This window comes from Lacerta agilis, chromosome 12, assembly GCF_009819535.1.
Source record: "Lacerta agilis isolate rLacAgi1 chromosome 12, rLacAgi1.pri, whole genome shotgun sequence".
In the NCBI taxonomy this organism is placed as follows: domain Eukaryota; kingdom Metazoa; phylum Chordata; class Lepidosauria; order Squamata; family Lacertidae; genus Lacerta; species Lacerta agilis.
In genome coordinates this window covers 22,955,934-23,024,763 of record NC_046323.1, presented here as the reverse complement: position 1 = coordinate 23,024,763, position 68,830 = coordinate 22,955,934, and the positions used below count along the sequence as shown (strand labels likewise).

The following is a 68,830-nucleotide window of genomic DNA, read 5'->3' as shown; positions in this document are numbered from 1 at the left end:
CGATCACTGTCCTGCCACTACCACCTTGGCCACCCCGTGTATCTACGTGCATCTCAGACTGATTTATTTTATTGACAGACAAATATTGTCTTGCTGGCTTCTTAAAGACTTACATTACTTTCAGAGACTTTTGTGTTATGTATCATATTTGCAAGAGTGTACATTTTGGTCTCGTATTATGTTTGTTGCATTTAAAGAATTAGTGCCTTTACTATTATTTTGCAACACAGGGTTAATTGTTAGTATCACAGTGGAGAATGACATTAATGCTATAGGGTAGAAAAGGTGGCTGGATTTAAGTTGGCTGCAGCTATGCACAGGCAATGTGAAATTTGGCAGGAAATGATGGAGCTCACATCCTTGAAAGCTGCTTAATTTTATAGTGGGCTTGGTCTTTAAGTCAAAAAGTGAATAGTGAATGTATTTTAATTTTTTCTTTTTCATCACAGTTGAAGCAAGAGAGAGCGGCTGCAAACAGAAGGAAAGCGTCCAGTGACAAAAAATTCATGATAACCAATAAAACAAAACAAATCATTGTGATTGACTAGTGTTGAGATAAGTTTTTCTTAATGAATACAGAATTTTTCGATAAGATAATATGTAGTAGTACATCTGTTTCTTTCTAGCATGGAAGCAAAAAGAATGGTCATCCACTAGATAGAATATTCCAAGGACAATGGTTTCTCCTCACGTGTTAAGCATCAGCAAAACATGTTTGATACAGAGATCAAATATAAATTATATCCCCTTTTTTAGTGTTTGGAGCTGTCTTTTCTTCTACGTAAAATTTACACCATCAAAGGGTGATTTGTTTTATGTGCTTCAAAGTGTTTAAAATGTGATCATTATTTATTTCTAATAAAAATATCAGCTACCATGATAAAAACTCTGGATTGAAAGGACAGCATGGGCCAAAATACTCATAACAAAAGTAGACTGGTTAAGGTTATGATTTCATGCCTAATAAAGGTTATTGAATTGAGTTGGTTATTATTTCATCCTAGGAAAGGATTAACATTACAATACAGTGAACAATCAGCAATCTGTATACTTTATTGAGCAAAACAGGAGTAGAAAAATACTAAGAAGTGAGCTTGTTGATAGCCACCTGCGGATACCTACAGGGTTACAACCAGTAGTTCCATTAGAGGCTGAAGAAAACTAAGCAGGTTAACATAAAGCTATATAGCAGAAAATGTTGGCATACCAAGATATGTGAGTCGAATTGTACACTTTTAATTTACTTTGAAACAAGTCCTACGGTACTTGGTTCAATTAAACATAACTATAGCACAATCCTTAACTACATCTACGTAGAAGCATTCTGATTGCTGTTAGTATTATTTCAATTTGAATTCCCATTGGATTCAAGGTAAATGGAATGAGGCTTGCAGCCCAACTTCTTTTAAAATGACAGCCTAACAGTGTATCCTAAATTCTTTATTTCAGAAGTAAATCTCATTTCACACTTGCCTCCTAGTAAGTTTGCCTCCTGTTTGACTTCCAAACATTCTGAAACCAAGGCACGGTTTCTGATTGGCCCCGGAAACAATGCTAACAGCCGAAATGGATTTCAGCTTCCGAAAAACGTTCGCAAACGAGAACACTTTTGGGTTGTGCGGTGGTTCGGGAGTCAATTTTGTTTGTCAACTAAGCCGTTGGGAACCAAGGTACCACTGTATAGTACTGTACAGTCATTATCATCAGTGCACTTCATAAAGTACATTTTATCTTCTCTTTTACTCTAGAGCAGACCCTTTTTAAGACAGGCCACATGCCAGTGGTGAGTGGGACCAGAGGCAAAAGTGGGTAGAGCAACAAATGTACATGTTACCTTTGTCCAGACTAGTTTTTACGCTCACCCACACTCCTATCCTCCATCCACACCAGCAAGAGGCATTTTCTGAGTTGAAGGACACATTCCAGCCAGGCAAAAACACTGGGTACAAAATCATGAGGGATTGGCCAGAGGCGGACTTTGGTATTTCAAATTTCAGCAGTGGCCTGTGCAAGACCAAGAATCCAGCACCGTCCTTTATCCTCGCTTTCCATTCTTCCCAATTCAACACATCATAGTTGCAACACCCCCTAGGCTCAGTGTAGAAAAGGAGGACCACATTTGGCCCCCAGGTCTGAGGTTCTCAACCCTTGCACTATATATCAGATATGGACATCCTATGGCCTTCCAGACGTTGAGACTACAACTCCCACAATCCTAGACCATTGGCCATACTGCTGGGGGTGATGTGGTTGGAGTCTTAACAACAACGAAGGGCTCTGAGTTCTCCAAGTCTGCTACAGATCCTTTTGACGTACATTTGTGTGTGTGTGTGTGTGTGTGTGTTGGGGAATGTCCTGTGGCCCAACCAAGTGTTAGACTTGATAATTTCAGTTACAGGTAGGTAGCCGTGTTGGTCTGCCATAGTCAAAACAAAAATAAAATAAAAAATTCCTTCCAGTAGCACCTTAGAGACCAACCAAGTTTATTTTGTTTTGATAATTTCAGAAGCTCTTGTTCAGAGAGAAACTACACAGTCCATGCATACTGGATGGGAAGAAAGGAGGTTTTGCTACCGTACTTGCCCTTTCAAGGAACGCAAGTCACTTTACAAGAAAACCTCTTGAAAGAGCAAGGGAACAGCTTCAAGGTGACCACCCAGTAAACAGGCATAAGAAAGATTGGGTTGCAAACCCCTTTAGATTCTGCGAGTGCATAGTTCAATAGCATGTCCTCCCCAGTGGCATAGCAGGGGCGGGGCGAAGGGGGTGGGGCGCCCCAGGTACTGCCCTGGAGAGGGGTGACACTCTGGGCGTCCTCCCCCGCGAAAATTGGAAGACATGCACAGTCGATCCAAGATGGATGCAATGGACAACACCCGTCCCGACCGGAGCCAAAGGTAAGCCTTTACAGCTCCCTGTATGGCACGGTGCCGCTTTTTAAGACTGCAGCGATTGCTGTTGCGCTCTGCTGCAGCTTAAAACGCGGCTCTGTGCCGATCGGGGGGGGGGGGGGCCGTGGATCGCGCCCGCCATTTTGGATGGCCGTGCGCAATCCGACACCTGCCTCTCCCCACCGGGCACGGGCAGCAGAGCCGCGTTTAAAGTGACACTTCCGTGTTAAAGAAACAGGAAAAAGAGAATGGCGAAGAGAATTTTCAAGTTAAGCAACATCTTTCATGACAGCGACTATATCTCCATGATCAGGAGAATTAGGAGCTGGACCTCTAAGGCTAAGAGCCAGCAAACTCTGAGTTCACCAACTGATAAAAAAGAAGATTATAATGTTTTTCACTGTTTTCCCCCCAGTTTATAAAAAACATAAATAAAGCTTTATTTAATTTTGGAGGATTGTACTTAACATTTTGTTACTAATTGCATTTGAAGGAGCAACAGACGCATTGTCGAGCTTACCAAGTGGCAGTAGCGACGGCGAAGAAGACTTTCTTCACCGCCTCTATTGCATCTGCAGAAACAGCAGCAGGAGACTTTTTCAGGTGGTTCACAATTTAGTGGAACCACCTGCTCCATCAGGGCCCAGTACAGGCCACATGATCTCCTGCAATGATTTTGCAAAGTTTTTTGCAGCTAAAATCGCTCAGATTCAGGAAGAGGTAGACTCCACCGTGGGAGCAGGGCCGGGGCGGGAGAGTGCTAGAGGTCCTGTCTAGTCCAGTTGCGTGGGATCAATTCCAATCTGTTACCTCTGAGGATGTGGACAGGCTGCTTGGACGAGTGAAACCAACCACCTGTCTCCTTGATCCTTGCCCATCCTGGCTTATAAAAGCTAGCCGGGAAGGGCTGGGCGATGGGCTTCGCAGGGTGGTGAAGACTTCTCTCTGCAAGGGAGCCTTCCCAACCCACTGAAAGATGCGGCCAATATGGTCAACTATCGCCCAGTCTCAAACCTTCCATTCTTGTGCAAGGTGATTGAGCGAGTGGTTGCTGAACAACTCCAGGCACGCCTGGAAGAAGCGGACCATTTGGATCCCTTCCAGTCGGGATTCAGACATCATCACGGGACTGAAACTGCCTTGGTCGCACTGGTCAATGATCTCCGGCGGTCCAATGATCTTAGTTCTTCTTGATCTCTCAAGAAATGTGTAAGGCAGAAGAAATAAAGGCTTGTGTAAGTCAATCAGTGCTTCCAAGACACAAACCAAAACCTCCTTTCCCCCCACTGTTTTTAACTGATGACTATTGAAAACCACTGTGAACTGCTTTAAAATTATTAATCATGACCCAGCATTCAGCAACGATCCTCCTCTAGATCAGCCACTGATGTCTACCTGTAAAAAGGTATTCCTTTGTTTTGGCTTTTGTTATTTTGCATGATTTAAAGGGCACCCTCACCTTGGGAAAGTGCAAACAAGTTTCTTTACAACACACAAACTTTGATTTATTAAAGTAAACATCAGAAACGCTTTGGCAAACACGGCCAGATGGAGGAGAGGAAGATAATGGCCTTTTCTGTTTGCCGTAGAAACTAAACAGCTGTGGGAAGCATCATCTGTGTGGCGAGCCAGTAACTTTTCATCTTGTAGGCTCTTCCATTTATTTAATTTGATGATGGCGGGGAGAGAGAAAGATATATATTTTTAAAGATCTTTCAGAAACTTTAAAAAGTCATTCCCCTTTGCATCTTGATTTTTTTGAAATCAGGGTTTATACACAAGTATGATGAGATTGTAAATAAATAAATAAAGGAGTAAATCGCGAGCGAAAGATCACAGGCATATTAAGGGGTGGGGTCATTTCGGAGCACAGCCTGTCATCACCAGGAAGGGTGATCCGAGTAAAAGTTAAGCATTTTAAGACTGCAATCCTAAACACATTTCCTAAGACATAAACCACCTTCCCCAATACAGAGGGCTTTTTTCCAAATAAACACACATCAAATCTGCAGTCCTATGCCTACCTCTGCTCAGTCAGGAATAATCCCCACTGAACTCCCTGGGAACACCACTCAATCGTATGGTTCTTCGGAAGTAGCACTTAGTTCAATAGGGTTTACTCCCGAGCAAGTGAGCTTCTTAGATTGGCTTCCTAAAACACGGGTAAACATGCGTAAAATGGGGCTGCATCACACCCACGGTTCCCAGCAGATTAAAGCCAAGCAGGTGCTCAACGCTCTGCACAGAAATCCACGGGAGGAGGAGCCTGCTGCACGTTTACAAGGAAACGCATCTCACTGAGAGTATATTCAATTCTTATAATGCGTTAACTTTGGCTGAATCGTGCCCTTAATCAGTGCGAAGAGGGTTTCCCCATCAGATCTACTTACCCTCGCATAGGACAACACTTAACGAACGCCCATCGGGCTAAAGGCATCTTTCCCCCTCGCAATAATCCCATCGCCTCTCCTATCTTCTTCAACGGCAGGGAAGAAGTCTTGGCAAGGCTCTGGAGTTCAAACGCGCACGAGATAAGATAGTTCTCCGCGCTCCCTTTCCTTTTTTTTTTAAAGATATTTTATTATTTTCGCATTGAACAACAATAACACAATACATACACAAATAGACAATAAAAAAGAAAACATAATAAACACTTTAAACAAAAACAACAAAGAATAAAAGAAAGAAAACTTACCTACATAAACAAGAACAATAACTATCCTTATTCAATTCTAGTTTCTATCTTCTTCGAAAGGGGACTTCCCCCGCTCCCTCAACTGCGTTCAATATCAATATACTTTAGTAACTTTGTATCTTTTTTCTTAACATTCACCATTCTTCTTAATAGTCTTTGGGACATTAATTATTCAAATATAATTCATTACTTAAACAACCTATCCTAAAACATTCTTAAACATTTAAATCATTCATAACAATACTTCTTGTATACAATTTTATCTAACATCAACTAGCTAAAGCCAATTCACCAAGCTAATTCTGCTCAAATGTCCAATTTTACACGATTTTTTAAATAGTCCTTAAATTTCTTCCAATCCTGTTGCACCTTCTCCTCCCTCTGGTCTCGGAGTCTCGCGGTCAGTTCAGCGAGTTCCATATAGTCCATTAGCTTCATCTGCCATTCTTCCACTGTCGGGATCTCTTCGCCTTTCCAGTTTCTTGCAAGTAAGATTCTAGCAGCTGTTGTGGCTCCGCGCTCCCTTTCCAAAGCAGGCGCTTCTCAGTCGGGTCGCCTCATCCTCCGAAGGGTCTCCAGATCCCCCTCGGCTCACTTGCGGCTGCCAAAGGCCAACAAGACCAAGGGCTCGACTGGAAAAGGGGGGTCCCCGTCTGCTCCTGCCGGCCAGGGTTGTGAAGAGCAGCGCTTGGGAGCACCTCCCAGGTCTCTACTCTCCCCAGAAATCGAAATAGAGGTAGAGACCCAAAAGCGCGCAGGGACGAGGCGGATTCAGCCCACCTGCCTAGGCAGCACTTGCTGGCTCAACTCCCGTTGGTCTTTAGCCGCCCATCGGAGTCTACGGGGTGCTTCTTCATTGAATCTGGAACAGAGATAGAGAGAAATTTGAGCGGGTTCAGTCACGTGACGCCGCCTCGCTGGCCCGCCTCCGCGGCTCCGCCCAGCTTCTTACCGGGAGGCTGGAGGGGATTCAGCCCCACTGAATTCTGTGAAGCCAAGTCCCAGGGAAACGTGCCTGAGGCCTGCAGTCTCCACCCCCCCCTTCTTTCTCTTCCTGCAGGCGAGCGCGGGGAGGGGCCTCAGCCCGTTTGCTTATTTCGCTCCGCGCGCCCCTTTCCCCCCGCCCGCCTCTCCCATGCGAATAAGATCGTGCGGGTTTTTTTTGTGTTTATATCCTCCACCCTTCTAAGGCTCCCAACTTCAGAGAAGGGCAACAGCAACAGCAGCAGCTGGCCCCGTCTTCCCCGACCCCCTCCTGCTGCTGCTGCTGGGGAACGCAGGCGAAGGGCGCCTCCGTCTGCCGTCCCTCCGAAGGGTGAGACGGGAGGGCGTTGCTGAGGCACCGAGCCTGCACTTGCAGGGAGATACACTAAGGTGGGGCGGGCAGGGGCACAAGCTGCTGGGGGAGTTTGCTTTAAAAATGCGCCCCAGCCAGCCAAGCTCCCCTGCGCAAGATAGAAATGGAAGCTTTTTCACGCCCCTCTCCTCCCACCGTCCTGGAATTGTGTAGCAGCCCTGAATTAGCATGTCACGTGTACAGCATGTGGAAATGAATCGGGGGGTGGACGCCTCGCTCGGTGTTGAAAGCCCCACAGGCAGGGCGAGGACGGGAAGGAGGCAGGCGAGCAAACAAGTGGAGGGGGCGGGAAGGAGAGAAGCCAAAGCTGCCTCAATTCAGGAGGACCCAAACCCTGGAACCCACAGTCACCCTAAAGACGCCATGTACTGATTGTCCTGTCTTTCAGCTTTGATGGTGCGACCCGTAATATTATCTTTCCACTCACCGTGGCCATCCTTCGCCCCCCCTCAGGTGTCAGATATCTCCCCATGCCTGCTGTTTGAGGGGATGGTTGGGCTTGTCAGCGCCTCCCCGGGGTCCTCCGTTGGACCGCGTTTTGTCCCGTCCCCCCTTCCATGGCACCCAGCTGCAGATTTGTTTGAACGACAGGGTAGCATCGCTGTTTGAAATGAAATATTGATTCAAGAGGCTCGTCAGCGCCTAACTCCGCATGGGGATTCGGCTCTCAAAGGGCAACTAATAAAGTCTAAAAAATGAATTCGCACGCTTAGGAACTCAACATTTATTGCACCAGCCATGTCCCGCCCCCAGCAACCTAAGTGTTATTTATTCAATTTATATATACCGCCTTTCATTCTTGGATCTCAGGGCAGTTCACAACATAAAATAAAGTCACTTAAGTATAGTCACTTAAGTGCCTAGGATCGCAGCTAGATCATACGCATATTTGTTTCTCCCAAAGTCTCTGCGTTCAATACTGCTCCTCTTTTCCCTGCGCAAACTTAAACCTGGGTGAGTAAGTCCCATTGAAATCAGCGGGGGTTCGATGCCGTCCAGCAGCACCGTCGAGCGCCCTGGGACTTTTAAATTATTATTTCTTTTGCCTCTCAACGTGGCTGTGCGTCAACAGGAGGCGCAGCGGGGCCTTTGAAAGCGCGCAAGTCCCGCGAAGTCCGCGCGGGTCCATCCTCCCAACCACCGTCGGCCGCCGCGTGGCTTGCAAAGGGTTTGCGCTTGCTGGTGGGCGTGATTGTTGGTGCCTTGCGGAGGGGTGTGTGTCTTTCGGTGACTTTTCCGCCGACTCCGTTTCCCGCTTAAGGTTCTGTGCCATTCGTAAGGGTTGGCGCGTCCCTGGACGGACAGAGGGGAGGAAGAAGGGGCGGCTTCGGGGGCGGCTGAGGACGCGTAAGTGGCGTCGAGCCTTAGCAAAATGGCGGGGCGTCCTCTTCCAAGGGCCAGATTGTGGAAAGGCTTCCTCTGAGGGAAAAACAGGCCTGTTACCGTGTGCTTCTGCTTTCCTTTGAATCGTGTGTGTGTTTTGAGGCAGGTGGACGGCCCATAGTTTATTCTGCTTTTATATAGCGCTTTGCACGCCTCCCCCCCCCCCCACAGTACATAAAAAATGTTTATCTCTGCAAACCTGACGGCTCTCCTGAAAGAGAGGCCGGCCAATATTAGCATTCTCGGGTTTCAGGGGCGCGGGGTGTGTGTGTGTGGCGAGGCTTAAAAGCCTTCTGTAGTGTATTCACACATGTGGTAAAACTTCGGTGTGGAGGAGACCCGCCAGCTCACATTTTTTACACATACTGTCTTTGCTGTATGTTGTAGTCCTAGGAATAGACTTAGGACATAGAAATTAATAAAATTCTAGGATTATTATTTGTGGTGGGAAATACAACATGCAAAGAAATTATTGGGTAGCCTGGCCAAGTTAAGGCCATTAAGGAGCCATTAAGGGCCGTTAACAAGTCAAGGGCCCTAGGAAGGACCAGAGACTGGGGGATTTGGAAGGTTGCCCTGGTAACTGCTCAGAGGAGGGCAAGGGGTTTCTGGGAAGAAGGTGGGGGGGGGAAGGCTGGGATACATTTTTGAGGGAAGTTGCCTCTGGAAATGTGCATAATGAAGGTGCAAATAGGCGAATAAACCCTATCTAGGGTTGCCATATTTCAGAAAGTCAAAATCCAGACCACAAAAGTTGTTGAGCTGCTTTATGGGCGGGGCGATGAGGGGTGGGGCAAAGTTGTTGAGCTCAATCAGGAAAGAGATATTTGGTTCATGGTAGATAATCCATTGAAAGTGTCAATGCAGTCTGCTGGCAGCTGCAAAGAATATAAATTCCGTGCTAGGGATTATTGGGAAATTCCATGGTAGGGATTATTTGCTGAAAATTGAACTGGCTGTATTGAAATACCCTGTATATATCTCCGTGTTTGGAATATTGTGTACTGTTGCCATATACCGAAAGGATATTGTAAGGCTGGAAAATGGCAACCAAATTTATGGTGGTATTGGAACACCTTGCCTATGAGGAAAGGCTAAAGCTGTTGGCACTTTTTAGTTTAGAAGGTAGGTGTGTAAGGTGGGACATGATGTGAGGCGTGTAACGTTATGTACGGTGTGGAGAAAGTTGGTAGAACATAAGAACCTTGCTGGATCAGGCCGAAGGCTCATTTAGTCCAGCATCCCTTCTCACAGTGACTGACCAGATGCCTATGGGAAGCCTTGCAGGCAGGACTTGAGTTCAATTCTTGTAGTTATATTATAGCCACAATGGTTAGTAGCCATTGGTGGCCTTATTTTCCATTCTTGAAAAATCTCCCACATAGATTTGTGTTAAGATGTAAGATCTCTGGAAATGTGCTGAAGTTGGCTTGTGGTTCCACTTGGTTGCCGCTGCATGGTGGTGTGCAAGTCCGCACTCTTTGGAGCCAGGAAGGAGAGGCACACTGGCAGTTACTCATTCTGTGAGCTGGTTTGTCAGTAATGCATGAACTAGGTTTGTACACTACTCTTCCTCCTCTCAACCTCTTTCAGCTGTGGGGCGTTTTGTTACACAGGAACCAAATATTGTGGCTTAAAACAAACTCTAGAGAGTTAAACAGTTCAGTTTCAGAACCAGTGATTCAAAGTGGGTTTGTTTAAAAAAATGTATTGAGCCTTGTTTAAACCACATATTTGATATTTGGTGTTGGTTGTTTATGAAGAATTTACATCATATTATAAAATCACTAGCACTCATTAAAGAGCTATCTTTTGATACAACTATAGTGTGTTAAAACCATTTCAGCTTTTTTATTTTAAAGGTAGTATTTTAAACATAGTTATGACTTGTTTTGAGGTGATTGATCAAAGCAGTTTGAGCCTTTAAAGGAGTAGCGTGTTGTGTATTATATATAGGCTTTGTTTTTACTTGGATCTGCTCAAACGAGAGGGTTTTTTTTTGTTTTAGTAAGCCTAGTGTTGTGTACATGTGGAAATCGTTCTTTTCTGTTTGGCAACAGACTTTCAAGATAGGTTGCTAGTAAAAGAAAGTCAATACAGAATGCTATGTTTCTTTAAAAGAAAAAAAGAGGGTAATAGGGATTGCTGAAAGTACTTGGAGGAAGAGAAGAGTGTAAAAACTCCACCCTATAGTCTTTATAAGTTACTTCCAGCTGCTCTCTATAGGTTCTGCCATGGGGAACCCCCCCCCCCCAAAAAAAGGTCAGGCCAGGTAGCACCAGAATCTCTTCATCCCCAGATAGGCAGTTGGACTGTCTGTGGGACCTACATCTTCCTGGAGGCAATCGTATGGTATCTGATGAAAGTTCTGGGGAAGGAGGAGACTGAACAGTGATGTAAAATTTATACTTCAGAGTCTATAGGGGTTACTAAGCTATGTATCTCATGTTTAATCAACATGGTGCTCCACTTTTGACTATCATTACATAAACATTTTTCTCATGGATCGTGTCTTGTTTTAGGTTCTGCTGATATGGAAGAGGATTCAGGATATAATAAAGGTAAACTTACTAATATGGTTTTACTTCTTTAACGCTGAAATCATGAGCTGACTTGTAATTCTTTCTACCCACAGTTGTTAGCTGCCATGTTGAAGATGCTATAACATTTTGGGCACAGGTAAGGTTAAGATTGTGGGAAGTGATGAATGACTAACTGAATAAAGTGGGATCAGGGCAATTAACTAATTATAAAATTTGGCAAAAGCATGTCTTTGCCCATATTTTTATGAACACACCTTAAAGCTGTACCCATTCTTATGTTAGTAGCGTAAAAGGCCTTTCATATAAATGTTGACTTTGAGTTTAATTTGTGCTGTCCAGGATATTAATAGACATAGCGACATATTGAAGACTAGCCGTTCTCTAGCTGAAATCTGTCCTCTAGCCAGCCCAGTCTTTGGCAATCCTGATCTTACCAGGGTAAGTTGTACATGTTGTTTCTTGGTTCCTATAAGAACATCTAGTAGGCATCATTTGAATTTACAGTCCGATGTATGCAAATTTGAAAAGTTCAGTTGTGTTTTTTGACTCGGGAAGGGGGGTTACAGTGGTAAAGATGAATTGTATCAGCTATTCAGTTTCCCATTTGGTAAACTTGGCATTTTTGGTTGAATTTGAAAGTTTTAGTTGTGATTGTTATCTTTATTACAGTGGTAACACTTTTGGAATGCAGAGTTAAATTTTCTACTGTGTGTAAACTTGGTTGACAGTACCGTATAAAAGTGACTTCCTTAAGAACTAGTCAAAACAAACAAACAAACAAAAATCCTTCTAGTAGCACCTTAGAGACCAACTAAGTTTGTTCTTGGTATGAGCTTTCATGTGCATGCACACACTAGTGTTATACTGCAGCTCTATATCTGTATTCATGAGCAGGTTGACTGCCATTTAAACACTACAGTGTAAACCACTGAATTAAAAACATCTGAAGAAAACCGCATACAAATACATGCAGGCTTATGAAGTGACCTGGTTGTTGTTTTTAATTTGCAGATCTATGGAGGATGCTTTTCTGAAGATAAATGTTGGTACAGGTGCAAAGTATTGAAGGTTATCAGTATTGAAAAGGCAAGGAATTCCTACTCAGATTGATTTCTGAAATACAGTCTGTGATCTTTTAAGTTCAAATCTTAGGTGATAATAGCTTGGATACTGTCTTTCTGAAATCATTGAGTCCAAATCTTACTTGATAGTGCTGTTTCATGTTGATGGTTTCAAGTCTTATGATGAGCCTGCTTGATCAGGCCTAGCTAATCCAATATCTTTCTGCCTAGCTTCTGTACTAAACTTTAAGGAACTACTAACTTGGATTTTAATTAACAGGGCAGAAACTACTCAAATAACATAAGATTACTGTCATTTACTTGGGCTTTTAAATTCTATTTTAGTAGCTAGATGTGTGCAGGAATACTTCCTATAACTAAATAATTTTCTGTAAGTTCTTAACCTTCTTTAGTTGTGGTTGCCTTGGAGCAGATTCCTAACTATTTCTTTAGTTGAAAAGTTGTGTGCATTTAGGAATGCAAAGACAACTAGGGAGTGAGTCCCCTTGAACTCAGTGTAGCTTACTTCCAGGTAGACATAATGTACTGTGAACGCCATAAACTATAACTCCCAATAGGCAATTGGTTGTTATTTATTTGTTTTACTGGTTTTTGTTTTATTACAGTGCCAGGTATTATATATTGACTATGGAAACTCTGAGGTTCTCAGTCGATCAGAAATAGTTGAGATTCCAGAAAGCTTGCAGTTTCCTAGTGTGGCAAAAAAGTACAGGCTGTGGGGATTACAGATTTCAGCTAATCAAGATTTAAATCACTTTGACCAGGTGAGACTAGACTTTTCACATGTGCATGAACAGTTCAGCAATTAGGAATGTAAAAAGGCAGTTGATTTCTATTTTAACTTGTGTTACAATCAGTGCTCTTGCCATTCTGCTGTAGTTCAGTTTCCACCAAATGCTATGTTGTCCATCTTGCTGTCTCCTACTTAATTTATGTAACTATTTACATAGGTTTAACATAATTATTTCACACAATCCATTTCACTGTAGAGGAAATGTCAAAACGGTGTTTAGAAAAGAAGTACCGTAATTATGTATCGGTTGCCATCTTAAAAAAAAAATACCCAAAGAAGATTACAAAGACATACCAATCATAGTCCCTGGATTGGATTGATTTCTGTTCTGAATTTCAAGCAGAATTGCAAACAACAGCTATTTCTGTTCCCAATGGAATTCTCAAAACATACCTTGGTGGTCAAGCAATTTCCATTGGACTAGAGGGAATCAAATACAGCTCATATTTGAAACCAGGAAGAAAAACACCTGCTTGATTTCTTCATAGTTGCCAAAGATTTCAGTTTGCCTGGGTTTTGTGTTCTAGAAATCTTGCAATAACCTGACACTTGCATTTTCACTGTAGAATTTAGGTTTATAGATGTAATATTATATTATGTTCCCTTTTTTGATTATGAAGTTTGTCATGTCAAACTAAGCGGCCTGTTAAGCCATGCTTTATGGTGGTGTGTCCAAGCTGCAGTGCACCTTGGGTGTGTGTACTCCATTTTAGTCATCCTGTATGACCAAGAGGAAGATTTTGGAGCATTGCTTCTGCTTTTACATAACCACAGTTTTCTGTATCGTCTGAACTGAGAACTGTCGTTAATACTTACCATGATGAATGCCAACAAGCCAACTTCATAACCCATTTGTTGAAGTTGGCTTGTTGGAATTGAACTTTGTTTAGTGTTACCAAGGTTTGTTGTGCCAAACCATAAAACAAATTGCAGTTAAGGGAAAGTTACTGCAGAAGTCTTTGAATTCCTCCTCACAGCCATGCAGGATGGGGAGTGTGTAAGGCCAAGGCTCACTGAAGCTCATTTATGTCACAATACACCATTTTCTTGCTATCTGGATTATTATTGCATTTGGGTTATTAATGTATTTTTCGTTTAGTGTGGTCAGCCAGTTTTGGTAAGTGGACAACACAAGTGTTAAATTAGTGCTTGAGCTGATTATAAGAGTGGCTTTGTGTATTCTTTATTCAAGTTATAAAAATGCTTGCCACACCTTTGCATACCTGACTTTGCTTCTGCTAACCCTGAGTTAGGGACCGAAAGCAATGCAGATTGGTAAAGCTACAGTCCTGGATCTTGAAAGGATTTATCAGCCCCTTTATAGCTTCTGAGATTTTAACTGGGCACAGCCCATACATTTCCCAAGTTACTCTGAAACCGTAAACTTGATTTCCAAAAATCAAAAACAAAAATTAGATCTGTCTGCACCTGTCAGATAAATTTGCACAACAAACTATTTCATAAACTTTTCTGAACTCCCCCCCCCTTTTCTTTTTTGCAGGCCAGGAGATTTCTGCATAGCTTGATTTTTGAAAAAGAAATAAAGACAAGAATCAAAGCCACGTATCAGGATGGTACCATTGTGGCTGAAGCAGAGTGTGGGCTACTGGATGTTGGGGAAGAAATGGCCAGAAAAGGATTTGCTGAAAGATGCAAGTCTCCTGTAAATAGTAATTCCTGTGATACAAAAATGGATTCCTCTCTCTGCCAATCCAGGAATGCAAATTCTCCAGCTCCAGTGTGGTCCAGCAGAGTCAGCTCTCCATTAAACAACAGAGCAGGGGTGGGCTTTGGTGACAATCCGCCACTGAATGGAAGGAATGAGAAGAACGGTGCAAACCATGTGCCTTTTATTAAGTAAGTCACAGTGGGAAAACGTTTTCTGATGTAAGAAGTGGTTTGAGATGTGGTTTGAGATGAAGTCCAATACAACATGCTTTTGAAAGATGCTGGGGGCTCCTGGCCTTGAAACCATGGCCTTTTAACTGGAAGCTCTTGCTATAAAATCCCTGATTGTGTTGGGCTGATGCCTGTTACCAGTATGTAGTGGTGAGAGACATTCCACACATGTCCAGAGGCACCTTTTAATTCAAGTGATCCAGTGCTTAAACCTCCGAAGCTGCAGATTGGTTCTGAATTTTTGTTACGTTCTGGTTCCCTGGTCGGTGTGCAAGAGGAATCCAGATAACCATTGGTCAGCTGCTCCCAATCTCCTGGACTGGCAGGGACATGTGTCCAAATTTTATGCTAACTAGCCAGCTCCCAAGTCACTCCTCCCAAGTCACTTGGATGCCCCCTGCAGAAATACAGTACTTGTTCAGTTCTCTGCTTCACTTCTCCTAGCTGTTTTGTTCTTTGCTCTCTTTTATGCTAGTCTTTATTTTTCTCACCACCTGTATATTTGTCTGTTCCTTTACTCTTGCTTTTCCTCTTTCCCTCTAAACATTTTTCTTTTCTCTTTGTTCTCTCCCCTTCGCTCTCCGCACCCCCTCTTCTCTGGCCATAGCATTGTTGGGAAAGAAATGTCTGGCCCTGCAGGAAGATAGGTGAATTAAATGTGATGAGGTCTAAAGCAGACACGGCTAAATAAAGACAAGGACACTGCAAGCAAGAGCGGTGGGAGACATTGCTGGAACCCTCCATGCTGCTGCTGCCATCAGGGGCTGGTTGGAGTTGAGAAATAAATAGATGTAATTTTGGCTGCAGAGGCAGTTTATGATTCCAACTGGGTTTGGGGGTTGACATTTCCTGCTTCTGATTTAGTACTCCAATCTAGTGTGGCACCATCTTGGAATGAATAATTCATGGCAGTGCCCTCATCTGGCCAACAGAGCACCTCCATGCCTAGGCTTAGAGACATCATGAAATGACAGCTAATTTGCATCTTTTCTGCCACTGCCACCTCTTCAGTAGTGCCTGTTTTGCCCTAGGGAAATCCGGTAGTTATCTGTGGCTGCAAAAGGCTTCCATTTCCCTGGTATATCAAGAATGCCCTTTAAGGATAGTGCCCTTTACAATGACCAATTAAGCCAGCTTTCGCCACTCTCGTGCTCTCCAGATATTTTGAACCTACAACTCCCATAATCACCAGTCAGCATGGCTATGTTGGCTGGAGGTGATGAGTCCAAATCATTTGGAGGGCACCAGGTTGGGGAAGGCTGCTCTAAGCTACATTTCCCACTTATAGTTAACTCTGGTCTGCTTGTGGAGTCTTGAGGACTTGGAATCTCTTGAGTGCTCTCCTGAAGTCATGTATCAACTTTGTATTTATTTTTCAATAGGGAGAAAATGGTGGCTTGCGATTTTAGAAGGGTCTCAAACATTAGCTTGGAAAAAATAAAGCAAGACCAGAAAATGATAGAGGAGAATGAAAAGTTAAAAGCGGAGAATGAGGCTTTCAGAGTGCAAAATGAGGACCTTCTCCATCAGTGTGAAGAACTGGAGTCAACAGTTAAGAAGCTTACTTGCGATCTGGAGGTACAGCCAACAGATTGATTCTGCATCCCAGAGATACTTAACTGTAGAGCCGGCTTGCCCGTGAGGCGGGGTGGAGCACCCACATTAGGTGGTGGAAGCACAAGAGCCAGAGTTCTGCCCGCCATACCGCTTCTGTCACAACCAGAATGCCCTGCTCTCACCAGTGAAATGGAGGCATTCTGGTGTGTTGCTGCTCCTCTTCCCTGCCCCCAGGGCAGAGAAACTGAGCAGCAATGCCATGCGGAACACTTTGACTCCTGTCGAGTTCAGCAAGAACCGGGGTGTTTCTGTGTGCAACGTTGCCACTCAGGTGGTGAAACGGGCCATGTTGCTCCTGCTTAACTGGTAGCCTTACAGTAGTGATCTGGGTTCTCCTGTTGATGATATAACCGATATACAGAAGGTTTAATTCTTCTGTGCTACTTGAAGAGGAAATACTTAGTTAAAGAATGGTTCTCCTCCCCACTGCAAACCCTTTTATGGTTCCCATTTCTCCCATCACAGTCGCCACCTTGTTTTCCTTTAGCAGACAGGAATGCTGGCCAAACCCGATGGATGGTAAATGTGGCTGCCCAATTGCAATCCCTTACATGCCTAGTTGCGAGTAAGCCCTGCTGAATTCAATGAACTTCCTCCTTGAAATGTTTGTATAATATTATAGCCTAAGGCAGCAGAATTCAAGTGACTCTCCAGGTTAATTGGAAATTCCTCTGCAGGACCAAAACTGCCCTCTGGGTCTTTGGTTGGTTCAGGGTATGATGGCAGTTGTGCCACTCATCTACTTTCCAGTTTGCTTCCCGTTATGCCAGAGAAGTGACTGAAAACCATAAGCTGTGTGTGTGCCACAAACACAAAAACACACTGCACAGTGCAAAAGTTCTTCAATAAAAGCCTGGTCATCTGGCAATGCATTGCATGTAATACTGAGCACCTTGGAGGAAGGCTATTTATACAAATGCATCGTAAGTTAGCATAATTCTCCGTTTAATAGTCACTGAAAGCCAAATCTACTGCCCTTATATTCTCTTATCCACATGTTTGCATATGGATATTTTGATGATTTTTTTAAATTTAAAAATCTGCTTTGGTGCTTGGCAGAAATGGTGTAATACTAATGCTCTAATCCTTTTCTTCTTGCCCAATGCCGTAGGAGAAGAAAAGATACAAGGAAACTCTTGAGGTGTTGGAAAACACTCTATCCACGTATATAGGAACTACAGTGAGAAACTTGGCTGACAAGTTCGAGACATTGAAAGAAGCTAGGTAAAGTGTACATTTCCCACCCTCAACTAAAACATTTCCCCCAGCGATGGGTTTCTGTTGTGAATCACATTTTAAAAAGGTTCTTCTCAAAAAACAAACCTCGATCTAGCATTGTTTGGAGAAGAGCCTCAATCATTTTGTCGTTTAAAAAATGTTTTTTTTTTTTTTAATTTGTCATTTTAATTCAGTAGAACAGTGTTTGGTTGCCAGTAGTATAGTACCTCGGGTTAAGAACTTAACCTCAGGATGAGAACAGAAGTCACGCGCCAGCGGCACGGCAGCAGCAGGAGGCCCCATTAGCTAAAGTGGTGCTTCAGGTTAAGAACAGTTTCAGGTTAAGAACGGACCTCTGGAATGAATTAAGTTCTTAACCCGAGGTACCACTGTAATGGTCAGAGAGTTCAGATTTTAGCTGAGTTTCAGTGACATCTTCCCTGCCTTTTGAAGTTTAGTCACTGGCTGGAGGTTTTCCTCCCTGAAAAGTGCATACAACTCAAGGAGGAAGAGCATCACTCTTCCAATATCCTCCTTGGACAGCTGATGGTTGTCCAGAACTCTTCGTACTTCTGAAATGTTTATCTACACTGGCATGAAGTTTAGGTGTTAAGTGCACACTGCATCCACAGGTAGCAGTAAAGCTGAGCAGAGGGGAAGGAATGATGCAGGAGAAAAGCCAAGCCACAGCTTTACATGGTATAGCATATAAGCAGTAAGGCAGGGGTGGGGGAGTTAAGGCAAGGATCCTATTTCTTACACCCCATGTGCTGTCAGAAATTTATGGCTCAGCCTTCCTGCTAGGTAGATGTTAGGAGATGGGAAGCTACCTCCTAACAGCTTGAGCTGTTCCAGTTACTGCTGCCCAAACAGCCAGGAGCATAGCAATGACACCAGGCCATGAAATGGACAGTGCACTGACCTATCTTTAAGTGTGGGAGCGGAGCGCCCACCCCTCTCATCTCTTTGCCCAGGGATCTCGCCTGACGTCCCAGCACCAGATGTAGAATACAGCTTCAGTTGCATCATAGAAATAAAGGTCCTTGAAGTTCCTTGTTTTGGATAAGTGAAGATAGAGGAAGATGATAGACAGGAGAAGGGCCTTGCATGAGAGGCAGGGTAGAGAGGATCTCCCAGGGTGGGAGGCTGGGGAAGAGGGGGAAGCTCCTAATTGGGAGCTGGGAGGGTTTACTTTTGGTGTGTGTAGAATAAGGGGTATGATACAATTGTGATAGAGGAGTTTGCATTTATTCTTTTTCTTTTCTCCCCTCTGCTGCACTTTTCCTTCTCATTCTTTTTTTTTTAAATTTTCTCTTTAGATTAGCTCGGCTTTTATTGTATTTTATGTGGAAAACTTTCAGTAAAAATTGATTTTTTTTAAAAAAAGAAAAGAAATAAAGCCCCCCCCCCCCCGAAGGAAAAGGAAAGAGAAAGTAGTCAGATAATTATGATAGGAAAGGCAAAAAACCACAGGTCCGCTGAAGCCCATTGTGATCTCGGGCAAAACTGCTTCCTAGGCCCATCAACCGGTGGCTAATGCTAAATCGATAGCAATGTGCAGCATGGGATAATGTGGTAAAGAAACACAGTGAGTGAGTGGTCAGGCTGGGAATGCAGTGATCTGGTCCCTAGAGAGAGGCCTACTTTTAATAGGCAGTTAGCCAATGAGAGGGAGAAGTTGCCTCTGGTCTCCTTCGATCAGGCATTGCTGCTCCCCCAAATCACCATCTGATTGACTGAAGTAATTCAAAGCTGGCTCCCTCTGCACTGCCTTCATCTTGATGTGGGGCAGAAAGTTTATCCTGATGTAAATGGGGATCCAGGATGTAATGAAGCTACAGAGTACCATGGGCTAAAGACAGAAAAGAAGGGACCCTTTCTGGTTGGTAAAAGTTATACCTGCACTAATCCCCTATGTCAGTGATTTGCCCATAAAATAATAGCTCCAAGCAGATAGTTGTTTGGTTGTATACCAAATGGCAGCATTCTGATAGGTAACAGGCTGCCATATATCAAAATTTTGTTTTCTTTGCAAGAGTATAAAATCAAGACAGTCCAGTCTAACCAGACAGAAGGCATAAGTTATTACCATTTTAATTAAGCTGCATTTTCCATAGTTTTCTGTGCTTCTTTTCCTGATAGTTAAACACACACAGAAAATTACACACACACACACACACACACACACACACTATTCTATTACATATAAAAATGAGAGTACAACTGTTGATAGGGCAGCTTAAATGCTCTATTCATTTTCAAATCTCTTTCACCCAGACAAGTCAGTCTGAATGCTCGTTTTGGAGAAGACCTTTCAGAAGCTATTAAAGTGGTTACCAAAGGATGCCTTGCTGCTCCCCTGTCGATGGAAAAACTGGAGAAAATTTGGATCGACTATAACACTTTACAAGAGGAAATATGTGCATGCAAATGTGTGGTATGTAGAATAGCTTGTGCTCTTTTTTCTGAGGCATAAACTGTAATGATCTCCTATTTCAGGCTTTTTTTGTTTATAGTTTTTTTTAAAAAGACATTTCTGGAATTAACTTGAAATGTGACAAGTTCAGTGATGGGGGATATAATTATGCTTGATCTGAGTTTGCTGAGAGAAGGGGATGCATGGTCTATTATTATAAGACAATCCCACACAACCCATTGGGCACAGGGCAGCCAAGCAGGGCTTCTGAGTGCTGGAAATACAGGAGAAAACTGCTGAAAGTCAACTAACAGCTCAGGGCTCTTGCTCTCTCTGTGGGTCATTCCTTGCTTGCAGTACACCTCACATTTTCCAAAATCCCAAGCCCATAATGTGGTTTTTGTCTGAGAAGGTCATAGAACGTGGCTTGGAAAGGCCCAGTTGGCTGAGTTAGAAGTGTTCTGATGAAAGTTTTAAGTAACGTAACAAGTTCCAAACATGCACGCACACTGAAATTAGCCAGGCAGCATGCAGCCAAGCAAAAAAGGCCACTTAAAGCTTGGAGATTCTAAGAACTTAGATAAAGCGATCAGACATCCCAAAAGAATGCTACCTGTTTGTCAACTAGCGTACCTTGTACTCGCATCACTTCCTGCTACAGTGTGACCTGTGCTAGCCTGTATTGCGGGCAGGTAAAAGATCACAGCACTTGTAGCTCCAGTGATAATGGATTGATGCTAGTACCCTCTTAGTGTGTCTATGAATGCATTTGCAGATCGGGACTTGCTGGAGAGTTTTTTGTAGCAATGGCGGACAGGCTGCAGAGCACACTCCGCCTCAGAAGGGGTGACAAGGCCTGGCCATCAGGCGTGAGGCACACCTCCACCCACAGACAAGCCACAGCTGTCTAGTGCCATGCCCTCTGTCTAACCTTTCAACTTGTCTGAACGCCGTGGCCTCTCTCTAATCTTTTGCTTTCTCTGAAGTCTGTGCCGTGCCCTGTCTGGCCTTTTTTTCTCCTTGGAGTAAACTTTGCTTGAGGAGAAAGTGACGCCGTGGAAACTGGGGCCAAAATAACTTTGTACCACTCCACCAGCGCGTCATTGGAAGATGTGTAAAGGTCACAGTCCAAAATGTATCTGTTTGGCTTTGCATATTGTGTCAATAAAAAAGGGGCTCTGCTGAGCTAGCTGGCAGCTTGCTCCTGCAAAGCTCACCTGCACCAACTCCTCAGCGTTTGTCTTCACTTCAGTTTTTCCTCTTGCAGCTGAAGCCCTTCTTTACATTTGGTAGACACACATGCACCAGTAAATGTTAGTGGTGATTCAGTAGTCTTTTCCTTACACACCTTCTGTAAACAAACCTTTGGACCAGCCACAGGCCAGTCTCACAAACAGTAGTTTGTGTGAATTGTTTTCTCACTTAACTGGGTGAGTTGCAGGTACACATTCCCATGAATATAATATATTCACCTCGCCACCTAAAGCAAAGGACGAAAATTGGATTGTAAAAATAATTTCATTTCTCCCAGCTGTCACTGAGTTTGTTTCTTATGAGTGTGCATCTGTAGCAATCCAGCTGGTAGTAGTTCAGATGCTCTTGCCATACAAGTAGTAGGTCAGTAGGCGGCAAAATGTTTGAGAGTATCAACCAGGACTGTAATCTGAAGCTGCTGTCTTTGCTCTTCATCTGTAGTTAGCAAAGGAAGAGCTCCACTTAAGTCCTTGAGAAACTGTTGGCTTGCTTAAGTATACACTGAAGCCTGATTGCATCTGAGCCTCGTGATTTTTCTAGCTGCCTTCTGTGTCAGTAGTTCTGTAATTGCAGACAGCAACCAGAAAGATGCCTCAGCTCTCCCTTTGCATTCTGGGCTTGGTTTAGTTAGGAGGAGGTAAATTAGAGCATTCTCAGATGGATCCCTCTCTAGAAAACTGAGCTGCACAGAAAACACGGTTTCAAAAGTACAGTGGTACCTCTGGTTACGAACTTAATTCGTTCCGGAGGTCCCTTCTTAAGCTGAAACGATTCTTAACCTGAGGTACCACTTTAGCTAATGGGGCCTCCCACTGCCGCTGTGCCACCGCCGCACAATTTCTGTTCTCATCCTGAAGGCAACGTTCTTAACCTGAGGTACTACTTCCAGGTTAGCGGAGTCTGTAACCTGAAGTGTCTGTAACCCGAGCTGTTTGTAACCCAAGGTACCACTGTAAAGACTACCTCTTAACCATTGAAAACAATAGGCCTTACCTGTGAAGGGGATACCGTAAGAAGCCACAATTATGGCAGATTACAGGCACATGGGATTGGATCGTTTACTACTCCCTAACCTAGCTCCCATAGTTCTTCCTTTTAAAAAAATCCTCTCCCAGGATGCAAATGGCAGCCTCCTGAGGCTAGATGGCACACAGTTAATTGTGCTTTCTTCTCTAGGTGGCTACTACTGGGATAGTTCGTTCCCTTGTGGATTTGACATACATACACTAGAATCAGTTTTGAAAACATTATAATAACTGCTTTTATGGGACGAGGAAGGATAGGGATGTAATTTGTTTCTAGCAAATTCACACTGGGGACAGCCAGCTTTGGTTGTTGATTGCACAGGTGTCGTTTCTCCTGAGTTCAGTCTGGGAAAGATCGTGCACCTCAACAAAATGCAGCAAGTGTGCGTCCAGAAAGAGGCCACTGCTCTTAGATGTTTAGTGTGTACTTTACCGTTCAAATGCAAGATTGTGTGAAAGTTAAGTTTAATTTTTGCATGATACTTTTTCATATTTGGCTCACCACATCCTGGGTAGTCTTATTGTATTGTGAGTGAATTAAGAGAGTTTTGGGGGTTCGTTCCTGACCTTGCTTTTCCCTTCGACACAGGACGAAGTGCAGAGCTTGATTCAACATAGAAACGAAGTGCAGCAGAGGTTGTACTCTACAGTGCAAGAATATATTATGGAAGTGGATGATTTACCCCTTTCAGAGCGCTTGGAAACATTGCAGGTTGGGAACAGAGCTGCATGCATGTCCTATCTGTGCACAATCTTGTTTCTTAAAGTCAGCCTCCTTGTGTCAAAAACAGTGTTATGCTGGCAATGTACTTCACATGGTAACATGATAGGATGTCCTAACATTTCCTTGCTTCTGAAGGTATATCAATATCACATTCTGCTGTGTCTGGTGTCCTCCTGGAGAGTGGTGGAAGCAGAAGGTGTTACTTATTCCACTTGTCCAACGCTTAGTCCACAAAGGCTAGAAAAAATATACATAGAGTAGAAAACCATGTGAAATGTTACGTGGTGTTTAGGGTGAGACATGAACCAATTGCATGCTTTGTGCCTATCTATAAAATAGGTAGTGTCTTTTACTCAGCACATTGTAATTAAAACATTTCTGCATCCATTTGAGTAGCACAAAGGTGACTGCGTCTGGCATAGCTGATGAGGGAATTTTTCTCTAGTGCGGTACAGAACAGCAAATGTTATGTTACTCTATGCCCACGAGGTGGCAGCCTGCAAACATTTTGCTGAGAGCTGCAGCAAACAGACCTTTTACTGCGTGTCTGAGAAACCTTTACAAAGCCTTATTTACAAAGCCTTTACCAAGTGTTATAAAATTCAATGATGTAATTTTATTCTATGATAAATCAATGATTTATCGGGTCTGGTGTTCATGACAGTTTGAACCCCAAGACATAGCGAGCAGTTTGCAGCACTCTTAGCAACGACTCCCCACCCTATGTCAAAAAACCCTGTTGCATTAGTTCTTGGAAATGGGAATTTGATATCACTTTTATGTTGCAGGATGTATAGAAACATACTTCAGGACAGCAGTTTTCACTATTTTTTTCCTTCCTAGGATGAGCCCAAATTTATCTCCCTTCTGCTTTGAAAAATATGTATTTACCACAGTTCCAAAATTACTCAGTTATTTATTTATTTTTTTAGCAGGGGTCCTTCGCTGTTGTCAAGGGTGTGTGTTCAAAGGCAGCATGGTGTCTAAGGGCATCAGATTGGGGATCAGAGATTTGGGCTGTTAGAAATGTTCCATCTCCATCATTCCTCTCTCATGGCCATTTTGCTTAGATGCTTTGACATGTTTTCACATCTTGGGGATTTGTTCCGGCCTCTTGATTTAAGGACCGTGTTGCATTACACGTGAATCCAGTTTTTCTTCAGGTCGCTTGGTACACTTGGAAGTCCAGCGACAGTTGGGGGGAGAGCACAGACTAAGCTGGTTCCCTCCTCCCCAAGAACCATTAGAGAAATGCTCATATAACAAGGTCTTTGTTTCATTTTATAGTATATAGCTTTCTTTATTCAATATAGTCTTCCCCTACTTACAGTCTCCCCTCCCCAATCCTGTTGTTCTTTACTTTTATATTCCACAGAAATTGCAGGATTCCTTGGAAGTCGTATATGGTCAGGTTTATGAAGTAGAGAGCTCTGAAGGAGCTTTTGAGAAGTTCGCTGAATGGAAAAACATTAAGTTTGAGAAATTCAGTTGTGTCAGAAATGCCACAGATGCTTCTCTGCAACATTTGGTGACCTGTTTCAGCAAGATAATCCAGGTAAAGACAATGTTACTTTGACTTAAGACAGGCCTTGATTTCACAGGGGTAGAAAAAGAGAGAAACGCTTTTTGGCTCCTTCCTTATCAACCCCAGTATACAGTCCTTGACAGATTACCTTGAGAGAACATGACCCTTTGGCAGAAAAACAGCTGCCCACCCTTGTAGTGGGTATAATGTCAGACTAGGATCTGGGAGACCAGGCTTCTAATTCCCACTCAACCATGAAACTCACCAGGTGAACTTGGGCCAGCCACCATCTCTCAGCCTAAACTACTCACAGGGCTATTGAAGGGAAGGTGGGGTAGAAATAATAAAAAAGCAAAGTTCAGATCATGATTTTGGTCCAAACTACATGTTATGTTGCTGGAAGGTCTCCATGTATTACTTTATTTTGTAAAAGCCATGGCTGAGTGACTACATTTAGCTGCAGAGGGGGACAATTAGTGGCCCTGCAAGTTTTCCCTTCTATGGTTAATGATATATCTTGGACAGGGATCTGGATCAAGTCTATGTGGTAGGGTGGGGCTTTTCCTACACTGTGACTTTAACCCAGATAAGGACCTTTTGCAATTGCTTTTTTTGGGGGGGGGGGGAGGAATCACATTGGGAGGTTCAAATGTGGAGCTCCAACATAACGTGTAACTTGGCCCTTTGAAGTTAGCTATCTGAATTGAGATTTGCTGGCCAATGATTCTGGGGTTTTTTTTTGTAATGGAACATGGGAAGGACCTGAAATTTCATCTTGGTGCAAAGGGTTATTCTGACGAATGAGTACTTTAACGTGGCCATTTCCCTTTCTGCTATTGTTTTGGCTCTTTCTTTGGGCAGATTTTTGTGTTAAAATATGAAACGGAACCATGTTTATCATTAAGTGGATACGCTGTTGGGTTATACTTGGGAAGCTTTCTAGGAACTTGAAAGGTGAAGTGGGAACATAGCATTCGTGTGATGTAGCATACGCATTGGAGCAGCTGATAGAACATTCTTTCACCACTCTGAATTTGATGACCAGGGAAGCTCCTATTACAGTCTTTGCTCAGTAACCTTTGACTGGGTGATCCACTTTTATATAATCATCCTTCAAAATATATATATATATTCCGGGGCAGTTTACTGCATTCAGTGATGATAATGATTAATGATCACTTCTAAGCACATATAAGTTCTATATAGAGCTTTTAAAAAATCCAATACAGTTCCTGCCTGCATGCTCACAATTTAGACACAAGGCAAAAGGAAATATAAATGTGGAGGGTAGAGGAAAACAAGCATTGGAGCAGAATATTCTCTTTGGCAGGAAGGGGAGAGAGGCAAGCTTCCTGCAACTGCTGCTTCTCTGGGCGATGGATGGGGTCAGACTGACCTCCCTTTTCCCATTACTTTCTTCCTGGGAGGCAGCTATCCCAGTCATCTTTTGTTCCCTGGCTCGTGACAGAGGCCGGAGTGTGCTTTCCTTCTGTTCTGCAGCATCAGGACAATTTACAACAAAATCACCAAATATAATACCGTTCATGCACCTTTTACAATCTCATGTTCTTTAGCACTAAGCAGCAGTAGAAAGTATGTGTTCCTGTGCAACTGGACGACACACACATTATTAAAATTCACAAATAAAAGTGCTGTTGACTCGAAGTTTAAAGAAGCAGAAAACGTATGACCGCCTAAAGCTTTAAAGGGACAGCATCTGACACACCTCTATAGGGAGGGCCTTCCACATTTTGGGGGCCATTATTTACTTTGCTGACACTGTTAATATTTGTATAGATAACTCCCTTTTCCTCTTAACTATTTACCTTCCAAGTTATTTGACATGACGTCAGGCATACTTTTGAAATCTGAGGATGTAGGTGACAACATGGATGAAGTTCTCAAGAATGCAGAGTTGAACATTTCTCAAGAACTGAACATTTTTCTAACTGTAAGTTAGCTTTCTTCTGTTACAGTACTTTTGCACTAGCTTCATGTCTTTTGGGTAAAAGCCATGTCTGAAATGTCCAGTGGAATGTTAGAAGCAGGATTTCCTGCAACAAAATTCCTCAGTCCTAGTCAAATACTGAAAGATCAGTCATAAATCTACCAACTAATTTAACATGGTGGCCTGTAAGCTAAAAAGTTGTGAGTTGCCATCTTTCCTGTGTTTAGTTAACTAGTTTGTCCCTGAATTGAAGCCAGCAGCTTTCTACTCCCCTTCAGCTTGGGGCCTAAATGGATGGGGTGGGGTGGAATTGAATTTGATAGTCACTAACTTTTCCAGGCCCATTTTCTCCCTTGTCTCCCTTGCGGCTGAAGAAGTAGCAAGGTCTTTCTCGCCTTCTGCCCCGAGGGCATCATGAGGGTTTGAGTAACTTGCCTCAGGGTATGAATGCACTTGCCATGCTCATCTTCTGAGCCTGGCAGGTGAGGCTGTGACTAACCCCCATTGTGGGGGATGTAATGAGGCAGTGATTTCCACCCTGCCCGGGTTCATCACAACCATTGCCGTTTCTGTTTGGCTGCAGTTCAGCTTCCACTGAAATGTATGTTGTTTGTCTTGCAATCCGCTATGGCCAAAACTAAACTTTTTAATTATATAACCAATTTCAACACATTTCAGTGGAGAGGGGAAACATAAGAACCAGGGCAGAAAGTAGCAATAATTTACATGTTTGCAGACTAAGAAAATAATGATAGTGAGTGCTGTGACATTCTCAGACATCCCTACCCCAGAGTAAGCTGCTTAGTGCCCCATTGTCTCTAGGAGCCAAGTGCCTTGATGCAGCTAGGGAAGACCACTTAATGCAAGTAGGCTTCCATGCTGTTGTGGCTTGCTGGATCAGCAATTGCAGAAATTAATTGGATTCACATCATAATACACACCAGAGCTCAGTTGCCATCTATCTGAATAGTGTTGCTTTATATGGAACGTGCTTTTGAAAAGCTGTGTAGCTTTGCTCAGCCTTATTTCTTCCGTCTCTGAAAATATTTTTCATGGCTCCATACGTAATTTCAAATCAAAAGGTGGTTGGACTTAAAAGTGACTGTTGAGGGGCAAGAGAACATAACATACCCAAAGACAGTAGTAAAATACACAAACTGAATGTTTTTGACATGTACTCTACACTTGGTTTTTAATACATTGTTAACTGTTCCAGGTAGAAGAAGCCAAGATAAAAAGCAGCAAACCTTTGATTTACAGTTCAGCTAATGGTTCTATTTGCAGTTCAACTTTTGGTCCTTTTATTGCAGTCTGTTGCAAAATAGGAGTCTAGAATTATTCCTGATTGAATCATATGACAAAGTCACCACACCAGAGCTGCTGAACATTGGGGTGGAGGTTGTGTCCCATGGAAATGGCAAACTACATTAATTTAAACTGCTTGGTAGCCTCTACTTATTTTACAAAAAAAAAACCTGATAAGCTTTCCCCATTAAGAATAGCCTCCATGCCTATAAATGTTGAAATCCTCAACCTTCATCTAGCTGCACTTACGTTATCTGTCTGTTTGTGTCTGATTCCATTCAGGAGCTAGATGAAGCAGATAAAAAAATAATCTTGAATGTGTACAGTGAAGTTATGCAGAAGATCAACCAAGAAAACAATCTCCTAAGCGCTATTTATCACAAGTATCGGGACAGCATCGAGGTCAGTTTGTCATACTTGGTTATTTTTCTGTATTCTCAGAATTAAAGCAGACCACGTCTTGAAACTTTAGGAAAGCTTTTTGGTGATACTGTTTTGTCCATGAATTGCCCTTCAGCGACTTCAAAAGAAAAATTGGCTTGTAATTATAAAATGATCCATTAATAGATTCCTCTAAACTAGATATTGTGTTATCGCTGCCGTTCTTTCACTTCCATGGTTTCTTTGTGTTTTTTGTTTTACACTTTAGTTCAAAAAGCAGATTGTGGAGTGGCTGGAGACAAGTCCCAACGTTGACGTTTTGCTACTGATTAAGAAGAGAGTGAAAAAGCTGAAGGCTCAGCTGAGGTGGAAGCTGGTTGAAAAAAACAACTTTGAAGAAGTATGGAAAGAAGTGTTGTTTTTAAAAGGCTTTTCTGAAAGATAGAAATAGCTGACAAGGGAGAGCATTCTGCCCCTACCGTCCGTTAGGGGGGGAAATGGATTGAGTATGTGGGAAAAGCTGGTCCTATCTGGCATTTGAGAAATCTCATTTTTTAACGAAGACGTAATTTATTCACATAAAACTTAAGGCAAATAAAATCTGAAGGAAAAGTAGATTAAAACTGTATGTAGATCAGACAGTGTTTCTCAGATTGCTGAGTGGGTGGGATGTCAGCCGTGAGCTTGTGCGATAATGGGCCTATAAAACAATGGGATATCAGATTTTCCTTCTGTGTGCGCACGCACGTGCGCTATACTGATTCCACACTATCCTAGCATGTGCTCTCCTCAGGATATCAATGGCTGCTAGTGATGATGGAGCACATCATACTGCTTCCATGACCAGAGGCACTATGGCTTTCAATGTTTGGAAGGCTGCCTGCATCCCTTCCGAGCTTCTCAGGTGTTATGATCTGCAGAGGGCACCCTCTTGGGAGTTTTCAGGGAATGGCTTCCTGGGTGAGGAGTTTCTCTAAGGCAGTGCCTGCATTGTGGAGCTCCCCCCCCCCCACAGAACTGTCTCCAGATTCTTTATTGTACAGCTTTTGCTGTAGGCTGAAGATGCAAGTCTTTTGCTGTAGGCTGAAGATGTAAGTCTTTACCCTGGCCTTTGACAGTTAAGGTGTTTTGTTTGTGGGAGGGACCCACCTATTTCACAGAGTTTATAAATTTGTCTAGTCCTTTTTAAATCTAGTGGTAAATCTAGAGAGTCCAGCGGAAGGGAAGCAGTTCCTCAAATTTAAGAAATGCAAACTCGGAACAACAAAAGTACATTTAACTCTTTTCCGTTCTCTAATGAGTTCACATTGAAAAGTAGTCTTGGTCTCATCTCAGTTGCAGCAGTATAGGCATCTAAGGCCTCTTTCTGGTGCCGTTCTTATATTGAATTTCCCCGTATACTCTATTGAGCATAGTATAACAAGAAGTTGACACTATTCATCATCTTCTATCCTGTCTCTTGTGTGTGTGGTGTTGTGTTGCATGTTGTGTGTGTGTGTGTGTGTGTGTGTGTGTGTGTGTGTGGCACCGGCACAGAAGTTGCAGCTTACTTTGTTAGGGACAAGTAGCCTTTCCATTAAACAACAGCAGTAATCCAAACCCAGAACACCCTTCTGGGATGTTTTATATTGGGGTGGCCAACTCATTCTGAGAAGTCAGATTCTCCCTCCCCAGCTTTCAGCAGCTTGCTCACAAGCTGAACACAGTGAGCTGTTTCTTTCCTGACCAACTGAAGAAATGGCTGATAGTTTTGTGAATTAGCCCAGGCATATGAAAACATTTATTAATCCTTGTGAATAAGTTGTTATTTCTGAGAAGAAGACATTGATGACAGTTCGGCCATAGAATTGAGTCCCGGTGCCCTTTCCAACTGTGGCATTTTAATTTTGTCTCCACACCACTTTCAAGGAGTAAGAAAGGGTATTAACCTAAGAGATGGAAAGCAGGAAAGTACATCCAGTACATCTGGTGGCTCCGGCCCAAAATATGTTATTGAAATTCATTAGTTATTCTCAATGTATAGTAAGATGGTTACCTGATACAATAATACCTTAATCGTCTGAGGTGATTATTTTACATTTCTACCTTTTAGTCTGATGATGACAGCGAGCCCAAAATGGCAAAAATAAAAGAAGAAATAACTGGACTAAGAAATAATGTATTTGAGGAAATATACAAGGAACAAGAAGAATACGTAAGTGTTCAATTGCATAAGCACCATTGAAACAATTACACTGAATAAACTTTTGATTTTTCAGAATGAATTGCATACATTCTTATTGAGTAGGATGAAGAGGATGAACATTTCTGAATCTAGTGAAGGCTAGCTTACGCACACAACTTGTAAATTAAAAAAGCTATCACGAGTGGAGAAATGGTAATAAATTTCTCCTATCAAAAATCAAGGGCATGTCCCTTTTATGGCTTACTCTGGCTTCAATGCGATCTCATCCCTGCTCTTTGAATCCATGTACACATGACATTACCTACAATCCACAGGTTATCTTGTAGTTTCTACTAAAATGCTGTGTTTTGGTATGGTTTCCCGTGAGCCAGCTTTACTCCCTTGTGACTATGCAATGCATGGCAAATCCCAAGTGTACACAATCGTACCTTGGAAGTTGAACGGAATCCAATCTGGAAGTCCATTGGACTTCCAAAATGTTTGGAAACCAAAGTGCGCCTTCTGATTGGCTTCAGGAAACTCCTGCAGCCAATTGGAAGCCATGCCAGATGTTCGTGTTCTAAAGAATGTTTGCAAACCGGAACACTCACTTCCGGGTTTGCGGTGTTCGGGAGCCAAAATGTTCGAGTACCAAGGTGTTTGGGATCCAAGGTACGACTACTGTGGAAAGGTTTGCTGGGGGTGGAGTGGGAGATGTGTTGTGCAGGAGAAACAAAAACTCTGAACTATCTCCAGGCAGCAGCTGAGGCGGATAAAGGGTGCAGAGTGCTGCAAAGAGGCAAAGAACCAAGGAGTGCAAAGATCGTCCCAACAATTCAGAGCCCTGAATGCACAAGCATCCCCCCCCAGGCCTCTCAAACTGCTCCCCCCCCGGTGTATTAGTTGCACAAGTTGCCTCTCACCTGGGGGGGAAAAGGATTGCTGACTTTTAAAAAATGTGGCTGGAGGCAGGGTAGAGGGGTGGGGAAAACTTTGTGTGTAAAATGCAGAGGTAGAAATGCCAACGAGTCAACTCTGGTGTGTTCTCTTGGACTTTTAGTCTCTTAAAGGTAAAGGTACCCCTGGCCGTTAGGTCCAGTTGCAGGCGACTCTGGGGTTGTGTGCTCACCTCGCTCTATAGGCCGAGGGAGCTGGCATTTGTCCACAGACAGCTTCTGAGTCATGTGGCCAGCATGACTAAGCCACTTCTGGTGAACCAGAGCAGCGCACGGAAATGCCGTTTACCTTCCCGCCAGAGCAGTACCTATTTATCTGGTTGCACTTTGACGTGCTTTCAAACTGCTAGATGGGCAGGAGCTGGGACCAAACAACAGGAGCTCACCCCAGCGCAGGGATTTGAATCGTCTACCTTGTGATCGGCAAGCCCCAGGCCAGGGGTAGGCAACCTAAGGCCTGTGAGCCGGATGCAGCCCAATCGCCTTCTCAATCCTGCCCACAGATGGGAATCAGCGTGTTTTTACATGAGTATAACGTGTGCTTTTATTTAAAATGCATCTCTGGGTTATTTGTGGGACATAGGAATCTGTTAATCCCCGCCAAATATAGTCCAGCCCTACACAAGGTCTGAGGGGCAGTAGACCGGCCCATGGCTGAAAAAGGTTGCTGGCCCCTGCCCTAGGCTCTGTGGTTTAGACCACAGCGCCATCCAATCCCATGGCTGCTAATGACAAGCACAGGAAGATGATTTGGGGGGGGGGGCAGACGTGGGATAACACCTTAATCAGTAGGAGTGAGCGGAGGGCCTTTACTTAGTGTTCAGTGGAGTAGCTGTGTCTTCTGTTTCATAAAGTGTATGACTTCTGGATTGGGGAATGTGTATAAATCCAGCAGTACCATGTGAAGAGGAATCTAATTACGTACTGATGCTTATCTGTGAATCACTTCACAGATTTGCAGATTTGCTACTTGTGTGCCATAGGTTAATCTAGTTCCCAACGTATCACTGTGTTCTGTTTTCATGCTGAGATGGGTATTGCAAAAAAAAAAAAATTCTCTTAATTTAGGAAAAGCTCAATCACTTGGTACAGAAATGGTTCCCTGAGCTACCACTTCTTCACCCTGAAGCAGGAATTCTACAATATATGGTAAGAAAGATATGGTAAGGGTTGTTTTGTTTTGACGTTTCTGGAGAGAAACATCTGAGGAAACTCCTAGTGGATATAGGTCAGGAATTACCAGCTCAGTGCCTGTGGGTGCCTGGTTGTTGGCATTCGTGTATTGTTCTGGATTGGTTGGGAGTAGAGATGCTTTTCTGAATGTAGGGCAGGTACTCAAGTGTTCTCTCTCTCTCTGTGTGTGTGTGTGTGTGAGAGAGAGAGAGAGAGAGAGAGGGAGAGAGGGAGAGGAGGAATGTAGGGGTCTCTGAAAAAGAGGGAGAGATATAGTTGAGGGATAGAAATGGAGAGGTGGATGTGTTGCAGTTTATATGAAGCATATGAGACATCTGAACACAAAAGCGAGTGCAGTGTGGCCCACCTCTCTTTTTTTTGCTATTGGGAAATGCCTCCTGCTATTGACTGTAACAGCATCGTTTGGGTGTGTGCGGGGAATTATATTATGTGATCTCTGCAGTCATGACTAGTAGGACATAGTTTACTTGCCTTGCTAAATATTGAGGGTGGAGGCCAAGAGAGGAAACAGCAATGGTTTTACACCCACTCAATCTGTGTTAGGTCATGTCCCTCATGGCAGCCATTTTGATACAAATTTGAGGCACAGAATGTGCCTGCTGGTTCAGAAAAGGTTGTTGACGCCTGCTCTAGGTTATGATTGTTAACTTCTGTGTTATTTTTATATACCGGTATTAGCCACCTGCCAGGCCTGCCTTTCCTTGTGACCAGGTCGTTCTCAGGGTGCTTCTTATCCTTTATCCATTAGTTCTTCTCAAAAATTTGCCTGATGGTTCTGTTGCTGTTCATGGTCATCTTGTTTTGCTGAAAGCAAAGCCAATAACGTGATTTCCTGTTAGACCAAAAGGGTAAAATGGCAGGTCTTGTTTATCCTGTTTTAAGATCACAGCAGTTTCTGGATGGAAGAGAAAGGGTACCATTGTGCTCAGATCTTCACATCTTGTTTATTAAAAATAACAAAATTGGGATTTTTTGGGGGGAAATTGATGTGCTAACAACTTGGCAGCGAAGCGCACCAGCCCAAAATAGGAAGTGGTTTCTGCACATTCATGGGAGCCTTAGTTTGTAAATGAAAAGACAAACAGCCCCCAACCACCCTCTCTGCCCCTGCCACTGCTGCATGACAAGGACCTAGGCTCAGTGGTTTTCAAGACCAGTGGAATTACGGTGTTAGTTGACAGGAAAGAAAAGGAGGGCATTGGCCTGTTTTGACCAAGAACAGTTTACAGTATACGGTGGATACCCATTTAGTGTACCCAACAGGATTGAGGGGAGTGACCACCCTCCACGAGGTCAAAAGCTCACTTCTATGTGGAGAAACCCCTTTTCTCCTCTCCAGAAAGCTTCCCTCTTGCTTCAAACCTGAGCCCTTTATAGCACAACAAGGAAAGTTTCAGGAGGGTTGAAAAATAAAGAGATATAGCTACCTTTTCCCCTAAACAATGCTGCATGATTCCTGCTCCAAGCTGGTTGTGGAGCCTTGTGCAGGAGTGCTCTGGTTACAGCCCAAGGATACAGGTCCCCCACCTTGTTTATTACCTATAGATAATGTAACTCTATTCTGTGATCTACACATATTTATATTTTGTGCAGTGTTGGGATTTATAAGGTGATTGGCAAATCCTGTTTGTTCAGAACTCAGGAGGACTTCTGACAGTCAGTTTGGAGCGTGATCTTCTAGATGCTGAACCAATGAGAGAACTGAGCACAAAACGTCCTCTGGTTTGCTCAGAAGTTCAAGGACAGAAGGTTCTCTTAAAGGTATATTTTCAAGTTCACTTTTTTAAAAGCTAGTAATAAGAGGCAAGTCATTGACTAAACTGGAAAGCTTTCAGGTTTTGAGATATCATTATTAAACATCTGGGTGCTTGTTGGTCCTCTGCTAAGCCGAAAAAACACATTTCAGGTCTCTAGAATATGATTTTGTGCCTGAGCAGCTAAGCACTTGGGGATTTTTGGAGCCTTGAACTTTGTGTTTGAAGAAATCAGCCTTTTAAGTCTAGTTTATGGAGAGTTAGGCTTAGTTACAACCAACCTATTAGAAAGCTCATTTTTATACAGCTTAGCGACTTTTGGGGGTTGGGGAGGAAAGTCTCAGTTCTTAGTTGCATATAGTTGTCTGAATTACAGTAAGTCCTTCTGGACAGATAAAAATCCTTTCCAGTCCTATTATTTTAACTGGTTCCGAGGTTTGCCTGGTGCCATCACTGTGAAATGGGATGAACACAACACTAATCTCAGTTGATATTTGTCTTGGATTTGAATGGATTTTATGTATGCACCATTATTGTTTTAAACTGTTTGTATATTTATACTTTTTTATATATGCAGTGGTTTCAACTGTGTTTATTTTATATACATTCAACTTTCATTCACATATGTTATATTGTAATTTGCTTTGTGATGTCTTTTGGGAAGTGACTCACAAATAAAAGAACTAAGTAAAATAAATCACAAAGCAGAATACAATAGATGCCACAAGGAAATTGTAGCCGTCTTGATATTTTATAGACCCACAGCTTTTAATGTTCACAAAGTAAGAAGTAGTATATGCATTGCATCTCAAATGCAGTGTACAAGTTGTTTGTACATTTTTAGGGTGTTTTTAAAATGAGAAAAATATCATTATTTCAAAGTATACCTATCCAATTCATAGCCAACTTTTTTTTAACCTTCTTAGGGATATGCTGTGGATATGAATACTGAAGCCGAAGTAATAGAAAGAGCAGCAAAGTATCACAGACTCTGGAGAGAACTGAAGGAAGAATCTGGTTTGATGCCGCTGATGTTTCTATTTTTATGCAAGGCAAGTTATATAAACTGTCCATGCAGTCATATTTTGAAAACAAATGATAAATCTTTTAACCTAATACTTTTAATCATTAAGCCTTTCTATGATGAATATGTACATATATACATTGAGATTTATTTATTTAATGTAGTATGTTTAAAATAATTGTAGAAATGTTGCAGTAATTTGACATATGATACACACATATATACCACTTTTTGTGTCCATTAAGTCTGATCCTCTGGCATATCTGATGGTCCCATATTATCCTGAAGCAAGCCTGGGCATATTGCAGAGTACCGCACCTTTAACTCCAGAAGTAAGTAATGTGATCGGGTGGGAGTAGGGCGGAGAGAGGGGGGGGCTATTTGTTAAGATGCTGATTAACTCAATTCTTATTATAAACTGTTCCATTATGGTATGCAGTGAACCCAACTTTTCAAAAACGGGGCATTTAGTGCTTCATTTTTTTTGCTTCAATGCTCTGTTTGTCCTCCCACCCCGGTTTCTTTCAAAAAACAACATACTGATTTGCCATATTTTAATATACTGTATATTAAGTGATAGTCTGATTCTGGTTGCAGTACAGTTTACCACAGGAGACTCTGGTTAAATAGTCACCTCTTCAATATAATCCGTCAATGTGTTCTACAATGATAACAAACAAATTAGTATTGGAAAAAATGAAATGAATTGGTATAGTCTTGGTATGACAAAGAAGATTTATAACACAGTTGTAACACCCAGGATCCAAATGCAAAAATATAAACATAAAACCCTCTGCATTTTGGCCAAAAGGTCCCATTCATTGGTCACTAATGCCCCCATGTACCTATGCTTCATTTTTGTTGTTGTGGGCTTTGCTGCATGCGCTCTGATATTTTTTCAGACTATTCTGAATTTAGCAGTTGCTTAAAACAATTGTAGGCAAGACATTTTTTCCTCAATCTGGAGTAACTCATTTATTGAAGCTTAATCCTGACTTACAGCCACATTGCAAGGAGTTTCATAAGTGGCTTTGTGTTTGAAAGACTAATGGGACTCTTGAGGTTCATCTCTTACGGTTTTTAACTAGGAAACCTTGAAGGTGATGAAAGGAGTAGCTCGTGGTCTGCATACACTACACAAAGCTGGTATAATCCACGGATCCCTGCATAAAAACAACGTATTTGCTGTAAACCGAGAGCAAGGAATTGTTGGAGACTTTGACTTCACCAAATCAGAGGTAAAGAACCTGTCCTTTAAATATAAACAAACAAACTCCTTCCATGTTGCTAATTAACACAGTTCCTCTGCTTTTTGAGCACAGGCCAAATCTAGTGGTTTTCCAATTGGATTTTCTTGGGGGGGGGCAAATATTTTAAAATTTAAAATACAGCCTCATTTTAGTAGTAGCCCATAAATCAAAACCATAAGGGGAGGGAAACATAAGGGTCAGACTGAATCCAACCCAAAGGCCAGTCAGAACAGCTCCGTCTTGCAGGCCCTGCGGAAAGATGTCAAATCTCACAGGACCCTGGTCTCTTGTGACACAGCATTCCACCAAGTCAGGGCCAGTACTGAAAAGGCCTTGATCCTAGTTGAGCCCAATCTAACCACCTTGCGGCTCGGGATCTCCAAAGTGTTGTTATTTGTGGACCTTAAGGTCCTCCACAGGGCATACCAGGAGAGGCGGTACTGTAGGTTTGAGGGTCCTAGGCTGCATAGCATATAACACGCTTGTCTGGTAACATAAGCTGGCCTGAGGAAGATGCACAGGCGTTTCTCATAAAATATTACACAGCAGTTTGCAGACTAACAACAAAAACATCAGTGAGAGCTGGTCGGGATAGAAACTCAAGTTCGAAAGGCCTGTCTAAGTAATCCAGTTTTTAGAAGGCATCTAAAAACAAGCAGCGATGACTCCTGCTGAACCCACATTGGTAAAGAGTTCCACAGGATTAGGGCCAGCCACGCACTCATTGAAGTAGCCCTCCACTTAGCAGAGCTTTGGCTGTCTCTGGTAGAGAGTGGAGGAAGGAGGTGCTAAAGGCATACCATGTTAAACACGGAACAGGACTAGACAGTATGCATTATATATATAGCTGTCAACCTTTTCCTTTTTTTGCGGGAAATTCCCTTATTATAGCAGTGGGGAACAGCAGGGAGGGTTGACAACTATAATTATATATACACATACCCTTTCTCCTGGTGTTGTAAAGGGGTTACTGGCTTGTTAACTAATGGCCAGAGAGAGAGAGTGGCATATGTGTGTTCGGTGCCCAAAGTGCCACTGCACTGAGAATGGAAAGGTGCATTGCTTCCTCTCTCAATTCAGGAGGTAGGATGATTTTCAGGCCTGTTGCCTAGGCTAGCATAGACCATCTGTTTTATAGGCAACGTTCAATTGTAATTCCAAGCTGTGGGGTTTTAATTTTTAGAGTCAGCGTGCTTCAATGAACTCTGTGCTCCTGAATGGCTTGAACTTAATTTCTCCTGAAGTAAGGCAGGGACAACCACCTTCTCCCGCTTCAGATATGTATGCTTTTGGTTGCCTCCTTTACTGGGTATGTAGCTCTTCATTTATAAATGCAAAGGCTTAGTAATGTAATGCAGGCTGAATTATTGTGTTCCCTAAAGTTGCAAGCGAAGCTGTGAGCGGAATTGCCATAACTGCTCAAGGGTGAAAGTAGATCTACATTTATTAGTCTTTGTTTTGTCCCTTCGATCATCTACAGATTTTAGCCAGGGGCTCTCATTTTCTCCCATTTTGCTTTCTTAAAGAGGTTGTCAGATTGTTCTCTGAATTTGGGAGTGGATATGAATATGAAGTGTGATCAGCTTTACATGTGCAACAGAATGAGATGGTAGAGTAGGGTGTGCCTTTTCAGACTGTAGGGGATGAATATTCCATCTTTGAATGCTGCCCCTTATCAAGGCCCCATCTATACTAAACATTTAAAGCAGTATTCTATACCACTTTAATCAGTCATGGCTTCCACCATTGAGTTCACCATTAGTATATAGGGACTCACTAAGAAATCTAGACTTGGTGTGAAATATAATTGATGTTGCAGGTTACATATTTTACTTATTTGAGGCAATAGTGAAATGTACAGTGGACCCCCCCCCCGGATACGAACTTAATTCGTTCCAGGGGTCCGTACGTACCCCAAAAAGTCCGCATCTAGAGGCGCCGCTTCTGCACATGCGCACGGCGCAATAGAGTGTTTCTGTGCATGCATGCAACATGCGGAGCGCTTCTGCGCACGGCAAAACCCAGAAGCATACACTTCCGGGTTTGCCACATTTGCAACCTGAAAGTTACATTACCTGAAGGTAACGTAACCCGAGGGTCCACTGTATACCTGGTTTTGTGCAGCGATTATTTTTGGCAAGGAAGCATAAATTTTAGGTCAGCAGAATAAATGTAGCACAAAGAGCTATAATTTGGGGTATGTGTGTAAATATACAGTGAACTGTGCTTTGCTTACCTTTTTTGTCCCTCTTTAAAATGGAAGTGACTGTCAGAATAGAATGAGCTAACACCATTTGGTTTTCTAGAATTGATGTTTGAGCTAATTTTGTCATCTTTTAAAATTTATAGCTGATTATTGGAAAACAGGAGTTTAAAATAAAGAGAGATGGAACTCCTGAGGTGGACGGCCACTATATGGTATGTTTGTTTACTTACCTACACGAACTATTTCAAATAATAGTGAAGAACTGCCTAAATCATTTCGTTTAGTTAATACTAATTGATGCATCTTTAAATATTTAAAACGTCTGGGTGCAAGATCAAAGTGCAACAATTGTTGGTGTAAAGAAGAAGGAATGTGGTCCCTGATCGTCAGGAAAATGGAAACATATCATTTGGAAAGTATTATGAATTATAGGCAAGTGTAATTAATGGTGAAGTAAGGCTAATTAATCGGAATATCTGACATGCCTTACACTGACTCAGGGAAAATGAAATTGATGCCTGTGCAAACAGAAATGTTTTTAATTTTCCTCTGAAAGTGAATAGTGAGGACTCAACTCACTAAGGGAGGGCATTCCACAAATGGGGGACCACCACTGAGAAGGCCCTGTCATGGGTCACTGTCAGCTGGGCAACCCTCAGTGTAATTACAGTAGTAATCTCTGCTGCTGTCTTGAAGGTGGTATGGATTGCTAAGCACTTCGCTTTCTAACAGTACATATGGGAGATAGTTCCATAAGTTTGTCTGCTAACTTACGGAACTTGCAGGTAAGAAGCTACCCATCTCTTCCTTGGTGGAGAAAGAAGGGACAGGTAACTTCTCTCTTCCAATCCAGGTGCATGGAAGAAAGGGGTGGTTGCTTCTGCGTCTTTGGTGCCTTACAAAGTGTTGCATGGATTGCTGATTTTGCTACTTTTTTCTGAATTCTGGGATTCTTATGTTAATGCTCTTTCCCCCGGACCACAGTTTTATGTACTGTTTCTGGGTATATGCTATTTGATATTTTTATTAGTGTAAGCCACTTGGAGTTTTTTTTTAAGGCAGAATATAAGTATTTCTAAAATAAATACAAATTATCTGCACACGTCACAGGACTTGTGCGGGTTGGTGGAGACCACAAATAATAATACTTTTTTCTTTCTCTTTAAGGACGATAAAGTTAAATCTCTGCTCATAAAACTCCTCTGCTTTGACAATCGAATGACCTCGGAGGAGGTGCTGAATGACGACTGTTTCCTGTTGCATGAAGTGATCCCTGTTTCAGTGGAAAGTGAGCCAACTGAACCTGGAAATGGAGAGGCAACAACAGAAAATGAAGTTGTCCTGCCTGCCATCAAAAACTATGTGACGGAACCTTTTTCAGACGATACAGAGCCAAACATTGATGCCTGTGTTTAAAATGCAAAAACAAACTAGATTAATATAGTTAATATACCAAGAAGTAGTTTTCTAGACTTGTAACTTTAAATGGCAGAACAAGATATTGAAAAATTATATATTTGTTTCCTTCTTTAGTGCATATATTTCTTTTAATGAATTTGATGTGCATCTAGGATAGTTGCTAACCAGGCCTGAGTTTCAGTTTTGCAAACGCCTAATTTTTCCGTCACATACCTTTCCCACTTGCCTTCCTGGGTTAAAGGTATTCTTTTCCTCAATACAAGAAACTTCCCAAGTTGTTTTAGGGAACTGTTTGCTTAAGTCTCTGAGCAGAAGGGGCTGCTTTTCAGGGAGAAGGTAGAGCTTGGCTCCAGTGATCTGGCACATTATCCCCGTTAAAGAACTTGCTGGCATTAGCAATCCTGAAAGTGGAGTCTACCACTTGGTTAGTCAACCTAAAATTAGGTTCTTTAAAACAAGCATTGAAAAGAGCCGTCACAGAAGATAAATACATCAAAACCTGGAAATAATGCATTGTGCCATATTCATTGATGAGCAGTGATTGCTGGATTTGTTGTTTGTTCACATTTTGACAAGAATGTTGGTGAATTACTTGTGTATAGAACATTCAGTTTATTTCCTTATATTTCTCCACCCCCTGATCTGTTTTGGGAAAAAGCATTTTTGAGAAATGAGACTTCTTTGAATAAACCTTTGAAGCGAGCCTATGGTATACACTTTTGGTGTTCTTGGTAAATCTCTTACAAACTTTGAAGACGCTGGATATGAAAATACTGGCCTTCTCTCTCTCTCTCTCTCTCTCTCTCCCCCCCCCCCCCTTTCAGTATTGTATTGCAGTGTCACATCTGGCCGCTAGGTGCTGCTATTTACTTGGTGCTTTTGAGCAGGATAGCTGCCAGAAACAAGTATGTGGTGCAAACAGTAGGGAACAGCTTGTGACTGGGTCAGGTTGGTCATATAAAAAATGCATATATATATATATATAGAGAGAGAGAGAGAGAGAGCGCACGATGCAGCTTTAAAGAATGTACAATGCAGCTTTTTAATATTGGGAAGAGAAGCCATTTCTAAACATTTGTAAAGCTAATAGAAAATGGGACTGGCAAAATGCTTATGGTACCATTTTTTAAAAAAGTAATTTGTCTTTTGATCAGTGTATATAAATAACAAGCAGCTTCATTAAAAGGCAGATCACATAAAAACACTACTAAAATGTAAAGCTACTTCATTCCAGTTGATAAAAATTGTGGAATATGGATGAAATCCATTAATCATACTTGGAGTAGATTTCAGTGGGTTCACTCAGACTAAGTTGGATGTTTAGAGTTAAGAAGGTGACAGATATACTATGCAACACTAAGAAAACCGACCTAATATTTGATGTCCTGCAAGGCCAGTTATTAAGTTGCATTGAGTTGGGTGTCTTCTTGTTTTGGTTAGCAGAGGCAGAACATCACTTTCTGCTTATACCAATGAGGGGCTCCTTCATTTGATTTTGCTCTGTATAGCAGAGGTCAGCAAGGTTTATCTTGCCTGGGCCGGATCGGTCCCGCAGAGATCCCCCTGTGGGACGGATCGCGCCTGCATGCCCGTGATTTTTGGCGTGTGCACAGACGTGATTTTCAGCGCCTGTGCATGTGCAGACGTGTTTTTCGGCACCGCGGAAGCAAGTCCCCGCGCTGCACTGTGCCAGTGGCTCAGTTCGGGGGCGGCTCGTGGGTCAGTCAAACAACCTCTGCGGGCCACTTCCAGCCCATGGGCCTTAGGTTGCTTACCCCCACTGTAGAGGCTAGAAATGTTGGAGAATTTAGTTTGATGTGCCTTTTTAAGCAAATCAACACAATTTGTACTTCCCAGACTGTTATGTGGATTTCAGCTGCACACTTCTGAATTTTGAGAAGCATTTTGGGGTGGATGCAGCAAACATGACAGAATAGATTTAGGATTGAACAAATGCAAAAGTGACACTGACTAAAAATAAATTGAACTATTCATCCCCAGTAGAGGCTGCCTATCAACAAACCAGTCTAAAAAGTCTTTTAAAAAAAAAAGTAAACAGCAAGGCAACAAAAATTAAAACCAAAAACTTCCTTAAAACAAAATTTACCTTCTTGATTTAAAACACCCAAGTGAATGAAAAGGTCTTCATGTGTCATCAAAAGGAATGTAAAGAAATGTATCAGTAGGGTTCTCAACCTATCTGAACCAGTATTTCTTTATCTCTCATATTGATTGTGCCACATCCTTGTTGCCGTTCAGTTCAGTAATATGTTTAAAATGTCTCCATTGATAATGAAAGCCATCAAGAGTATTCTGAAGGAGTGATGGGTGGTACCTACCACCTTCTGATGTAATATTTGCAGGGCTTTAGTAAAGGTGAGCCAGTGATCCTAGGGAATAATGTCCCCAAGTCAGCATGGCGATATCTGCTGCCTGGGATGAGGAAGGAAACCTGGGAGACCCATCACTTATTTCTTGTGCAAGGTTCTGTAGTATGCATGGAGGGGGTGTCACTTGGAAATGTAATTAAGTGTGCAAGTATATCAGTTAAAACGCTTCATCTGAGCTGTATTTGATGATACTTTCCAAAAGGTTGAGCAAACACGTTTTATTGCAGCTACATTAACTACATGTAGTTAAAGGGACAGATCCAATCTGTTTCTGATCTCCCCATTGCACTTGTGTTTGTAAGTCCCTTTTGCTCTATTTTCTGGTCTGACTGCACTGGCCACCAATTAGTTTCCGGGCCCAATTCAAAGTGCTGGCTTTGACCTATAAAGCCTTAGGCGGCTCAGGACCGCAATACCTCAAGGACCGCCTCTTTCCTACCCGGACCCTGAGATCATCTTCTGAGGCCCTCCTTCGTGTTCCTCCGAGAGGTCCAGAGGGTGGCAACATGAGAATGGGCCTTCTCTGCAGTAGCTCCCCATCTGCAGAATGCTCTCCCCAGGGAAGTTCACCTGGAGCCTTCATTATACACCTTTAGGCGCCAGGCAAAAATGTTCATTTTTAACCAGGCCTTCAGTTGATTTGATTGACATCCTATGCCCTTTTAAAATAGGTGTTTTTTGTGGGGGGGTATTGGATTGTTTTTATTTTGATTATATATTTTGTGGTTTTGTATTTTGATTTTGTTCTGTGAACTGACCTGAGACCTCTGGGTATAGGGCGGAGCGGAATATAAATTCAGTTAATAATAATAAAAATTTTCACATTAATCTCCGATTTAAAAAAAAAAATCCACATGAAAATAAATATATACATATTTGATCACAAAGTATATATTTATCTCCATGTACACATTTCTAAACATATTTGATCCTAAAATGTGCACTGGCACATTTTGGTACATTTCTTTTTGAGCTGAGAGCTTAATCACAAATTTGGATATGTGTGAAATGTGTCTTTCAATCCACATAAGGTTGGCTGGGAAGTGCAGATTACGTCAGTTCACAGAAATCAAATCCATCAAGCATCCCTGCTGCAGACAACAACAGTTAGCTAAAAATGTTAAACAGAAGAGCACTTCAACTGTTTTATGTTACTTTAATACCTTGACATTTTTGAAAATCATCTTGAGCTTTGACTTCTTTGGGTATGTGTGCTTTAGTATAGTTCACAATAGATTTTTCTCTCTTAAAAGCTCCATTTGTGCCTGTTGTCCACTAGTGGCAAGTGCAAATTATAATCACAGCAGTGGAATACATAAAATATGTAAATAGTATCATTTGGAAGAAAAATCTTGGTAGACTGAGTCACCAGTTCCATCATTCTCTGCAGTGTCATTTTTTATGATTCATAAGTTCTGTTCCTTACTATTTCTGCATGTCAGCCAAAAGGATTGCAAGTAGCTTCCAAAGCTTTTTAACAATACATCTAAAGCAGGGCGGCCCAGTTTTTTCATACCAAGTACTTCAATGTGGACCCTGCAGGCCATACTGTCTTGTTGTACGGGGTGGGGGAAAATCGAGGCCAAAATTTGACACAAACACACACACTCTCTCAAACACACTTGTCCTCCTGCTGCAGCGAAGCCGAGGTGCTGGGCTTTGGGAAGGAGGTACAAGGGCTCTGCCAGGGTCCTAGAGCCCTCCTCTTCCCCAAAGCTGGGAAAGCACTAACTAGGCTTTGGGAAAGAAGCAGGTGGACTCTAGGACCCTGTCAAGAGTCCTCACACCTCATTCCAAAACCCAGTGCCTCACTTAGCCGGCTATGGGAAGGCTGTGCAAAGACTGGTTGGAGGGGACATCAAATGTTGCCAAGGGCCGCCAGAAAGGGCTTTGAGGGCCACATGAGGACCTCGGGCCACACATTGGGCCACCTTGGTCTAAAGGGCTTCTAACAGAATCCTAAGTATCCCATTGAGTTGTTTTTAACTGCAGCAAGTGGCTTAATAATATAACATCAAAAAGGCAAGCATTTCAGTTTTCCTGATTTTCAAATCTATTTCTTGTACAGTGGTACCCCGCTAGACGAATGCCTCGCAAGACGAAAAACTCGCTAGACGAAGGCATTCGTCTAGCGGAAGGCTGCCCCGCAAGACGAAAAAGTCTATGGGGCTGCCTCGCAAGACGAAAAATTTTCGTCTTTTTTTTTTTTTCGTTTTGCGGAGCGCGGCTGTCATTGCCGCTCCGCAAGACGAAAAACCCGCTAGACGAAAATTTTCGCAGAACGAATTATTTTCGTCTAGCGGGGCACCACTGTATAAAGGAACAGTTTGCAGCTAGTATTACAGTAAGTTGAGGGGAGGTGGTTGCAAATTTTTCCCTTGCATGAATTCTATTCCCATGGCCACATCCCCCCCCACTAGATCAGCTTCCCCAACCTGGGGTCCCCATAAATTGTTGGATTAAAACTCAAATCACCCCTAGCTTGTGTGGCCCATTGGTCAGGCGTGATGGGGGCCCTTCAAAAGATCTAAGGTTGGTTCACAAGATAAAAACAAAGAAACAACAAAACAATAACCCACCCTCCAACACACATTTAAAAGGCTGTAGAATATTAATCAGCCTGGTGCTTAAAAAAAATATGAGGGTTCCAGAAGAACCTCCCTGGGGAGAAAATTCCACAGATGGGTAGCAACTCCAGAAAAGGCCCATTCTTGTGTTGCCACCCTCCAGACCTTGAGGCATTGCAATCATTAGCCGTTTAAGGCCCCATTGGTCAAAACTAGCACTTCGAATGGGGCCCGGAAGCTAATGGGCAGCCAGCGCAGTTGGGCCAGGATTAGTGCAATATGTTCAGACCGCCTTGCCCGGTTAACAACCTGACCGCCAAAGTCTGCACCAGCAGAAGTCTCCGAACCATCCTCTGAGGCAACCCCACATATAACGCGCTCTGCCTGGAACGGAACACAAGTCGAATCTAGGAACCGAGTTGGGGACATGAGAAGCTGTCTTGTGCTGCATCCGACCGTTGATCTATCTAGCTCATTATTGTCTACACTGACTGGCAGCAGCTCTCCAGGGTTTTAGGCAGGGAACTCTCCCAGGCCTGATGTCAGAGATGGAACCGGGGACCTTCTGCTTGCAAAAGAGATGCTCTGCCACTGAGCTATGCCCCTTAAAATTTGGGTGCATGAACTGCATATGGAACATTACTTACTCCTTATGTTTCTGATACAAAGTCAGTATATTTTCTCTCAGTTAAGCTTCCGAGTTTATGCTAATATAAATCTTGTTACATAAGCTTAATTCCCTGGAGGATTAGCTGTAGGCACAGGCAGACATCTTGATAACCAATAGTAGCAGTGTAATCACAGGGTGCCAGGAGGGGAAAATATAGTTACAGTGAAATCTACAACAGGCTTCTGCATCACCAGGGCTTCCCACTGTGTAGCTGGTCGCTTGTTACTTCTGCTCTAATTATGCAGCATGTAACATGGTTATATATACCTGTACATTTTAATGTTTGTTAAATTCATGCTGTGAGCTGTCTATCTGATTAAACTGTGTTGTTGGAATAGCCTGAGTTGCGAAAATGTTGAAAATCAGAGGCACCGGAATCCAAAATTTTAAGTTTCTTTGATATTTTTTTTAAGCCCTGTGAGTAACTTTGTGCTAGAACTGAAACGTTGACTGATTCCTTCAGCCGTCAGGCAAATAAGTGTTTACCAAAACAAAAACAAAAACAAAAACAAACAAACAAACAAAACAAAACAAACTTTACATTAGCATAAATGTGCAGGAGAGTACTGATGAATCTTCACGGCAATTTAAAAATAAGAAAGGAAATTATTCTGATCTGAAAATGTGGAGAATTGAAGATTGGAAAAAAGATTGGAAAATGTGGAGAATTGAAGATTGGAAAAATGAGAAACTGACAGAAACAAAAATTGACAGATTCACCTGTCCATGCAGAAAGTGGTTTTCATGCTTGCATTTCAAGGAGGATAGGAATACATGTATTGTTTAATACCATAATTTCATTTTTCTATGCTTGCTGTCAGGAAGAGCCATAGGAACACAGAAAGCTGCCTTATCTCATGTCAGAATATTGGTGTATCTAGCTTGGTGTTATCTAACTGACTGGCAGCTGCTCTTCAGGTTTTCTGATAGGGATTGAATCTAGGGCCTGATGGATACAAAGAATATGCTTTATTACCAAGCTCTGGACCTTTCCCCTATAAACTCGGTCCTCTATTACTCCTAGCAGAAAACAGTTGCTTATTCTGCTTTGTATCAGCGCAGTTGCTCTCTACAAGTCATTTTGGATTTCTGAATACTGGGCTTGGCGTTGTGGATTTAGTCTCATTTTAGTACATTTGTGAATTGGATTTAGACTCTTGTTCTCTCTGGATCAAGCGAGTGGTTGCAAGCAACATTCATATCTCTTCTAGCCAAAATGCCATGCACATTTGATTAGAGGCTTGTTTTGATATTGCCCTTCTTACTCCTCTCTATTGCCCCATAGAAATCTGCTGCCTTGTCTTGTTTGCTGTGCCAAATCACATCTGTAGGAGGATGGAGAGCGGGGTGAAAAGTATTGCACCATTTTGTGGCATACAGTCATAAGCAAAAGCTGGTGGGGAGGGAGAGCTGAGCTGTCTCTGAGTCACTATCCCAGCAGTAATTATTAGGAGAGAAGTGGGGAGAAGCTTTTTAAAACAGTCTCATTCCTGCCTGTTTCCACAATCCTGAAATTTAGAGAACGGACACTTAGAATGGGGAGAAAATAAATTCATTTTGCATTTAAAGGCGAATCTGCCTTCTTTGTACTTTCTGAAACAATATAAAGGGTGAAGCGCAGTCATCTTTAGAAATTTGCACTTCCCCAAATTTTGCACTGCAGTTCCCCAGCCAAATAATATAAACAAAAACATGTACTAGGGTAAAGTGTGCATTAAATGACATATATTCATGAAAATAACACAAAACCCGCAACATATTAGAAGAAGAGTTTGGATTTGATATCCCGCTTTTCACTACCCGAAGGAGTCTCAACGCAGCTAACATTCTCCTTTCCCTTCCTCCCCCACAACAAACACTCTGTGAGGTGAGTGGGGGGGGATTTATCAGTATATTTATATATTTGTGTACTTGACTGGTCTTTCTCCAGTATTTTTATCTGTTTTATCTGTATTTTTAGTCGCAATGGCCTGTTGGCTACGTGAATAAAGTTTGATTTGATTTGAGGTGAGTGGGGCTGAGAGACTTCAAAGAAGTGTGACTAGCGCAAGGTCACCCAGCAGCTGCATGTGGAGGAGCGGAGACGCGAACCTGGTTCCCCAGATTACGCGTCTACCGCTCTTAACCACTACATCACACTGGGGGGATATTGCTTGTAGAAATGTGTAGATCAGGAGAAAATTGCACTAAAGCACTGATAAATTTTCACAAGGACTTAAAGCTTTGCAAATTGAGGTGAAAACGTGGAGAACTGAACTAAAGTTTAGAAATTTGCCCATCCCTAATCCTGATTATATATTTTTGCCTCCCCTTCCAAATTAGTTCTGACTCCTATTTTCATGCGGCCTGGATCTTTATTCCTTCTAGTTCAATCTGTTGTTTCCTCACCCAATAAAAGGTCCATGTTTGTTTTGGTAACCTTTGGAATGGGAAGCTGCTATTATTTAGCCACTGCTGCCTTCAGATGGAGAGCAAACAGGAACATGACGCTGGGCACCCACAGTCTGGGCCCCAAGTTGGCACCACTGCTCTATGCCAACTGAAAACTGTTCCTCCTAAAACTTAGCAGACCTTTGAAAGTAGACAGTACCATGTAAAAACCAGAAGTATGTAAAAATCCTCTGCCAACAGCGGCCTCCACGGCGGAGGCACAGGCCCGGCCTAAGTCAGTGCCACAACACCTGAATACCAGAGGTAAGGCGGCGGCTGGGCAGGGTACCCACAGCAAAAAAATTATGGGTGCCTGGGCACCCAGGGCCTCCTGGAGTTGGCACCCCTGGCATAGAAGGTTGCGTTTTGGAAGCAAAGAGTCAAGTTCCACTGCACACATGAGGTTGCTAGCCTTTGGGCAGAAGGCACTGCATCACAAGCTATTAAATACTTGGGACATGTGCTGCTAATCTCTAGAAACCAGCATGTCATCTTGGCCTGCAAACTTTGAGCAGTGGCAGACTGGTTGTGTTTTTGTGCAAGTTGTAGTGTAAGAGGAGCCTGGCTGTGCTTTTAAGGCTCCTGCCTGTCTCAGTGAATAATATTAGGTTAAAATATCAGTTCATGGAGGAAATGTGCAGCCTCATAAAAGCTGGATCTCTGTGCTGAAGTTGTTGGCATATATTTGGTTTTGTTCCTTGCCTGGGGACATGACTCCAGTTTTACTTCCCAGATGGCACTGCTTCTGAGATCTGCTGCTCCTGCAGTGTCGTGCCATTATCTCAGTATGGATCTGTTTTCCGGTCAAGACAGAATTCCCCACAGGTTGGTGTGTTACTGGCACCAGCCAGGGCTGACCATGGTTCTTTCTGCCAGCTTTCCCAGAGTTTAGCGGAGTGGAGCGTGGCTTCTCCACCTTGTCAGGACTGTTGCCGAACTTGTTTACTCACCCTCTGAGCTGTTCTGACTCATATGCCTCAGCCCCTTTGCATTCACAGAGGCTGGCACTTTTTTTTAATCAATATATTTAACAACTCAAAGATGAGAGATAGCCAAACCACAAAGCACATCACAACTTGTGAATCATTAAGACCTATGTTTTTAATCTGTGGGGTGTTTTTTTGTTTTTTTTACAACTGTTATTAACTACATCAACCTGCAACCATGCTTTCTCAGTTGAAAGTTAATTACTCCAATAGGTCATTCTTGACCTTGCAGTTCCAAAACGAGCAATCGTAGATAAATTAGCAAATTTGTATGAAGTACAAGACAACGGAAAACCATTAACTACATTTGATGCTATAAATGAGAACATCAGAATCATTGGGGAACATGCTGCTTTTTTCTCCTGATAGTCTATATTCTTTTTAAAAGGAGGAGTAGGGAGAAGAACCAAATATTGATAAAGGAGTCTGGACCAGTGAATTTTTATCTCATAGGTTTTATCTCATAGTGCATAATTACTAGAACTGTTTCCAACAATGTTTTAGTCAAATTAGACCCACTGCAATGAATGGACCTAAATTAGTCATGGCCATTAATTCCTGTGGGTCTACTTTGTGTGTTACTAATGATGGATACAACCCTTAGTTTGGACAATTCTTTATTTGGGGGGGAGGGTTGAAGCATCCATAGGCAGACTCAACTGTTTGCTTTTTCCTACTGCATCCCACATAGGCTGGATATTGTGAGTAAGACATAGTCCTGGCTCCCTCATGGACTCAATACTCTGACTCTGCTTAGATTGCTTAGATATTATTTTTATTATTAAAGGCTTTATTCTGGATTTCGCTACTAACCCAAACAAAGGTCAGGTTTCATGTTGTGCAGTTCAGCAGTCACAGCAGAGCTCAAAGATACATAACTAGGCATAAGCTAAGGCATTGCCCAAACACATGACATGTCCTCTGGGCCCCACTTTTGAAGAGTGGGGCAAGACCAGTCCTTTTCAGGGTCATTTTCCTGAGACACAGGGCTGGCCAAAGATGTGGCCACTCCTTTGAGTAGCATGGTTCTGGGTGCACTTACAGCATCACTGCTGTGGCCTTGGCAACCGCGGCAGAGCTGACATGGTTGTGGTCCATTCTAGTGTCAGGTGTTTCCCCAGAGGCAAGTGAAGTGGTTCTGTCACAGTGATCTGGGTATACAGTGTCGCTGAAGTGGGCCTTTCCTCTGATAACTCACTCCGTGTCTCCCAAATACCCTAGGATCCAGCTCTGCACTCTCATCACTTTCCTCCCCCTCTGCCCAACCCTGCCAAGACGTCCCTACGGAGCTCACGACAGACTTTTTGCTCCTCATACTGGAACACGCTACAAAGCGCCATCCAACCATCTTAGGGGCTCCACTCTGGATTTACTCCTTAGCCTTTTCTTCTCCTGAAGATATCCCACAAGGCAACAGAGGTTTAGGGCCAGAGTTTTCCATTCTTAGATGGGCTACATTCCCAGGTTGGTGAGCTCCACCTGCCCCTCAGGCTTACAATCTTAAAAAAGACATGATACAAAAGGAAAAAAACAACAACAAAACGATTGGGCAGCAGGAGGAAATAAGCAATCTTGGGTAAAAGCTCCTGCATACAAATTATTCTATTGATCAGCTGGGTTGGAAAAATTCCAAGGAGGGAAGATGCCCAAAGGATGCTGGTCTCTCAGTTGTGTTGGTGTTAATAGCTGCTTCCAGGTGATTGTTTACCTATATGTATTAGATGCCTCATAAATTCTCCAGGCAACATACAGCTTTAAGTATATATAAAACGATCAGAAACATGATGCTGCAATCAAACATCAAACTACTGAAAACCCAGGCACAAGAATAAAACCCAGACACATAATTTTACACATCAGAAGAGCTAATCACCTCAAATACTAAAACCCATCAGCCGGCAAAGACTGATAGTCTGTCTTTACAATTATCAAATCTGCAAGAACTTAAAGATTCCATTGATGTTAAAGTAAGTATGAAATTGATGTTAAAATTCCCAGGAGAATAAAATAAATGTTCTTGCCTGGTAATAAGGCAGGCCTCCCGTGAGAGTGTGTTCCACAGTAAGACTGAGGGTGGAATCTGGCGTGTGTGTGTGTCCAAAATTGATAACCAGTCTTCCAGCCCTGGAAAGTGGCTCCCAGATTCATTCTAACTAGCTGTTTTGTCCTGCTTGGCGCTCCCATTTTTTACATTTCTAACCTTGCATTCATGGGAGTCAGTTCAATCCAGCTGAATCCTTCTTTCTCTGTGCACCAACACCTGCTATAAACACAGCTGGAACAGGATGGCATGGGGAATTGCATGAGAAATACCCCCCTCCCATTTCAATTCATTGGTTTCCCGCCTTTCCTACAAGGAGGTTAAGGTGGCATACATGGTTTTCCAGCTCCCCACAACAGTCCTGTGAGGTAGGTTGGGGTAACAGACAGGGATTGGCCCAAGGTCACCCAGTGAGCTTCATCGCTGAGTGCGGACTTGAACCCCAGTCTCGCAGGTCTTAGTCCAACACTCTAACTAACCTCTATACCACACTGGAATCCTCCACTGGAGCAAAGCGCCTTCTGTGAATATGAGGAAGTTTTTATTGTTCGACATTTTATTATGTTTTTATGTGTGCTGGAAGCCGCCCAGAGTGGCTGGGGAAACCCAGCTAGATAGCCAGGGTATAAAAAATAAAATTATTTTCTAGAGGGGCACAAATGGATGTAGCCCCGTATTTCTTTTTCTGTAGATTTTTATATCTTGTGCTTATAGAGTGTGGTGAATTTTTCCCATTTTTTAAAAAAATCATTGGTGATCAAATTATATTTTCAAATAAAAACTGCACTCTGTACTCTTCCAGTCACCTGAATACTGCCACATAATCTGCCCGTATACGCCAAATTGTTTGACGCTACTTAGCTGAAGTAGCAAATGGGAAAAGGTTAAAATTCTTTGAACATTAACACGGTCTTCTGTATTGACTGGTTTTGTTTGCTCAAAACACGGCAGTGCACCTGAATTCAAAGAAAATGAAACTCTGCAAGTGTGTCTCATTTGACTTCCCACAGAAATTAAGAGTTTGTTCCTTGATGCAGGAACTGGGCACTAGGGGGTACTTTTGCCAGCAGGAGTGCATTAATATGCCCTTCTGACTCCACACTTGCAACTGTGAGAGATTATTGCTCAGGAGGAAAAAGTCAGAAGCTCTGTTGTCGAAACCTCCACTGCAAAATATAATTTGGGTCACTGATATTATTATTCAGAGGCTATACACCCCTGTAAGTTTCTAAAGTAACAAAATCCCAGCACCTTTAAGTGAACTAGCTATATAGCTATTTTCTTCCAAAAGTCCTGCAGCGTGTTAGGAAACATGAAATGATCAGGCACCAGGATAACTTTTTTTAAAAAAAAAATGCATGCATTTTCAACAGTCTTCTGAAAAGAAAATGTGCTCTTCATATTTGTAGGATTTTTCAAATTCCTAACTTGCTTCCCTGATCCTGTGACGTGAGAAGCCGCTCCTGGGGTGCAAGGCATGTGAAAATTGGAGATACATGGAGTGATGGGGAGGGGGAGGGGGAGAAAGAGGTAGAGGCTGGCTGCTTAGGACCATAAATACTATAATTTCCTGTAAATGTGGGGTTACTTCCACACAGGGCCGGCCCTATCATTAGAGTGAGACGATTGCCTCAGGTGGCGGATGCTGGAGACAGGGGTGGCAGTCCTCTGACCTTCTTCCTGAGTCCCTGGACTGAAGGACGGACTTGTGTGTGCTACACAGTCTGCCTTGCACTCCCTAAATGCACCGGCTGTGCTCAGGTATGCTGCAGGGCCCCATCCTGTTGCCATCATTGAAGCAAGCCTCCAGCTGCCAATCCGGTCTGCTTAAAGAAAAGCGGAATGTGGAAGAGGGCACCATCCTGTCATTCACCTCGGGCAGCAAAATGTCTTGGACCTGTCTCTGCTTCTACAGTGGTACCTCTGTTTATGAACGCTTCTGGTTACGAATGCTTCAGGTTACGAGCTCCGCTAACCCGGACGTAGCTGCTCCTGGTTGCAAACTTTGCCCCAGGATGCGAATGGAAATTGTGTGCTGGAGGCGCGCACACAGCGGATGGCCCCATTAGCGAAAGCACGCCTCAGGATAAGAACGGTTTCAGCTTAAGAACGGACCTCTGGAACGAATTACAGCAAGTTCATAACCAGAGGTACCACTGTACTCGTAAGTGGTTTGGGTTCTTCTTTGATCTGGTGTTTTACAACTGTTGAGCCACAAAGATGGAGTTGAGGAGCATCCCAGAGTGGACATTGGCAGGAGGTTTTATGTGGTATCGCCTAGCTTCTGCTATAACACCTGAGACCCACTGCTTTTTTTATGTGCGTTTCCATTGTCCTTAAACTCTCCTGTCTTGTTCTGCTGTTGATTTTTAATTCACAAAGCAAAGAGCACCAAGCATTTAGTGCTGAGGGCTTATCCACACTTCCTTTTCTCCCACTGCTTTCCCCTGGGGTGGGGTGGGGTGGCTCTTTAGCGCTCAATCGGGGCAATTCGGATTTTCTCCAAATAGGCATTTGCTTCGATTTAGCACTGCAGAGCAGGTGTTTCCTGGGAAAGGAGTGGGGCAAGGGGAAAACTGTTCAGAGCCCTTCCTAAAAAGTGTGGCAGAAGTATGTAAAGGTAAAGGGACCCCTGACCGTTAGGTCCAGTAGCAGATGACTCTGGGGTTGTGGCGCTCATCTCGCTTTATTGGCTGAGGGAGCCAGTGTATAGCTTCCGGGTCATGCATGGAAACGCTGTTTACCTTCCCACCAGAGCGAAGTATAGATGAGCCCTAAGTGTGAATATCAGAATGGGCTTTAGCAACATGTAAAATATTTGCTCCTTGTGAACATTAGTGATGTATGCCTTTTTGTTTGAGACAAGGCCTGTGCGCCCACCATGCATTTAAATCACATTTAAATCACTTCACTTCCCTCAAATAATCTTGGGATCTGTAGTTTGTTAAGGGTGCTGGGAATTATAGCTCCGTGAGGGGGTAAGCTATATTTCCCATGATTCTTTGGGGGAAGTTATGTGCTTTAAATGTATGGTTTGTACGCAGCCAAGGTAGAACGGACAACTTCCTGCCTCTGCACTGACATTGCTGTGGATGCTATAAGGCTAATGCAAATTTCCAACTTAGTCAGTAGCTGTTAGGCATGGAAGGATCTGTCTATTTCTGATCTCTCTGTTTCTCATTTTTCCAATCTTAAATTCAGCTCTGCACATTCCTGCAGCAATTTATTATTGTTGTTTTAAATCCTCATGAAAGTTCTTCAGCATTTTAGTGCTAATTTCTCCTAATAAACATTTTTATATGCAGTTTTGACTAATGTGTACATTTTGACAAGCAAGCTCTCCTTGCATTTCAATGTTACTTTCATTAATATTCTTTTTAAAATGTACACTTTTACCTACGATATGCTTTTCTGTTTGGTCGCAAAATTCAGATAGCCACGTTTGATTCTCATATTGTTTTGAAAATCCAAATTCGATAGATTTGGCTTTAAATACAAACTGCATTGTTTCTCTCTCTCTCTCCTCCCTCCCCCCCTCCCCGTCCCTAGTAGCTGGGTAACTAGTAACTAGCTAACTGTCTGAAAACATCCATTTTCATCATGTCAACTTTTCTGGTTTCAAATCTCTCTCTATATTAGGATATGCACTATGGGAGGAAAATGGAAACTAATTTGTGCAATTATATAAATTTTTTGGCATCAAGGGGGAAGTTGTGTACCTCCTAATGGACCAAGGCAATTTATAAACTTGCTGTGTTCTGGCCTCTTTTTACAAGCCTCACAAATTGTGGGTGACAATATTTATTTTCTATCTTGTTGCTTCAGGGTTCCACTCCTGCTTCCTCTGCCTCTGATGCATTGTTGTTTTGGCTCAGTACCTTTCCTTACACCGTTTGTTGTTCAGGGACTATTTTAGCTGCTGTTTCCCTGAAAATACATAGATGTGACAAAGACCGGCATGCACATCCATATCTGCAGGCGACCAACTTGCCGTCTGATTCAACCTCATTAATTGCCCCTAGCCACGACAGCATCAGGTCTGTATGGCTAATCTCTGCAGAAAGGCACCAGCATTGCTGACACCCAGAATGAGTTGCTTTGTCAGTTTTATTGCTACTGAGGCAAATGACTTAACTGCCCGGTGTTTCTTGGCTCCAGATGCTGCCACTGACGGAGTATGAAATATCTTGAGAGCAGGGCTGGTTTTTTCACGTAATGCCAAAGGGCACAAACAGTCCTTCGGAATAAATCAGTGTATTTCTGTGAGGGAATTTGGAGAAGAGAAGTGTCTTTTGTTTTTCCCTTTCAGAGCACTCATAGCCGCCTCAGAAAAACAACAACACCTTACCCATTTCAGGAATGTGATTAGTACCCAAAACTACTCACAGGTATATCTTTGTGGTTATCAGATGTAAACCTACCTTTAAAAATAGGAGGTGAATGCTAGACCGGCCATTTCTTGAGCATGTCTGGCATTATGTATAAGGGGGGAAATGGCGTTATTTTAGTTCCAAGGTCAATTTTACACACAAGAAGAGCGAATTGCCTTAAAAACTAAAACCCATCAACTGCCAAGGCTGATATTCTATCTTTGCAACTATCAAATCTGTAAGAACTGACAAATTCTGCTGATGTTAAGTAAGTATTAGCCTGATGTTTGAAGGCCGAGGGGACGGAATTTGCCTGTCATTTAAAAAATACCACACCTACGTGAGTTCCAGGCAATTTTGGAATTGAGTGGATCAGCGCAGGTTTCGATGCTTACTCACATGACTGCTTCACTGTGCATATTTAGTGTGGCTCCCTCCAAATCTTTGGGACGACAACTCCCACCATCTTTGGCAATTGGACATGCTGGTAGGGACTGATGGGAGTTGTAGTCCACATCTTGAGGTCACTAGGTTGGCTATTCCTGCATGAAGCTCGCTTTCTGTCCTCCCACAGAGCTGCCGAAAGCCAAGTTTCCCAGTTTCATCCGTGGACAAGTTAAACATGGCGAGGCAGAATGGCCCAGCCGTGAGGTTTGCCTCCATAGGAGCTGATCTCAGAATGTGCTTTCTGTGTACACAGGTATGCAGCGAGTGCTTGAGAAGCGCATTCTCAGACACAAACAGATCACTCTATAACTATTCCAGAAGAATGCGTTTTGGGTTGACAAATAGTGTGAGGCAGGGGTGGCGTAGGGATTGCATTGTGTGTACAGCACATACACACACCCAAAAAAGGTGCCCATGTCAGTAAGGAGCTCCTGGTAAACTATACAACATACACATGATTCCTGTTTTGCAGGGGATTGAACTAGATGACCCTTTGGATCCCTCCCAACTCTACAATTCTACGATTCCATGATTAAAACACAGTGTGTACACACCTCTAGGCTGCTGAAATGGAAAAGATTCATTTATTAGTGTAGGATATCCTTTCCAAAACCACCACCACCACCAAGCAGTGGCAGAAGTGTTTACAGGGCAAATGATGGTGAAAAGAACCGAGGAAGATGATGATGAAGGGTCCTGCGTGAGAGACAGGCTAGAGAGGTTTCCTCAGGGTGTGAGACTGAGGGAAGAAGGGGGAATCTCCCAGGTGAGAGCGGGGAGGCTTTGTTCTTCTGTGTGTGGAATGAGGATTAATATATAATTGTGATAGAGAGCTTGGTGTTATGTACACAAATAGTTTCTTCTTCTTCCTTTCTTTATTTTTCTCATGGTTTGTTTCTTATCTATCTTCTTTAGTTCTACTCAGGGCCGTCTTTAGCAGATGCGGCACCGGGGTGCAAATATCTGCCCAGCGCCCCCAAATTACCACGGATAGTGTTGGGGTGGCCATAGCTGCGCACTGCCAGCCATCGGGGGGGGGGCACAACTCTTCCCCATGCTGCTGCTGCGGAAGAGCGATCCCCGCAGAGGCTCGAGTTGTGCCCCTCTCAAGCCTCCGCGAGAGGAGAGCGCGGCTTCCCTCCCAAGCCTCCTCGGGTGGAGAGCAACCCCATCAGAGGCTTGGGAGGGAAGCTGTGTGCCCACCAGCCATATGGTTGGCGGGGTGCAGCTTCCCTCCTAAGCCTCTGCGGGGATTGCTCTCCATCCAAGGAGGCTTGGGAGGGAAGCTGCACACCTGCCAGCCTTATGGTTGGCGGGGTGCAGCTGGCGGGCATGCAGGGAAAGGGGAGGCCGCCGGCAAAGCCGCGCAGCTCCCCCACTTGCTGAGGCATCCCTGAGAGGCCGGCGCCCTGGCGCGATGCACCACTAAGCCCTATGAGAAAGACAGCTCTGGTTCGACTTCTACTATGTTGAAAGCTCTCAGCAACAAGAGAATTTAAAAAAGGGGAAAGAACCAAGGAAGCTTTTGCGATCATTTCTGTATAAGTCACTGGTGCCCACCTGCGGCTCTTGCAAGAACAGTTACCTATGCTCCGCAGACGCCGTGACAAGCTGCAAATATAAATACCTGCAGCCATTATGTATGCAAAATGAGTCATGGCGGCTACTTTGCTGGTGGCGGAGCTACCAGTGGATGACAGCAGCTGCCTTGGATCATGGAGTTCGCCGAGCTTTTTCCACACATGCCCTTTGACGCCCTACCAGGATGATCTTCTCACGAGTGTTCTTACACCCCTTCTGCTGCCTCAGGAGCCTTTCAAGAATATTTTGCTCACTTGCAGTCAGCACTCATGATGTCTTCCCTGGGGGATAGAAGCCACAGCCGCTTCCCTATGACAAGGAAGGAATGGACTTTCAGAATCTGGTCCACCCCTCCGCTTCCAAAATACCGTGAAAACGCAGCACCGGAGAAGATGGATATTTACCATCTTTCTCAAGCGCCTCTAAATGTCTCAAACTGGATATGACATATGTGGTATTGTTCTGCCCTACCCAGTGCTATTTTTTCTAGGGGGGGTGGAAGGTGCTGGAACTCACCATGAAACCTCCATCTTTCTCTTAGAATGGCAATGGTGCCCGTCTGAGAGGTGCTGGAACCAAATTCCGGAGAATTCCGTTTGAAGAAGAGAAGAAGAAGAAGAAGAAGAGTTTGGATTTGATATCCCGCTTTATCACTACCCGAAGGAATCTCAAAGCGGCTAACATTCTCCTTTCCCTTCCTCCCCCACAACAAACACTCTGTGAGGTGAGTGGGGCTGAGAGACTTCAAAGAAGTGTGACTAGCCCAAGGTCACCCAGCAGCTGTATGTGGAGGAGCGGAGACGCAAACCCGGTTCCCCAGATTACAAGTCTACCGCTTTTAACCACTACACCACACTGGCTCTTGAATAAAAGCCCTGGCCCTACCCTTTATCTGCAGTTTACTATGCTTCCATTCCACAGAGGCTGTCAGGCTTCAGGGAATCGGCTTCCTCCTCCCGTGGCAGTAGATAAGAAGATCAAACGAAAGGAACATCTTATCAGTTAGAATCTTTAAAATCACAGCGAGAGAACGAAGAACATCTCCTAGAAATGGTGGTGCTCCCAATTAAGGGATACTCCCCCCTCCATCCCTATTAATCTACGCCACTCCTACGTCTTGTAATCTGAGTTTGTAAACTCTGAACTTTCTGTTCTGACCCTTTCTGAGCTCTCCGTGACTCCATGAATGCTGTCCAGAGACTGTGAATCTCTTAATTCTCTCTTTTCTAGTGTTTCTTCTGCTAGATTTCCCCCATCCCCCAGTATTTCCCAGCTTCTGCCTTCTGAACTATGCCCCTCTGTGAACCACTGTTCCAAATCTATACTGTCCTCCTGCTCCTGGGAAGATTCAGGATCAGGGGCAGGGGCAGGGGCAGGGGGATGGCTCCCACCATTCTTTTCTTCCTCAGTGCAGCCCTCCTCAGCACAGTCCTTGACATTGGTGGAGAGAGCATGAACCTCCCGCCAAGTCTGAAAGGAAAGCTAGCTTCCTAGCTGAGACAATGGGAGGGACATAGATGGCCTCCTCTCTCAGACTTCTAATGCTTGTTTTTACTTTATTATTATTATTGCTTTTAACTTTTTATGATTCTACTGTCTGGTTTTATGTCTTTATATTGTTGTAAGCCCGCTGTGATATATATTTTTATGACACAGCGGTACATAAATATTTTTTTCAAATAAATAGATAAAAATAGTGGCCCGCCTTCTGCCGCCATCATGTGGAAGCCATTTTATTCGTAGCAAATGGCTTTCTTTAGAATCCTGAACTAGGGAAGATTGACACTTTTTCTCCCCTCCTCCCCAAATTACACTGATGTCTAATTAAGAAATACCATGTGTCAAACCAATTTTTAAAAAATCTGTATCTGTGGATGAAAAAACAGACAAACTCCTGTCAGTCTAATCAACTGACAAACCGGGAGGCTAATGACGTTAATTGTTACTCTTCCAGGAGAGAGGGGGGATTTTTTTTTGTAAGCAAGCAGGTATACACGTAATTATGGCATGCTTTTGTTGTAAGAAAAAAATTAATGAAGTGACTAATCTTGTCAGATTCTGCAAGTGACAGCTGAAATGAACCTGGTACCCTCATCAACTGTAATCTTTTTATCTTGCCTTGTACCACACCAAATAAGTGATTTTCTTTGAAATTACCCACATCAGCCTGTTTTCACATGGAAGCAAAAATCAGCAAGGAAATAAAATTCTATGCATACTTATCTGGTAGTAAGCACCACTGGAAAAAACAGCAACAACATACTTTTCAGTTGACATTTCTGTAATTGTGTTGTTGAGCTGTCTTTTTTGCCTCTCTATTTTTGCATCCTAGTTCCCCTCCAGTGGGGGGGGGGGGAAGAGAGAGACCCAGAAAATGGGTGGGTGGAGAGAACCATCGGCACATTTCATTCTTAACAGGACTTTTTTTGGGGGGGGGGTAGAGTTGGTGGTATTTCATTCAAAGGGAAAAAGTGGCACCGCTTTCACTCAGACAGAAGATCATATTGTTAGGCTTTCCCTTCTTCTCTGTACAGCAAGAGGTTCTGGGGCACAGCACCTTGTTTAAGCTGACTTCTTTTGGAAGAAGGTCACTAGAAGTTCATTGGCATTTTTCAACATTAGTGCGTGTTCATAGATGGTAGAAGGTGAGCCTAGATGGAGGAAAAGCATAAGAGACTCCCAAGAGGTAACCAAAGTCCTCTGATCTCATATCAGATCTCCTGAAAGACACAGCCAGCCCCCTCGCAATACTGTTAGAATATAAATAGATAGATGGATGATAGATAGATAGATAGATAGATAGATAGATAGATAGATAGATAGATAGATTGATAGTGTGGCCTCCCCCTCATATAGAGAATCTCCTAATGTTCTGTGGGAGGACTAAGGAGTGAATTTGGATGACGGCTAGTTGCTTCAGTGCCCTCTGTCCTCTGTGCTCGACCCTCACAGGGTGCTGCGGCTGCCACTCAGGTAGGTTGCCAAGCTACTGCCTCTTCATTCTGGCCTATCGGGTGTTGCGGAGGATACTTGCCTTGCCCCAGGCACTGACAACCCACTCTATGCCACAGCAGGAGGTCACCAACCCTTTGGACCCCATCTGCAAACCAGAGAGACCATGGGGAGGTGCACACAGTGTGCCTACACCGCAACAGTGTGTACACCTCAACCACGCACGCCTTCTCAATTAGGCTTGGGGAAAGCCTTCTATTGGCCGCAATAGAAGACGTCTTTCAAACCAAGCCTAATTTCAATGGACATTGGGAGAGAAAGGCCTCTTTCAGCACCAGAGGTGTACCTAATGTCCCTTCTGCCCTTGGCAAGGAATTGTATCAGTGCCACCCCCAGTTCTCTAGCATTTGATCCAGCCATGACAGTGGTGATGTGTTGCCACACACATTTACATCATGAGCTCCATAATCTCCAGCGGTTTACCTTCATGCTTCCTTGTCATTTCTCCAACTATTCAGCTCCTAGTTCTTGTCTAAACTTGTGACCTTCATGGAGAGATTTCTGGGGTGATTTTTGCACCATTGCCACCCCCAGCCTGGCTGGTTTCCCTGACCCCTAGGTATGTCTCTGCTGAGCACATGTGTACCTGGGAAAAGCATGTTGGCAATCCATGACCTAAAGGTACCCCTGACCATTAGGTCCAGTTGCGGACGACTCTGAGGTTGCGGCGCTCATCTCGCTTTACTGGCCAAGGGAGCTGGCATTTGTCCGCAGACAGCTTTCGGGTCATGTGGCCAGCATGACTAAGCCGCTTCTGGCAAACCAGAGCAGCACACGGAAACGCCGTTTACCTTCCCACTGGAGTGGTACCTATTCATCTACTTGCACTTGACATGCTTTCGAACTGCTAGGTGGGCAGGAGCTGGGACCGAACAAAGGGAGCTCACTCCATCACGGGGATTCGAACCGCCAACCTTCCGACTGGCAAGCCCTAGGCTCTGTGGTTTAGACCACAGCGCCACCCGCGTCCCTAATCCATGACCTACAGCACCCCAAATTCAGCACCCTCTCCTTTTAGTTCTGCTTGAAAGCTGCGGCCTATTCCCTTTGTTTCCTTCAGGGATATGTACAGGTACATTACACCATCTTTTGCTGCTGGTGGCAATGGGTTGCTTTGGCCCCATTCAGAAGACTTAAGGAGGATGATCTAATAATTAGTTCCCATGGAAACACATAGCTGTGATTGGCAATTTTGCCAGGGCCATTAAAAGGAGTCTGGAGCCGTACTTTTGGCTCTATTAACCCCCTCCTGCACAAAACCTTTCCCATCTCACAATATGGAAATCGTCAAGCTCTGTTTAGTTCTAGGGCAATCTGTAATTACGTTTTTTGCATAACTTCCCTTCAAAACCCACGCATCATATAGTTATGCGTCACTGAAATTAAATGAACATTTGGGGAAGTTAACCAAACAGCGTGGAAGTTGTAAAACTGACATCTTGTAATTTCAATTATCTCCATTCCCTTTAAACAACAACAACAACAACATTATAACAAGACTAATTGCAGCCGTTAAGAGTCGTCAACAGGTTTTCCACACCTATCAGCTAATCACCCATTCCCACCACCCTTCTGAGTAATACCCCTCCCCACTCCCTCACTATATTTAAGGATCTGGTGACTTCTGTTTCAGTGTATCTGAAGAAGTGTGCATGCACACGAAAGCTCACACCAAGAACAAACTCAGTTGGTCTCTAAGGTGCTACTGGAAAGAATTTTCTATTTTGTTTCGACTATGGCAGACCAACACGGCTACCCACCTGTAACTGGAACATTATTTTTGTTACAGTTTTGCTATTTCTGCTGACATCAGTCCAAAAACGTTTTGGGGAAAATGTGATAATATTGATTTGATCTTGCATGAATGTGAGTGAATATCTTTTGTTCTTAGAACAGAGAAAGGAGATTGAAGTGCTGGGGGAAGAGTTGGGCTGCATGTGAACAGCTGTGTTACAAATGTGCCCATCTTGTGATCTGTGAAATATGGCAGGGGAGCATGTTTTTCTTTACCTGTCCCTACTTTAATTCTGCAATAAACCCAGTCAGTTGATCTCTATATGGGGTAGATAGGAACAGCAGGTTTCTGCCTTCTTGAAGTGATACTTGAAAGCTTTGCCTATGCTTCCTGCCATGGGTTGTAATAGAGAAGCCAAAAGAATATACGGTAGGAGGTGGGAATGTCGAAATGTCGAAATGACGGGGAACCAGGAACTCAGCATTGCTCATACCAGCCATTTTTTTCAGACTTAGCTGATGCAATCACTTAACTATTGCTTTCACCCACAGATCCTATAAGGGGTTTAGACATAGGGATGAAGCTGATGTACAATTGTGAGATGAAGGAAGGAAGGAAGGAAGGAAGGAAGGAAGGAAGGAAGGAAGGAACAGCAGCAGCATTAGGTACTGCCCATAGCCACTACAATGCCAACTACAATATATTTCTTAACTACAGTACAGTATAAGCGGTAAATTTTGCTTGCTTAGCACTCTTGTAATAACACTAGCTGATTGATTTTGAAAGAGCACCAAAAATAGCTGTATAGGGCTATGTACACACAATATATTTAAAGCACAGGACTTCCTCAAAGAATCCTGTTGTTTACCCCTCCCAGAGCTACAATTCCCAGCTCCTTTAAACTATGGTTCCCATGATTTATTTATTTTTTGGGTGGGAAGTTATGTGCTTTGAATATGTGGCGTGTGCACAGCCCGGATCGCATTTATTCACACAGTGTGTAACTGTTGCTTCAAGTTGTAGTGATGGGCATTTGTTTCGATGACTTTAAAATGGGACAAATTCAATGAGAACAAATCTATTGGCAACTATTTGTCATTAGCAGTTAACTGGAGCCTCTGAGTTCAGGTTCCTGAGTTCAGAGTGCTAGATTCTCGGGCAGCCGAGTGAGAGAGCTATTTATTTATTTAGAAATTTTATAAGCTGCTTGATCAAAACAATTGTGATGGCCTGGGAGTCAGACTCAGATGCTGAACCTGAGGGATCCCAGCCTGCACAGGATTCCCCGCCTCCAGATCCAGCAGAGCCAGGGCTAGGGCTTGAGCCTGAAGGATCCCCACCTGTAGTGATAAAGTGGGATATCAAATCCAAACTCTTCTTCTTCTTCTTCTTCTTCTTCTTCTTCTTCTTCTTCTTCTTCTTCTTCTTCTTCTTCTTCTTCTTCTTCTTCTTCTTCTTTGCTGGATCCCTAGGTGCAGGCATCAGCAGAGTCTGCTGTGGCTCCTGATGGGAGGGAGGACCCATTGCCTGCAGGTGCTCCACTCCCAGCCTCATTAGAGGAAGCTGAGGCGGCCCCTGGGTCCAGTAACCCACCAGCCTCTCCTGAGCTGCAGAGGCTCAGGGCAGAGAGGCGAAGAGAGCTAATTGCTTACAGGAGGAGTGCTCGCCTCCAGGCCCGGAGGAAAGGTGAGTCTCCAGAGGATTGGGGCTGCCCTAAGCATAGGGCCAGATAAAAGCCAGCCAGCCAGCCCCAAACAGAACATATCACCTCATCTTATACAACATTTTGGCTATTTTAGCCTGAGACTTCCATCAACCGTGTCTAATGATTTTCAAACCTCATCTCTTAGTCTTACATTTGTTATCCTAACTATTACTTTTAATAATCCATAACTTAAAATCCATTCTCATAAATCTTTTCTGCAATATTTCATATAGTTCTTCTTACAAAACGTCTTGTAGTCCTGCAAGCGTAATCAGTTGGTTACAATTGTCTTTCAAATAACTCATATGTTTACTCCAATCTTTCAAGAATTTCTGGTCCTGCTGGTTTCGAATTCTCCCTGTCACCTTATCCAATTCTGCGTAGTCCATCAATTTCATCTGCCATTCCTCTTTTGTCAGTAGTTCCTCCTGTTTTCATTTCTGTGCCAATAATACCCTTGCTGCAGTTGTCGCATATAAAAACAGTTTTTTTATCTTGTCTTTTAATGTCAGTGCCTACAATACCAAGTAAAAATGCTTCTGGTTTTTTATATATAAATGTATATTTCAATATCTTTTTCATCTCATTATAAATCATTTCCATTGTAAGCTATTCTTGGCGCTTTTGGAGAAACAATTTTGCATGCCTCGGAGAGGCAACTGCAATGCCAAAAAGTCTTCACAGCTGTCCAAGCAGATATTGCAACAGATAGTACCATTAACCCTAAGATTCATAGCTCTCAACTGGTATTAGAAGGCCCCGGCTCATCCAAGTACAGTAATTCAAATAATCTAGTGAAATCAATCATAAGAACCGTCTCCATGTATTTAGAAAATGATGGTTTGAAAATTATGGCTATTACATCCAATGACATATAGTCAGATTAGCTTCTTTTATTTTATTTTAAAAAAGAAAGAAAGAAAAGAAAGGCAGTCCTCTTTTGTAAAACTAGCTGATGGTTTCTGTATTATAACTTCGAATATCATATGTCGATAATTCAGGTTAAAAGAATACTTGTCATAAATCGATCTTGCATAGGATCTCACGGGAACTAAATAATGATGTGCTGGTCATTGGTATGGCACATTAGAAACACCACTCGATTTATGCATGGTGGGAAACTCAAGACATTCCACAAGCCAGTCTTGGACAAGTTAATGTGCTCAGGCTGGGTTACATCCTGATGAGACAAATGCATCCCACCGCCTCAGAGTTTTGCTTTTTCTGTAGCTGAATTTGGAAAAGCAATGTTTTCTTTCTGTGACGTATGGATGCTGGCTCAAGTCTAAAGTTGGTTTTGAGGAGAAATGGCTGGGTAATTGGAGGCTGTTTCTTTGCCGCGCATAGTTTCTTCGTAGGACCTCAGGAAATTAAACTGTGCTGAAATTCAACAGCTGAAAAGAAAGAAGGGTAGACAAACCTGCAATTGAAAACAGGACATTCCATGAAACAACATTTCACCCTGGACTAGCAAACACAAGCCAGCTGGAGGCTGTGATGTGTGAAGAGTAAATCATACCTTTTGGTTTGCCCCTCTCAACTCCCCTTTTAGAAACCTTGCAAGGGAAGGGCATATTGGTCAATTCCGATTTCTCTCATTTCTTCACTTTTCCAGTCTTAAGTTCAGTTTTCCACATTTCAACATCAGCTTGCCATTTTATTTTTAAGTTGTAGTGTATATTAATCAGCATTGTAGTGTGCATTTCCCCTAAAGTATACACCTTTGTATGCAATTTGGTATACTTCTCAGTGCCTTCTATATGTGCTGCGCCAGAGGTACATCTAGGGCATTGTGTGGCAGGACAGAGTGTAAAACAAAGATGTGCTCTCCCCCAGAATGGAAGATGGCCGGATCCCCAAGGACATGCTCTACGGGGAGCTGGCTTCAAGCACCAGGCCCATTGTCAGACCAACTCAGCCCTGCCATGTGGGAATCCTCTGCAGACAACCGCAATGCCCAGACACAGACAGTCAGGTTATGTATCCACAGCAGTGACCAGGGAGGAACCGCTGGGAGGAGCACAGAGAGAATAAATGCTCTGGTGCATCTGCAGCAGCATAACTGGACACCCTCCTCTGCCCCGCATGCAACAAAGCATGTCTCTCCCATATCGTTCTCTACAGCCACAGAAAATGCTGCAACTCTCCAACGGTTTCACTTGATCCTTGAAGGCGCACTCTTCCATGGTCTCCTGAGGCAGACGGATGCCAACAACAGATTCCCCCCCCCCCAAAAAAAGTGATTTTCCCTGATGGAATCCATTTTGGCACATTGTTTTCACCAGTATATGCACTTTACCCCAGTATTTGTATATACATTGCTTGGCCTGAAAATTGCACTGTAAAAATCCGGGAATTGTGACTGCCAAAGGATGGCTGCCCTACAGTTAGCGTATTGCTTCAGAATGTGTGAATCAGGCAGGTTCACCTTTAAAAGTGAACCAAATAATAATTTACCCCCTTTCCTTTATTTGTCACGTAAGCAGGCAGAACTCCTGTTGGTCACAGTACGACACGTTCACACCTGGAAGTGTATGTTGTTCAGAGGCCTTGCATTATTTTTAATGTGGTGGTTGACAGCAGCAGCAGCAGCTGCTGTTATTCATAATGCATTTCTGTTGTTTTCTGCTCTGATGTGCCCCCCCTCCACCCCATCCCATTTCCAACAAAAGAGTATGACTGTTTCTACAGCTCCCTTCTAGGGCTTGCTCCCAGCCCCCTTTTTTTTGGCGTTGGTGACTTTGTCACACCTTTTAAAACCTACTCATGTGTCAACATATCATCCGAGAAAATATTCCCCCACTGTTCCTTGACTGAAGCAGTATAATCAAAATCCAAAGACCCCTTATTTAAAAGAAACCTTTGCCTTCTGAGGCTGCGAAGCAATTAGAGTGCATCAAGTTAGCGTGAAAAGTTATGTGTGGGCCCAACTGAGGAAAGAACAGCAACAACAGCTCCCGCCCTCCCCCCATTTGCTGAGAAACTAGCACCTTGTAATCGGAATGAGTAATTTATTTCCAGATAATGGAGTCTTGTAAAGTGCTCGCCGAGGTCCTAACTCCCTAAATACCTCCCAGAACATTATTGTAGCATTGACCCAGTAGTAGTGTAGCAAAGGTTATGCTTAATTGACTAATTTATGGTTAATGCTTTCTAGCTTGGAGGCTGCCATTTTGTCTAATGATAATGGCCCACTTGTTTCCTCCTTAGAAAAAACAGCCTTGATGAATAAAAACCGAACATATTATATATCTGTCATTTCACAGAAAATACACAGAAACCTGTGTGAACTTTTGTACTCAAAGGGGCTCTTCAGCAGAGAGGTTTTGCACCCTTTTAGCGATAGCAATTTAGAAGCCAATACCGCCGTGGGCAGTCATTTCGTGGACTCGATAATATCAGTTCAAAGTGTTAACATAAGCTTTTGAGTTAACCTCACAGGGAAAGAATAGGAGCCTCGGTCATTGCTAGATCATTGGTGTTGCACACATCCAGAGCTGGGGAACAAGTCTTTGTTTCCACTGACGGATATTAATTTGGATGGCTTTGAAAGATAAATTAATAGAGGATAAGGCTACTTGTGGCTACTAGACATGATGGCTATGCTCTGACCATGATGGTCAGAGGCAGTAATGTGTGCTCTTGTGCTTGGGTCCTCCTGTCTACAGGTTTCCCCCAGGCATCTGGTTGGCCACTGTGAGCACAGTATGGGCTGTTGGGCTGACCTAGAAGGCTCTATGTTCTTTTGATGTCATGAGTCCCACAGTGCTGTTGGGTTCAGGTTTGGATTGTCAAGCTCTGCCGCAGTAGGAGGAGGAGAAGGAAGAAACAGATGGGGTCCTGAATGGTGGGAACCTGGGTTGTAAGAAGGGGAATCTCCCCTTTCTGTACAAACTTCAGCTGCTTTGGAAGGGAGGGCAGGGATGCCAGCTCTTTCCCTCAAACTTCCTGTGGAGTGGAGAGCCTCAGTGAAGGCTGGGGTGGTCTGTGAGCAGCTATGGGGGGAGGCAGAACAGGAGGGAGCAGCGACTGAACAGCAGCCTGAGCGGGCAGGTTCAGACTTGTCTGCTGGAATCAGGCACCACCTTGCAGACGTGAGCAATGGAGAACGTGCATTTGCAACCCCAACATTCTCACATGGCAGGTGAGTCTGTGGAAGCTTGTTGAGACATCTTTATTGTTTCTTTCCAGTTCTGAACTCATTGCCTTATTCCTGAACTCCTGAATCATGACTCCTGAGCACTATGTCTGCTGCCAAGCCTGCACCGTTACTTGCCTGAATAAAGATCTCTTTCTTACAAGTAAGAACTTTTGTTGGTGTGTGTTTCAAGGAACTGTCTTCGGCCAGGAGTCAGCTTTGCCCGTTGAACAGCAGCCTGAAGTGGGAGAAGACAGAGTGACTCCACCTGCAGCTGATCAGCCTTCAAGGACAAAGAAGAGAAGGCACTGATGGAACCAGTTGGCTCCGGCCTTCTTAGAAAGAGCTCTCAGCAGCAGTCAGATGCTGGAAACAACGCATGTGGTTCCTACCTTGCTGCCCTCTGCTCTCCATCTAGACCCTTGGCTCTATGATTATCTGGATTCCCGGAGCTCTGGACTTTTTGACTTCAAATGTGGATTCTTCATAAGTGCTCCTCGGAGAACACTTGCTTTCACGGCAACGGGACTAGGACAGGAACAGGACTATTACAACTACTCCAGGTTTGTCCCAAACCTGCAGATATACTAATTGTCCTTATTGCTTCACAGTGTTACATGTCCCTCTCCAATTATCTCAGCACAGACACCTCTGATCATGTCCTCAGCACTGCAAGGATGGAAATAAGGACACCCTTGTAATATCCCTATTCTCATACTAAGGATTGCTTTGGAC

At 43.3% G+C, this 68,830-nt stretch overlaps 1 protein-coding gene across 1 annotated transcript; it reads left to right on the top strand.

Annotated features, from left to right (window-relative positions):
- Nucleotides 1-9,335: 9,335 nt before the first annotated feature.
- On the top strand, nucleotides 9,336-40,020 carry STK31 (serine/threonine kinase 31). The gene is made up of 24 exons (XM_033165937.1): nucleotides 9,336-9,451; nucleotides 10,849-10,887; nucleotides 10,962-11,005; nucleotides 11,209-11,307; nucleotides 11,881-11,955; nucleotides 12,557-12,715; nucleotides 14,246-14,601; nucleotides 16,026-16,221; nucleotides 17,372-17,484; nucleotides 19,756-19,915; nucleotides 22,763-22,885; nucleotides 24,273-24,452; nucleotides 26,257-26,373; nucleotides 27,958-28,077; nucleotides 28,325-28,456; nucleotides 30,149-30,250; nucleotides 32,245-32,325; nucleotides 34,006-34,131; nucleotides 35,051-35,176; nucleotides 35,394-35,480; nucleotides 36,237-36,386; nucleotides 37,582-37,707; nucleotides 38,748-38,816; nucleotides 39,772-40,020. Exons 1-24 carry the CDS (start codon nucleotides 9,370-9,372, stop codon nucleotides 40,018-40,020), a joined length of 3,111 nt encoding a protein of 1,036 aa, XP_033021828.1. The 5' UTR covers nucleotides 9,336-9,369.
- The last annotated feature ends 28,810 nt before the right edge of the window (nucleotides 40,021-68,830 follow it).

Bases quoted from the DNA above. Each gene is read 5' to 3' on its own strand.
- STK31 (XM_033165937.1), top strand. From the start codon at position 9,370: ATGGCAACCAAATTTATGGTGGTATTGGAACACCTTGCCTATGAGGAA. The intron at 14,602-16,025 runs GTAAGTCACAGT...ATTTTTCAATAG, and splicing joins AACCATGTGCCTTTTATTAA to GGAGAAAATGGTGGCTTGCG. The intron at 28,078-28,324 runs GTCAGTTTGTCA...TTTACACTTTAG, and splicing joins AGTATCGGGACAGCATCGAG to TTCAAAAAGCAGATTGTGGA.